At 49.2% G+C, this 55,582-nt stretch overlaps 3 protein-coding genes across 9 annotated transcripts; 2 read left to right on the forward strand and 1 right to left on the reverse strand.

The window, feature by feature from the left end:
* The first annotated feature begins 4,125 nt into the window (after nucleotides 1-4,125).
* TRIP6 (thyroid hormone receptor interactor 6) lies at nucleotides 4,126-14,587 on the forward strand. 4 transcript variants are annotated; one of them, XM_083377690.1, is made up of 10 exons: nucleotides 4,126-4,263; nucleotides 6,808-7,023; nucleotides 7,910-8,022; nucleotides 8,476-8,598; nucleotides 8,713-9,381; nucleotides 10,903-10,993; nucleotides 11,282-11,451; nucleotides 12,080-12,258; nucleotides 13,095-13,215; nucleotides 14,351-14,587. In XM_083377690.1, exons 2-10 carry the CDS (start codon nucleotides 6,819-6,821, stop codon nucleotides 14,480-14,482), a joined length of 1,803 nt encoding a protein of 600 aa, XP_083233816.1. In that variant the 5' UTR covers nucleotides 4,126-4,263; nucleotides 6,808-6,818; the 3' UTR covers nucleotides 14,483-14,587. The 4 variants fall into 4 exon arrangements, with proteins under 4 accessions (XP_083233816.1, XP_083233819.1, XP_083233818.1 ...); XM_083377693.1 differs by having other exon boundaries at nucleotides 8,476-8,496; XM_083377692.1 differs by having other exon boundaries at nucleotides 4,139-4,263; nucleotides 6,657-7,023.
* A 1,639-nt stretch (nucleotides 14,588-16,226) lies between these two features.
* On the reverse strand, nucleotides 16,227-25,144 carry LOC310649412 (thialysine N-epsilon-acetyltransferase-like). The gene is made up of 6 exons (XM_083377815.1): nucleotides 24,936-25,144; nucleotides 22,235-22,286; nucleotides 21,214-21,297; nucleotides 17,647-17,745; nucleotides 17,158-17,198; nucleotides 16,227-16,447 (listed from the first exon to the last, which is right to left on the reverse strand). The coding sequence occupies exons 1-6, from the start codon at nucleotides 24,996-24,998 to the stop codon at nucleotides 16,268-16,270; spliced, it is 519 nt and encodes a 172-aa protein (XP_083233941.1). The 5' UTR covers nucleotides 24,999-25,144; the 3' UTR covers nucleotides 16,227-16,267.
* Nucleotides 25,145-30,344: 5,200 nt separating this feature from the next.
* Nucleotides 30,345-47,741, forward strand: TP53 (tumor protein p53). Of its 4 annotated transcripts, none has more exons than XM_083377732.1 (10): nucleotides 30,345-30,366; nucleotides 36,641-36,771; nucleotides 37,162-37,482; nucleotides 41,959-42,145; nucleotides 42,851-42,963; nucleotides 43,224-43,333; nucleotides 44,290-44,411; nucleotides 46,181-46,299; nucleotides 46,474-46,580; nucleotides 46,707-47,741. In XM_083377732.1, exons 2-10 carry the CDS (start codon nucleotides 36,667-36,669, stop codon nucleotides 46,795-46,797), a joined length of 1,275 nt encoding a protein of 424 aa, XP_083233858.1. In that variant the 5' UTR covers nucleotides 30,345-30,366; nucleotides 36,641-36,666; the 3' UTR covers nucleotides 46,798-47,741. The 4 variants fall into 4 exon arrangements, with proteins under 4 accessions (XP_083233858.1, XP_083233856.1, XP_083233859.1 ...); XM_083377730.1 differs by lacking the exon at nucleotides 30,345-30,366 and adding an exon at nucleotides 30,499-30,570; XM_083377731.1 differs by lacking the exon at nucleotides 30,345-30,366 and adding an exon at nucleotides 30,538-30,728.
* The last annotated feature ends 7,841 nt before the right edge of the window (nucleotides 47,742-55,582 follow it).

Consider the following 55,582-nt stretch of genomic DNA (forward strand, 5'->3'; position numbering starts at 1 on the left):
ACTGGCACACACCCAGTGGGATTTTCACACGGTTGGGACTAAAACATCTAAGAGCAGAGCCTCACCCTGCAGGCGTTGGTGAATTCTGCCGGGAATAAGCTAGATTTCTCCGGGAAGAAACAAACAAGCATCGACAAGCCAGGTGTAGATTCAGCTGTCAACATTGGTGAAAGAGGACAGCAGGAAAGAAAACATTCGAAAAGAGAAGAGCAAAGGCTCAAACTCTCCTTAAACTTATTCTTATTTTCTTAAAATAAGACAAATCCAGGCTCTGCCCAGCAATTTTAACCAACAATGGTGGTTAGTGGTTGCAGTTTTGTTTTGTTTTTTATGTCCGTGCCAGGGAGGGGGCCCTGAGGTTCCAAAAAGCTGCACACCCAGCAAAAAAGGACAGCAGGAAACTCAACCGGTTGGAATGCCGCCCGCCAGCGGTTTTAAGGAAGGCGAGTGGCTTTGAAGGCGTCCCAGAGCCGGGAGGGAATGTCGGCAGACGGCACCCTGATTTTAACTACGGTTTGAGTCTTTTTTTTTCCTCCAACGGCAGAAGAAAACAACCCCGGTGCGATGAGTTGGCAATTGTGGGGTTGTGGGCCCAACCGGAGAGCCGATTACAGAATGCCAGAATCGGAAGGGAGCTTGGAGATCTTCTAGTCCAACCCTCTGGTCAAGCAGAAAACCATTTACAAGGAGTGTCCAACCTCGACCACTTTAAGACTTGTGGACCTCAACTCCCAGAATTCCCCCCGTGGACTTCAACTCCCAGGATTCTCCCAGTGGACTTCAACTCCCAGGATTCCCCCAGTGGACTTCAACTCCCAGGATTCCCCCAGTGGACTTCAACTCCCAGGATTCCCCCAGTGGACTTCAACTCCCAGGATTCCCCCAGTGGACTTCAACTCCCAGGATTTCCCCCGTGGACTTCAACTCCCAGGATTCTCCCAGTGGACTTCAACTCCCAGGATTCCCCCAATGGACTTCAACTCCCAGGATTCCCCCAGTGGACTTCAACTCCCAGGATTTCCCCCGTGGACTTCAACTCCCAGGATTCCCCCAGTGGACTTCAACTCCCAGGATTCCCCCAGTGGACTTCAACTCCCAGGATTCCCCCAGTGGACTTCAACTCCCAGGATTCCCCCAGTGGACTTCAACTCCCAGGATTTCCCCCGTGGACTTCAACTCCCAGGATTCTCCCAGTGGACTTCAACTCCCAGGATTCCCCCAGTGGACTTCAACTCCCAGGATTTCCCCCGTGGACTTCAACTCCCAGGATTCTCCCAGTGGACTTCAACTCCCAGGATTCCCCCAGTGGACTTCAACTCCCAGGATTTCCCCCGTGGACTTCAACTCCCAGGATTCTCCCAGTGGACTTCAACTCCCAGGATTTCCCCCGTGGACTTCAACTCCCAGGATTCTCCCAGTGGACTTCAACTCCCAGGATTCCCCCCAGTGGACTTCAACTCCCAGGATTCCCCCCCGTGGACTTCAACTCCCAGGATTCCCCCAGTGGACTTCAACTCCCAGGATTCCCCCAGTGGACTTCAACTCCCAGGATTCCCCCAGTGGACTTCAGCTCCCAGGATTCCCCCAGTGGACTTCAACTCCCAGGATTCCCCCCAGTGGACTTCAACTCCCAGGATTCCCCCAGTGGACTTCAACTCCCAGGATTCCCCCAGTGGACTTCAACTTCCAGGATTCCCCCAGTGGACTTCAATTCCCAGGATTCCCCCAGTGGACTTCAACTCCCAGGATTCCCCCCGTGGACTTCAACTCCCAGGATTCCCCCAGTGGACTTCAACTCCCAGAATTCCCCAATGGGCTTCAACTGCCAGGATTCCCCCAGTGGACGTCAACTCCCAGAATAGCTGGCTGGGGAATTCTGGGAGTTGAAGTCCACAAGTCTTAAAGTGACCTGAGGTTGATATTTACAAGTAGTGTCTGACTTGTAACTATTCATTTAGCGACCGTTCCAAGTCCCTGAAAAAAGTGACCTGTGACGCTTTTGGCATGGCTCCCTGGTCACCTGATGAAAATTCAGACGCTTGGCCACTGACTCATACTTACGACAGCGGCAGAGTCCTGGGGCGGGGGTGTCCCACGTACCTGCCTGAGGCATTCTGGGAGTTGAAGTCCACCAGTCACCAAAGGGTCAAGTTTGGGGACACCCCCCCCTGCTCTAACCACTGCACCCCGCTGCCAACCTCACGAACGGGCGAGGGTCTGCGAAAAAAGCTGAGCTGCTGCCAGGAGCGATAAAACAGCCGCCGAAGCGATAAGGCTGGCAATGCGCCATGCGCAGCCCTCCATGCGCCCCGATGGAGGAGGAGCAGAGCGTAGGCAGTAGTCCGGGGGGGGGGGGCCCTTTAAATCTCCCGGTGGTCTTCTGGAACTCTGCACATGCCCCGATTCCAAGCCAAAGGCCCGAATCTTAGAATGAGAGAACTGGAAAGGGCCTGGGAGGTCTTCTAGTCCAACCCAGGGGACCCCATGTACAGGTAGTGCTCGAGTCACAACGGCTCACTCAGCGACCGTTCAGAGTTACGACGTGACTTACGGGCCGTTTTCCAGCCTTGCGGCCTTTCCTGCATCCTCCTGGTCAGGGGATCAAAATTCAGACGCTTGGCAACTGACTTGTACTTGTGGCGGTTGCCGTGTCCTGAGGGGGGGGGCGGGGAGTCACGCAATCCCCCTTTGCGACCTTCGGAGGAGCAAAGTCAACGGGGAAGCCAGATCCGCTTCACGACCCTGTTGCTTAGAGCAGCGTTTCCCAACCTTAGGAACTTGAAGATGCGTGGACTTCAACACCCAGAATTCCCCAGCCAGCATAGCTGGCTGGGGAATTCTGGGAGTTGAAGTCCACGCATCTTCAAGTTCCTAAGGTTGGGAAACGCTGGCTTAGGGTATAACTGCCACGATTCACTTAACCAGCTCGTAACAGAACGCCCCCTCCCGCTTGCAAAATTGCCGGGGGGGGGGGGGGATTTGGAGAAGCCAAAATTCCAGACACACAAACGACACACAGACACACTCACACCTCCGGCAAGCAGCAGCCTGCCGGGGGATGAACCAAGCGGCTGGCACACCCTGTCCTGTCTCAGCCGGGCAAGTCTGCCCGGTGCCCCCTCTCCCAGCCCCTCCCTCGGCCCCCCCTTCTCAGCCCCCCCCAGATGGGCGGGACTACATTTCCCAGGATGCTGAGCCAGCCCAGGCAAAGGGTGCGGCCCTTGCAAAAATCCAAGGGGGTCCTGAGAAGCTACTTCTTCCCCTCCCCCCCCCGGCATCTGTGCCCAGGGAGGCTGGGGAGCATGGGCACCGGAGTCTCAGCTGGTGCCTTCCCTGCAGGAGATTGCAGCGCCTCCCCCCCGCCAATCTGCCCATGGAGGCTGGGGAGCATGGGCACTGGAGTCTCAGCTGATGCCTTCCCTGCAGGAGATTGCAGCGCCTCCCCCCCGCACTCTGCCCATGGAGGCTGGGGAGCATGGGCACCGGAGTCCCAGCTGGTGCCTTCCCTGCAGGAGATTGTAGCGCCCCCCTCGCCACTCTGCCCATGCAGGCTGGGGAGCATGGGCACTGGAGTCCCAGCTGGTGCCTTCCCTGCAGGAGATTGTAGCCTGTCTTTACCCATGCAGGTTGGGAAGCATGGGCACTGAAGTGCCACCTGGTGCCTTCCCTGCAGATTGTAGCCGCCCCACCTCCATCTCTGCCCATGCAGGCTGGCGAGCATGGGCATTGGAGTCCCAGCGCCGCTCTGGACAGATGGGACTCCAATGGGACTCTCCCTTCTCTGCCCTTGCAAGAAGCCCCAAAAATCCAAGGGGGGGGGGTTTCCCCGAAAAAAGCTGCTTCTTCCCCCAACCTTTTGCAGGAGATTGCAAAAAAAAAACCCAACCCAACAACCCCCCCAAGTTGTCTCTACCCGGGCAGGCTGCGGAGCATGGGCACTGGAGTCCCACCTGCGCGGGCCGGCAGGTGGGAGGAGGCTGAGCTCTTCCCCCCCCCCCCACACACACACACATACCCCCCCATTCATGCCCGCCTCCCACCGGAAGTGGCAGGAATTCCCAGGCTCCACGTGACGCTGCGGAATGCGGTGACGTCACCCGGGGGGGGCTTCCACGAAAAAAAGAAAAAGGAAAAGGAAAAAAAAAAGAAAAGGGGGAAAAAAAAGAAGAAAAAGTTTCCTTGCCGCGTCCGGAGCGGAGAAAGTTGCGGAGAAAGTTTCGGAGAAAGTTTTCTCGGCGCGGGCGGGGGAGACGCCGGGATCAGGTGAGGAGGGGGCAGAGAGGGGGGTGCCCATTCAGGGGAGGGTCTGAGCGGGAGGGGGGGTTTAGGCTAAATTGGGGTCTCTTGGGGTCTCCGCCTTACTCTAGCTGAGCCCCCCCATCCGTCTTAAGACCCCCCCATCCTGTCCTGAGGGCCCCCCCCACTCCCCTGGCAGCGGGGGAGCACCGACCACCCCCGAGCACGTGCAGAGTGCTCGACCTCCTCCTCTTCCCCCCCCTTCCCCCCCCGTACCCCACTCCCGGGAGGGCTGCAGCTTGACCCAGCTACGTCGTACTCCGGAGCCCATGCGGCGCTGCCTGGCAGCCCAGCACGCTGTGCGAGGCATCTGGGCGGGCGACAGGTTGGGGAAGGAGCGGAGGAAGTCTTGGGCGAGGAGGGGGGAGGGAGGCCGAGTGACGTCACGCGCAGACCGCAATTGCAACGTGGTTAATTGCAACGTGGTTTGCTGCGGGTTTGGCCGCTTTAAGCAACTTTGAAGCCGGGTGGACTTCAACTCCTAGAATTCCCCCAGCCAGCACAGCTGGCTGGGGGAATTCTGGGAGTTGAAGTCCACCCAAAGTTCCAACTCGGATTTACCAAATTAATTCCTTTGCCAGGACCAAACACTTCCTCCACGGAGTTACAAGGTGGTTTGTCTATAACGTGGAGGGAGCCGCCGAGCTTCTATTGACTAAGCCACAATTGCTGGCTTCTTGAGAGTACTTAAAAAGCCAGGAACGGTACTTGGTCAAATCACAATTTCAGGAAACCGGAGGAGGCTACAACGTGTGAATCAGTTTTGTGGACTATTTTAAATTTGGGGTGGTTTTTTCCCCTCCCCAGATGGCACTGGGGGTGCAGGAAAGGGGAGGGGGACGACCCCCAGGTTTGCAAAGCCTTGGCCTGAACGGGCGGGATGAGGGTTAACCGTGCCTGCAGCTTACTCCCCTGTAACGGATTCCCACGTGGCCTCGTGGCTTCCTGAATCTCTAGGGCAGTGTGTGATACTGAAATGGGAGGAATTGGGGAGTCGACGGGATTGGAATTGGGGTTTGTTTCGTCACTGCAAAAGCTTGGCATGTTAGTCCTGCAAGATCCTTGCCACTGTGCTTTTACAAAGGTCCTAATCATGGTTTGAAAATGGCTTGCCAAGAAGTGAAACATGAGCATATGGTTTGTTTAGAGTTTTGTGGCTTACTCTTTATACCTTTCTTCCTTCCTTTCCATTCATCTATCATCTCTCTCTTTTATCTTTTTATTTATATTTATATCTATCTGTACCTCTTGCCTCTCTCTCTCTCCCCCCCCCCCCCGCTATCTATCCATCCATCCCTCTATCATCTCTCTATTTCTGTCTGTCTATCATCTATTTAGATTTATATCTATCTGTATTTCTCTCTCTTGCCTCTCTCTCTCTCATCTATCTCACCAAGTATATCCACCTGTCCATCTCTCTGTCTACCATCTCTATTCCTTTATGTCTGTCTCTATCTTATTTCTATCTCTATCTATATCTATATCTATATCCATTTCTATCCATTTCTTATTTCTATATCTATTTCTATTTCTATTTATCTGTCTATCTCTATTTCTATCTATATCTCTATCTATCTATCTATCTATCTATCTATCTATCTATCTATCTATCTATCATCTATCTATCTACCTACCTACCTACCTACCTACCTATATCTATATCCATTTCTATCTATTTCTATCTATCTATCTATCTATCTATCTATCTATCTATCTATCTATCTATCTATCTATCTATATCTATATCCATTTCTATCTATTTCTATCTATCTATCCATCTATCTATGCATCTATCTATTTCTATTTGTCTGTCTGTCTGTCTGTCTATCTATCTATGTATCTATATCTCTATCTATCTATCTATCTATCTATCTATCTATCTATCTATATCTATATCCATTTCTATCTATTTCTATCTATCTATCCATCTATCTATGCATCTATCTATTTCTATTTGTCTGTCTGTCTGTCTGTCTATCTATCTATGTATCTATATCTCTATCTATCTATCTATCTATCTATCTATCTATCTATATCCATCTATGTATTTCTATTTCTATTTATCTATATTTCTATTTGTCTGTCTATCTATTTCTATTTCTATTTGTATATCTATCTATATCTATCTATGCATCTATCTATGCATCTATCTATTTCTATTTCTATTTGTCTGTCTGTCTATCTATCTATATCTATTTCTATCTATCTATTTCTATTTGTCTGTCTACCTACCTATCTATCCATTCATCTGTCCATTTATCATCTCTTTATATATATATAAATCTATCTGTCTACCTCTTTCTCACCTCTCTCTCTCTCTCTCTCTCTCTCTCTCTCTCTCTCTCTCTCTTTCGATTCAGGTTCAGCTGAAACTTTTAATTAATTCGAAATAAAAGGGGGAAAAAAATTTTAAGGCTCGGCCAGGAAAGCCAAGGTTGTTCTATTCAATTCCAGTTTTGACTCCCAATGTTTTTGCTCTGCCCTCCCCGCCCCCCCCATCCCCCAAGCCAGCTTCCCTCGCCATGTCCGGCCCCACCTGGCTGCCCCCGAAGCAAGTGGGGGTCCTGGCCCAGCCAGATGTCACCGTATCCGGGCCGGCCGTCTGCAGAGTCCAGAAGAGCTTTGCCTCCGTCCCGGCAACTCCCAAACCCGCCCACCGGACTCCGGAGACCAACGGGGCAATGGGCTCAGCGGGGGGCCTTTCCCGGGACCTGCCCCCTCCGCCAGGTAATCGTGGGACCCGTGACTCTTTGGGGAAGGGTCTTCTGCACAAACGAGGGGACCCTCTATGCCAGGGGTCTTCAAACTTGGCCCTTTTATGACTCTTGGACTTCAACTCCCAGAATTCCTCAGCTAGGTATGGTGGCTGAGGAATTCTGGGACTTGAAGTCCACAAGTCATAAAAGGGCCAAGTTTGAAGACCCCTGCTCTATGCACAGCTTGGGCCCCTTGAAGTCGGAGGGACTACAACGCCCAGAGTTCCCGGAGTTGAAGCCCCACCCCTTCTCAAGTTGAGGAGGTTGAGAGACGCTGCCGACGGGGGGCCGGGGGGGGTAAATTCTGGGAGTTGAAGTCCATCCCGCTTCGATTGGCCTCGGTTGGGCTAATTTGCCGCTTGTGATCCCTCTCCGCTGGCTTGCGTTCCAAAATGCTCCTCACACCCCTGTGAGGTAGGCCCCTGATTCTCCTTTCTCAGGGAGAGGCTGGGTTGGAAGCAACAGACCCCACCCCCCCACACACACACAAATAGCCGAGAATGGATCTTCTCCCCCTACCCCACACACTGAACTGCCAGCTGGTAGCTGTGGGAAGTGCCCGTCAAAGGAGGCAAAACCTTTCAGTCATCCCAGGCAGGAATTGGATAGAATGGATGGATGGGCCTAAAGGAGTTCTCTCCGTTATAGGGATCATGTCTGTCAAGCAACCGGTCGTAAGTGGAGGACAAGATGGCAAAAGGTCCTTTGACTACCTTTCCCAGAAGACTTTGCTCCTGGGTGGGCCGGCAGGCCGGCAGGCCTGGGAATTATAGTTGACGACACCTAGAGGAGCCAGCTTCCTCTCCTCTGCCCGGTCCTGAGTTTGAATCTCTGTCCTGCTTCTTCCTCTGCTCCAGGTCCCGCCTCCCTTCCCCAGGACTCTTCTGCGGACTCCCCCTACTCCTCCGTAAGCGAGAGAGGGTCCCGGGGATCCTGGGAGAGCGCTACACCTCCCAGCTACACCCTGCAGGTAAGGAGAGACCGGGGTTGACCCCGCCTGCCCGGGGGAGGAGGTACGGGCGACGGAGGCCGAGGGGCTGTTTGTTCCCCACCCGCTGCCCTCTGGAGAACGCAGCTCCCAGGAGCCTTTGCCGGCGCCTAGTGGAATCCTGGGAGTTGTAGTTCAACTAGCCGAAACTACGACTCCCGGGGTTGTAGTAGGCGCTGGCAAGGATCCCGGAAGCCGCGTTTAATCCAGAAGGGGGCTACTGGCACTTTCTCTTTCCGTTAAGCACTGGCTCCCTTCTGCAAAAAGCCTGGCAGGCCGAGGTTCAACAGGCGCAGTCCTTGGGGTGGGGGTGGGGCAGAGGGTGGCAAAGGTGGGGAGTCACCCCATTACAGAAGCCCAGATCGGTTTGGGCATGGCTCGGATGGCTTCCTCAGTCAGGGAGACACCCCCCCAAAAGGTTCTCTTTTCCCCCAGCAGGGAGAATCCGCGGAGCAGGTACGGGGTCTTCACCCCACCAACATCGATGTCCAGATAGATTCGCTCACCAGCATGTTGGCCGACATGGAGAGCACCCAGCAGCGCCGGGGCGAACGGGCGGTGAGGAAGCTGGGAGGGGGGGTGGCAACTGGAGGACAAGACGGGGTGCCTGTGTGTGTGTGTGTGCCCCAAATTCTCTACCTGGACCCTGACGGTGTTACCCCTTTATTGCAGAACGCGGAATCTGTGCCGTATCCAGCTCTGCAGCCTGGCGCCCCCAAGCTCAGCCCGGCTTCGGCTACCTACAAGCCCACCCTCGCGGCGGGCTTCACAGCCCCTAAGCCTGATGCCAAGACCCTGCCCTATGGAGGCCCACCAGCCTCGGGATCCCCTTACCCAGCCTTCCCGGTGCTGCCCTGCCAATACGGCTCGCCCGGATTGGGGGATGCCTATGGATACCACCATGCCCCTTCGGTGCCCAAGCCGTACCCCCAGCTGATGCCCGCCTCGTACGCCACGGCATCCTCCTCAGCCGGGCCCCCCTTCAGCATCCAGGTGAAGGTGGCCAAGCCGGTGGTGGGTTACAACCAGCCCAGGCGCAGGGCTGAGCCGGCCTACGGACCCCCGTCCCCCCAGCTGGGATACAGGGTGAAGCCTCCTCCGCAGTATGCCTCGGAGCCGGGATCCCGGGCCCGTCCCCACGAGGCTGAGCCCTGGTATCCGGAGCCTCCCTCCTATGGCCAGCGGCCGGGCGAGGGGGAATTCTATGCCGGCCCTGCGGGGCAGGCCAGGTTGGAGGCGCCAGTGGGACAGTTCCAGTCTGGATTGGCGAAAGCTGGGAAGGAAGAGTTGACAGCATCCCAAGTTCCTGCCGGCAGTGGGGGGCTGAGGATTCCCCATCAGGTAACTCGAGGCGCTGGGGATGATGGGGAAGGAGAAGGCAGGGTAGGGGTCTTTCTGGGGAAGGGGCTTCCATCCTCTAACGGAATGCAATCCGGATTCCCAGGAGGGAAGGGGTTCAATTCTAGAGTTCAGCGAGTTTGTGTGTGAGAATGAGGGTGAAGACAGCCCCTCCTCAACAGTTCCCGGAGTCTGGGTTTTTTGCGTCAAGTACAAAACGATCAAAACGGAGCACCAAATTTCTGCTTCCAAGCGAGACAGTCGTTAAATGAGTTTTGCCCCTTTTTGCAACCTTTCTTGCCACCGTTCTTAAATGAATCCCTGCAGTTGTTAAGTGAGCAACACGGTTGCTAAGCGAAACTGGCGTCTCCCACTGACTTTGCTCATCAGAAAGTCGCAAAAGGGGAAATGGCGCAATCCCGGAACGCTGCAACCGTCATAAATAGGAGTCGGTTGCCCAGTGTCTGAATTTTGATCACCTGACCGTGGGGATGTTGCAACGCTTGTAAGTGTGAAAAACAGTCCTAAGTTGCTTTTTTCCAGTGCTGTTGTAACCTTGAACGGTCACTAAACAAATTGTTGTAAGTTGAGGACTCGCTATCCATGAGGCATGGTTGCTTCAATTCTCGAGGAATTTAGAATAGAATAGAATAGAATAGAATAGAATAGAATAGAATAGAATAGAATAGAATAGAATAGAATAGAATAGAATAGAATAGAATAGAATAATAAAATACAGAATGGAACAGAATAGGAATAGAAATAATGAATAGAGTAGAGTAAATAGAAATAAATAATGGAACGGAATAGAATAGAATAGAATAGAATAATAAAATACATAACAGAATAGAATAAAATACAGAATAGAATAGAATAGAATAGAATAGAATAGAATAGAATTATAGAATAGAATAGAATAGAATAGAATAGAATAGAATAGAATAGAATAGAATAGAATAGAATAGAATAGAATAGAATAGAATAGAATAGTAGAACAGAATAGAATAGAACAGAATAGAATAAAATACAGAATAGAATAGAATAGAATAGAATTATAGAATAGAATAGAATAGAATAGAATAGAATAGAATAGAATTAGAAATAAGGAATAGAATAGAATAGAATAGAATAGAATAGAATAGAATAGAACAGAACAGAACAACAGAACAGAATAGAACAGAACAGAATAGAATAGAATAGAATAGAATAGAATAGAATAGAATAGAATAGAATAGAATAGAATAGAATAGAAACCAGACTAGACTAGACTAGACTAGACTATTGGAGTTGGAAGGGACCTTGAAGGTCTTCTAGTCCAACCCCCTGCTCAGGCTGGAAACACTCTATACCATTTGTAGGCAGAGAACCGGATTGCCTTCTTCTGATGCTCAGGAACCTTCCCTGCACCCCCATTTTTTTTTCACGTTCAACTCCAGGGCGCGTGCATCTGTGTGTGTGTGTGTGTGTGTGTGTGTGTGTGTTTAGGGACCTCCCTTCTCCAGTCTCCCCTTTCTTTCCGCGCAGCCCCCCTCCTGCCGCCCGGAAGAGGAGCTGGATCGGCTGACCAAGAAACTGATTTACGACTTGAAGCATCCTCCCACGGCCGAGTACTTCGGTGGGTTTTTTTACCCTAAGAGTTTTGTTTTTGTAATGGAGCCTCCCCACGCAAGAGCAGTCTATCTCGGAAAGCTGCTGCTGGGCGGAATAGCAACGCAGAAACTCCCCTGGGCTGGTTTTAAGATTAAACCGGGTCTTTTGTTCTCAGAATTGGGGAGGGGGAGGAGGGCACTGAGTCTTGCTGTGCCTGGAATTTCTGGGACTTTTGTTTTTGTTATCTTCTTTCGATGTTTTTTTTTTAAAAAAATCGAGCAATCGGTCGTTTTCGAACCCTGGACCCTTGCAGGCCGCTGCGCCCAGTGCGGGGAGAACGTGGTGGGAGACGGGACGGGCTGCGTGGCCATGGACCAGGTCTTCCACGTCGAGTGCTTCATCTGTGCTACTTGCCACTGCCGCCTGCGGGGGCAGCCGTTCTACGCCATCGACCGCCGGTCGTACTGTGAATCCTGCTATATTGTGAGTGAGGGGTTCGAAAGAGTCTCTGGGCCCCACATTTGGGTTCTCCCACTCTGCTTTTCCAAAGTCCCGCCTTGACGATGGGTGTGGACTTCAACTCCCAGAATTCCCCAGCCAGCCAGTTTGAAAAACATGGCTCTCTGAAGTCCGCCTCTGGGAGTTGAGCGCCCTCTGGTGTCATAATGGGAGAATGCAGCTTCACATTGCCAGGGTGGTCAAACCATTTTGTGCCCCAACAGGGCAAGGGAATTTAGAGGACTCAAGCAAGCGAGCCAAGCTGCGGGTGCCAAAAGGACGGCAGAATTCTGCAATCTGGGCTAGGTTTCAGAAGGATTGCTCTAACTTTTAGGACATTGGCGCCCTCTGGTGTCCTAATCTGAAAAGGCAGCTTCATGTTGCTGGGATGGCCATATCACCTCGTGTCCCCCAAAAGGGAGGGGAATATAGATGACTCAAGCAAGCGAGCCCAGTCATGGGGGGCCTACAATCTGCCAATCAAGTCTCGAAGAGTTGAACCAGTGATTAAAAAAATTGGCAAGAGAGAGGAGATGGGCTTTTTTAATATATTTATATATACATACATACAAACATGTATGTATGTATGTGTGTGTGTGTGTGTGTTGGCCAGGTGACTCTGGAGAAATGTTCCATGTGTTCCAAGCCCATCATGGACCGGATCCTGCGGGCTATGGGTAAAGCTTATCACCCTCAGTGCTTCACCTGTGTGGTTTGCCACCGCTGCCTGGACGGGATCCCTTTCACCGTGGACGCCACCAGCCAGATCCACTGCATTGAAGATTTCCATCGGTGAGATTGCGGGGGGGGAGGTCATCTAGTCCAACCCCCTGCTCAGGCAGGACACCCCTAGACCATTTCAACTCCCATCCTCCCTACTACGGATAGTCCTCGACTTAACGATCGTGGTTGAGCCCAAACTTTCTGTGGCTAAGTGTAAAATTTGTTGAGTTTCGTCCCAATTGTGGACCTTTTTTTGCCGCCGTTGTTAAGTAAATCACTGCAGTTAGTAACACGAGTCGTTAAATGAATCCCAACTTCTTTCGTTGGCTTTGCTGGTTGGAAAAATCGCAAAAGGGGATCACGTGACCCTTGGACTCTGCGACCGTCGTAAATAGGAGTTGGTGGCCCAGCATCTGAATTTTGATCACGTAAACACGGGGGAGGGGGGGAACACTGTGATGGTCGTTCAGTGTGAAAAATGGTCATCGGTCCCTTTTTACGGTCCATAAATGAACCATTGTGAGTCGAGGACTACCTACACGGAGGCCATACTACAAGTCCTATCCTCCCCAGCTGGCAAGGCAGGAGAGGCGGGGATCCCGAGGCCCCAAAATCTGGGCAAGATGGCAGGGCCAACGTCATTCTGATTCCTGCCCCCCCCAGGAAATTTGCTCCCCCAACGTTTTGTGTGTGCTGTACTGCAAGTCCCATCCTCCCCAGCCAGCAAGGCAGGACAAGTGGGGATCCTGGGCCCCCCAAAATCTGGGCAAGAGGGCAGGGCCAACGTCATCCTGATTCCTGCCCCCTCCCCCAAAGAAATTTACTCCGCCAACATTTTGTGTGTGCTGTACTACAAGTCCCATCTGGGCCAGCTTCATGTCTCCTCCTGATTCCCCCCCCCCCAGGAAATTTGCCCCCCGCTGTTCCGTTTGCGGAGAGGCCATCATGCCTGAACCGGGCCAGGAGGAGACGGTGCGGATCGTGGCCCTGGACCGCAGCTTCCACATCGGCTGCTACAAGTGCGAGGTGAGCAATGGTGGAGGGGGCCGGGGGGAGCCAGACTGGAGGGGGTCGCAGCGCTGGAGGCGATGGAGAAAAGATTGGTAGAAGGTCTCCCGTCTAAGCAGAGGGTTGGACTAGATGACCTCTGAGGTTCTTTGAAGCCCTAGGATTCTATGATCAATCTATATCTATCTATCTGTTTATCTATCTATCTATCTATCTATCTATCTATCTATCTATCTATCTATCTATCTATCATCTATCTATCTATCTATCTTTATCATCTATCTCATCTATTATCTCTATCATGTATCTATAATCAATCATCTATTTATATCTATTATCTCTCTTTATCATGTATCTGTCTATATCTTATCATATGTCTATCATCTATCAATCATCTCTCTATTATCTCTATCATGTATCTTGTCTGTCTGTCTCTATTATCTAACTATCATTATCATCTATCTCATCTATTATCCCTATCATGTATATTATCAATCATCTATTTATATCTATTATCGCTTTGTCTGTCTGTCTATCTGTCTGTCTGTCTGTCTATCTATCTATCTATCTATCTATCTATCTATCTATCTATCTATCTATCTATCTATCTAATCTACCTTTCTATCTATCTATCTATTATCCTTATGTGTCTATCATCTATCAATCATCTATCTCTATTATCTCTATCATGTATCTTGTCTGTCTGTCTCTATTATCTATCTATCTATCTATCTATCTATCTATCTATCTATCTATCTATCTATCTATCTATCTTATCTGTCCATCCTGTCTGTCTGTCTGTTTGTCTGTTTGTCTGTCTATCTATCTATCTATCTATCTATCTATCTATCTATCTATCTATCTATCTATCTATCTATCTATCTATCTATCTATCCAGTCTGTCTGTCTGTCTGTTTATCTATCTATCTATCTATCTATCTATCTATCTATCTATCTATCTATCTATCTATCTATCTATCTATCTATCTATCTATCTATCTATCTATTATCCGTATCATGTGTCTATCATCTATCAATCATCTCTCTCTATTCTGTCACTCTGGGAGGGAAGGCGGGACCACCGCTGGCATCCTGGAGAAGCACCCTTAATGGTTGCATCCGGTTTTCCTGTCCCTCTTCCCCCCCCCACCAGGATTGTGGTCTGCTCCTCTCTTCCGAAGGGGAGGGGCGTGGCTGCTACCCGCTGGACAGCCATATTCTCTGCAAGAACTGCAGCACGCGGCGGATCCAAGACCTCTCCTCCGACGTCACCACCGACTGCTGACGGGGGCGGTGATCCCCAACCTCTTTCCCCCGGGTGGGTGGGGGGCTTCGTGGGCTGCTGGACTTTGCACCCCCTTTCTGGGTGCAAAGAGCTCGCTGCTCTTTCGCAGCGTTTGTCAGCTTGGGCGCCTTGAAGATCGGCGGACTTCAACTCCCAGAATTCCCCAGCCAGCTTAGCTGGCTGGGGAATTCTGGGAGTTGAAGTCCGCCGATCTTCAAAGTGCCGTACTTGACAAGCGCTCATCTGCATTGCCTTTTTCATGTCATTTTAGCAGCTTCTCAAATTGGGGAGGGGGTTTAGAAAGTTACCGTAGCCCCTCGGCTCAGCAAGGACCCCCAAAATAGATTTCCGTCCATCCTCCAGACTACAACGCCCATCATCCTGACCGGGCTGAGTTTCAAGGGTGGAACCTCCTCTGTTCCCAAACGTACTTGAACGGACTCCTGCACCCATAAGGCTTGAAGACTCCCCCACCCATAAGCTGGTCTTATCTGAATAAATTGGGGCTGGGGGCTATTTCCTCTCTCTTTCCTCCCCCCCCCACTCCTCCTACGAGCACAAATCTTCCCCTGTTGAACTTTTGCCTGTCCCCTGTTACGAAGCAAAGGATTTTTTTAAAATGTTCCTTTTTAGTTTTTCAAAATAGATGTCTCGAGTTTCTTCCTGTCCAGCCCGCCTTATTATTTTTATTTTTAATCAATAATAATATTGGGCCGCGGGTGTATTTTGAACATTGAATTAAAGAGATGCCCCTTTTCATTCTTCGTTTGCTGACTCATTCATGGGGCGCGGAGTTATATTTGGGGGGGATTGGATCTGCTTCGGTTTCTCTATGGCACTTTTAAGACATCTGGACTTCAACTCCCAGAATTCCCCAGCCAACATGGCTGACTGAGGAATTCTGGGAGACGAAGTCCAGACATCTTATACATAACTAAGGTTGAAAAAACACTGGGGACTCTATAAGGAGACACCCCCAAAATTAACATCTGACCTTAATCAAATCACCTTTGGTTAATTTTGGATTAGAACTCCTGTCGTCTCTAACCACGATGCTAACAAAACATTGTGGACTAGTAACTTGGTAGGGAGGAGGAGGTGGAGTCTTAATTTTTATTTTTTAAGTTGTAAAATAAAATCCGGAGTCTCCTACCACTTCTTCGGACTCAAGAGATTTTATTAAAAAGCAGAAACTAAATGTGACCTTCTTGTTTTAAATTAGATATGCTAATTTTTGGGGTGGGGGAGGAGGAATCACTAGTCATTTATTTTAGGTAAATACAGCATTAAATGCCGGGTTTTTGGGAAAAGAGGTGTGCTTTGTCATGGTTAACTGGGGAATTCTGGGAGTTGAAGTCCGGGTGTGACAGCTGAAGAATTCTGGGGATGGAAGTCCAGGCGTGATGCCTGAGGAATTCTGGGAATTGAAGTCCAGGCGTGACGGCTGAGGAATGCTGGGAGTTGAAGTCCAGGCATGATGCCTGAGGAATTCTGGGAATCAAAGTCCAGGCGTGACAGCTGAGGAATTCTGGGAGTTGAAGTCCAGGCATGCTGCCTGGGGACTTTGGAAATTAAAGTCCACAAATGTTAGCTGGGAATTATGGGACATGAAGTCCAATTCTGCTGACTGAGGAATTCTGGGAGTCCGAAGCCTATGAATCCTGGCTGGGAATTGAAGTCCAGAGATCTTAAAAGTTGCTAAGGCTGAGAAATCCTGGTTTTCTGATCTTGGCATAGATGCCATTCTTCCTCCTCCTCCTCCTCCTGAATCAGCCTGGGGCGCGCTCATGATCCCTGCCCACCCTGGACGAGCCTTTGCAGGGCCTCTTGGCTAAACTCCATGCAGTGCCAGGCGAAGGATTCGGTGGTATCCTCGGCTCCGAGCCGCAGGTACAAATTCTTTGCCCGCTGGTTCCCCTCCATGGTGCTAAATTTCATCCCGGTGCAGCCAGCGGCAAGAGCCACCTGCCGGACCGGAGAAAAACAGGCATGATGAAGTTACAAGCAATCAGATTCGTATCCGACACTGGCTAAACCAGGGCCCTGTTTCCTACGGTGCATCCGTGCAATAAGAAAATTGGCCTCTCCCACCCTCTTCTCCGGCTGGTAGACTGCCCCTGAAGCTGCAGGCTCTGTGAGCCTTATTCTGACCCGACGGGACAGGTAGTCCTCGACTTAGGACGAATCACTCAATGACCAAAGTCCTGCAGGTAGTCCTCGCTTAGAGCCACAGCGGAGCCCAAAAGTTCTGTTGCTAAGCGGGCCGGTTGTGAAGCGAGATTTTGCCCCGTTTTACGTCCTTCCCCGCCACCGTTAAGTGAATCGCAGCAGTCGTTAAGTGTGTCACCACGGCTGTGAAGTGAACTCCCATTGACTTTGCTTGTCCGAGGCTCGCAAAAGGGGATCAGGTGACACGGCGACTGTCATAAATGCGAGCCACTGGCCGAGCGTCTGAATTTTGATCCTGGGGAGGCTGCAACGGTCATTAAGTGTGGAAAAACGGTCCTGAGTCAACTTTTTCCAGTGGTGGTGTAACTTTGAACGGTCACTACATGAACCGTCGTAAGTCGAGGACTGCCTGTAGCCGCCTTTCCAGAGAAAGGGATGACAATTCCTCATTTGGGGAAGTCCGGAAAAGACACAGACCGGCCACAATGCCAACATTCGGAACTTACTTCCGCAACTTTGATCAGCAACTGCTTTCCGATTCCTTTGCCTGGGGAGAAGAAACCGGAGGGGAGTCAGTGTGTTGCCCCCGTCGTTCCATGCCAATTATATTTAATAATAATAATGATTATAATAATAATAATAACAACAGCAGCAGCAGCAACCATATTATTGGGGAACATTGGAGTTTGCTTAGACTGAAACTCCGTTTTAATATCTTTCAAACTTGCCAACTTTAAGACAGTTGGACTTCAACTCCCAGAATTCCCTAGCCAGCCATGTTTTAAGATGGGAGACTTCAACTCCCAGAATCCCCCAGCCAGCATGAATCTCCACCTGGCAGAGCATAAAACTGCTACTAACCCAATAGGCAAAGCTCATCAAAACTGGCTTTTAAAAGATGCCTGGCACTTATTTTGCTTATTGATTAAATGTATATGCCACCCATCTCACCACGAAGCGACTCTGGGCGAGTTCAAGCTGATACTTTTACCTACCGCGAAATTCCGGCACCACGTATAGATTTTCCAAATATATATTCTTCCCGTGGTTGACGCAATATGCCTTATAGTACAAGGCGTAGCCGATGGGGCGCCCTGCGTGGGGAGTAAAAATGATCATTAACGCACTTATCGTGTGGCACGTTTACATCACATTTCGGTTAAAAACACAAAGAGTTAAAATACAAAATGTGAAATATTTCGGGAGTAAAATAATGCAACTGGCTCGCATCAGAAGCTGACATTCTGCATTCGTGTGTGTCTGTCTGTGTGTGTGTGTGTGTGTGTAAAAACAGGTGCAAGTGGTCCTCGATTTACGACAATTGAGCCCAAAAATTATGTTGCTAAGCAAGACAGTTGTTAAGTCGAGGACTAACTAAGAGTGCAAAAACTTTGAACACAAGTGACCCTCGGTGTGTAATCTCACTCCATTCTGGTAGCTGTTCTTGGGTCACACAATATTTCATTTTATCTCACAATAAATACGGAATCCGTGTAATGAAGAGGAGCTTAAGATGGTACTTCCGGTTTTTGTGCTGTAGCGCACGGCCACCGGATTGCGGAGCTCCACACCCCACAGCTGATTTCGTCCTGCCCGGGGGACCCTAAATGGGTCTGAAGTCACCCCAGAGAGGTGGTGAAGAAAGAGGGGTACCCCAATGTTTACGGAATAACAGTGGTCCTTCCGTTCAATCCGGGGGAAGCCCTCTAACCCAACAGGAGAAAGGCTAGCCAGCACACCAGCGACTAGCCCAAGTTGCTTGCAGTCGAAGTCAAAGAGCACGAATCAGAAGAACGGTGAACAGCGTGCTTGGAACTGGTGAGAGTATCGATATTCTCTCCTCTACTCTGTAACTAAGTCCTTGGGAAAGACCCCCAAAATAAGAAAACCTCCGAAAGTGAAGGGAGGGGACTACCCCCCACCGCACACAGATGGAAGCGGTGAATTAACCTTTAAGGGGGAAAGAAATATACTGAAATCAAATTTAAAATACTACAGTCTGGATAAATTTAGAAACTAAAAAACCCTGCTAAGATTATACTCTAAACTAAAGCATGGGTGTCAAACTCGCCACGTCATGTGACGTGTCGCAACGTATTGCAACTTTTTTTGCATTGCCATTGCTGGAGTGGGCACGGCCGTATGATGTAAACAGCCCAACGGCAGTTTGACACTCCTGCTCTAAAGGGTTTTGATGAAACTATAAAAAATAATAATAATAATTTCTTGGCTGAAAAAGCTGGAAAACAACTACTGACACTAGTGGAGAATTAGAACATAGAACATTAACAACACTGACTCAGAAATTGGCAAGATGCCTAGAAACAAAGAATAATGGCTCCGTTGAACTTTAATAATCTTTAAGAAGACAGCTGGCTGGGAACAAAGAAAAGAATACATACTGGGCCAGCTAAAGGATTAAAAAGTGTCTGAAGGAAAAGAAATACTCTGTTGTGTAAACTCAAGAATTGTTTATAGAAAAAGAAAAACGTTGACTCTTGGCTAATCCTTTAGGGGGGAATTTACAGGAAGGATTCAAGGTGGCTAAATATACTAAACTGCAATTTTGACTGGTTGACAATTGATTCCTGAATGAAAGAACTGTTATAAATTACGGATTTTACTGGTGCCTTGACAATTGGAAATACAGTGGATTATAAAAACTATATATAAAGATAAGAACTATACAAAATTGGGCTGTTTGGATTCTGAGTTTGGCTGGTTTGACATGTAGAGACTACGGCACTGATGAAGGATTATTTGAAAGGGGGAGACAACATGGTGGATATTGCATACTTATCAAAAAATGACAGAAAACCACATTTAATACTTACTCCTGAAAGACCTAGCTTGGAATATCAAAGACCTCCAGAAGCAACATTTCAAGACAAGACAAATACTTTCCAGGAGGAAATGGTATGTAATGCTACAACAGATACAAATGACAATAACTTTAAACCACGAGGAGATCAAAACCAACTTTGACGACATAAATGAGCACATTTCTAATCTAAACCCACAATCAAAAAAACACTCAGAAAATGATGGTAAAGAATGAAGAAACAAATCAATAACAGACTGTAAACTAGAAGAAAATGACTTAATCAGCGAAGCTACAAATGAAGAGAAGTATAATTTAACACAAACAGGAAAAAAACTACAAGACTTGGACATAACAACAAAACGAAAAAGATACTTTATTGATCAGAACGTCAAAATAATCCTGAGGATAAGAAAGAAGACTTAACAAAATGGAGTATAGAACTGCCAGGAGAACCATCAGAGTTTGGGAGACAAAAAGCATATATTTTACACATTCTGTCTTCTCCACTGCCAAGAACACTCACAAACATACAAGAATTTCCTGGCAAGTGGAATATATCAATTTGGAAAGCTATCTGGCAAACGAAGAAGGCCGGAGACAGATTCAGGAGTTTTGACTTGCCCAACCAGATGGAGAATTACATGAGCAAATGCTTGTTTGAATACAGTTAAAATAACAGATAACTTTGGATATAAAGGGGTCTTATAATAAGAGCGATAAGAGATATAAGTAATATAGTATTTTCTATAATATATAAAATGTTAAAATATTGGGATGATGTATGTGGATGAAAAGTTTGAAATTCAAAGGTAAATTAAGTTGCAGAGAATTAGGATTAAGGAATGACTGAAATATTGAGGGGAAATTAAGCTTAAATAAGAACTTTGAAAATAGGATATATTAGCGATTTAACAAATTAACTTTTACAAATATAAGTGAAATATCAACTGATCAGAAAAGATATTATAGGTAGATGGCATAAGGTAGATAAGCAGTACAGTATTTTTTAACACATGAAATACGAAAACATTGGGATGCTATATCTAAACGGAAAATCTGGATATTTAGATGATAAATACTGAGAAAATTATGACTGATAAGAATTGTTTGAATTTGTCTGAAATGGTATAGGGTTTCCTGCCTGAGCGGGGGGTTGGACTAGATGACCAAGGTCCCTTCCAACATCATCATCATCATCATCATCATCATCATTATTATTATTATTATAGAAATTAAGCTTAAATAACTGTGAAAATAGGACATATGGTGAACTAATAAGATGATTTTTATAAAAACATCACAAGTTGATAAGAAACAAAAAGTCATATACGGAGGTTATTATTTGTACAAACGTGAAAAAAAATGTTTATATTTAACCATTTGGGCACTCAAAATATTAACAATTATATTTTTTTTAAGGTTGAAGAAGGAGAATACTCTTGGGAGAAGGGAAGATCAAAGAAATATACTGTTAATTAATATACTAACTATGGAAGCACAAAAATCAATTATTATTGATTGTTAATTAACTACCATTGATTGTTGTTGTTTGTTAAAAAAAATTATGAACCAAGACAACACGCTGTAAACTAGGCACTAAGGATGGTGATTGTAAAAAAAAAATCAATAAAACATTTCTTTTAAAAAAAAGATAAGCTTAAGATGGATGCATTGACGAGTTTTAAGTCTTTAAAGTTTGACAAGTCTTTTTTTTGGGGGGGATATTAGTGGATATTACCTTGTTTTGAGGGGTTTTCTGGGGGCAATTCAGCCATCAGACAGTTGAAGAAGGGATCTGGGCCAAACCCGTCTGCTTTCAGATCTGGGACGAGGAGGAGGAGGAAGGGAGGAAGGAAAGGAAGGAAGGAAGGAAGGAAGGAAGGAAGGAAGGAAGGAAGGAAGGAAGGAAGGAAGAAGAGGTGATGGAAGAAGAGATGGAGAAGGAGAAATAGGGGAAGGGCAAGGAAGAAACGAGAGGGTGGAGGAGGAGGAAGAATGGAGGAAGAAAGGAGGAAGAGAAAGCGCAAGAAGAAGAGATGGAGGAGGAGAATTTGGAGGAAGAAGGGAGACGGAGGACAAGGGAGAAGAGGAACAGAATTAGGAGGGGGAGGAGGAGGAGGAGGAGAGGCGTAAGGACAGGAAGAGATGGGTAAAGAGGAGGAAGGCGGAGGAGGAGGTGGCCGAAGAAGAGACGGAGGAGGAGGAGAATTAGGAGGGGGATGAGAAGGGAGGAGGAAGAGGAGAAAGAAGAAGGAAAAAAGGAGGGATAGAGGAGGAAGAGGAGGAGAAGGAGAGGGGGAGGAGGGGGAAAGGAAAGAAGAAAGAAGGAAAATTAGGAGGGAGAGGAGGAAGAAGAAGAAAGGAGGAGAGATGGAGGAGGAGGAGGAGGAGGAGGAGGAGGAGGAAGAGAAAAAAATGCTGATTCAGAATTCCGCCTTCTTTGCCCAAGGAAAGCCCTCCTCAACCCAATCCGGGCTCTTCTCCTCCTTCCCCCCAGCTTCCTTCCTTCCTTCCTCCCTCCCTCCCTCCCTCCCTCCCTCCTTCCTTCTCCACAGCTGGCTCCCTCCCCCCCTGCCCAGGTGCTCTGCCCGCATTCCTGCTGCCACCCACCTGCCAGCCGGGCAGCGTCTGCCCTGCCCTCCACCCTCTCCCCAAATTCCAGAAAAGTTGCCCGCCAGCATTCCTGGGAAGGGGGTGGTGGGTGGAGGGCACCTGGCATTTGACACCCCCCCCCCAAAAAAAAGTCTCGAAATCCTTACCTTCCGCACTGATTGTGACCTTGTGCAATAAATTGTGATAGTCAGCAATGTCCTGGTGGGGGGGAGAATAAATAGAGGGACTGTTATGGGGGACCCCCAAATCCCAACCTTCTCCAGATCCACTGAGCAGGGGGTTGGACTAGATGACCTCCAAGGTCCCTCCCAGCTGCTGCTGCTTCTTCTTCTTCTTCTTCTTCTTCTTCTTCTTCTTCTTCTTCTTCTTCTTCTTCTTCTTCTTCTTCTTCTTCTTATTATTATTATTATTATTATTATTATTATTATTATTATTATTATTATTATTATTATTATTATTTTTTGTCTGAAATGGTCTAGGGTTTCCTGCCTCAGCAGGGGGTTGGATTAGATGACCTCCAAGGTTCCTTCCAACAGCATCATCATCATCATCATCGTCATCATTATTATTCACAAATGCAGCAGAGAGGTTTGAGGGAACATACAATAAGGCGGTCCTCGAGTTACGACTTGGTTCAGTGACCATCGGGAAGGTACAAGCGCATTAAAAAAAAAAGTGACTTTGGGCCGGTTTTCAAACCTGCAGCAGCCTCTCCCCCCCACCCCGGTCACGACTCGAATTTATGACGGTCGCAGTGTCCCGGGGGGGGGGGCTGATGGGATCCTCTTTTGTGACCTTCTGACGAGTAAAGTCAGTGTAGCGGGAGGAGGAGACGGATTCACTTAAGGACCGTGAGGCTCCCTTAGTCCGCTGCGGAGATTGACTTAACAACCGCCGTGGCCGGGAAGGTCGTCAAAGGGGGCAAAACTCACTTAACGACTGTCTGATTTAGACCACGGGGATTTTGGGCTCCCGGGGTGGCCGTACGTCCGAGGACTTCTTTGAAAAGTTGGGCAAGAAGCAAAAGCGGGATTTGTCTCCCCTTCTTTGATCTGGATGGGATCGCTCAGCAGGACCAGGGGGAGAGGGGAAAATGGGGTTCCTTGCCCAGTGTTTGAGTAATAAAAAGTGAACAACTCGGCACCCCCACAATCGCCCCCCTGGACGGGACCTCTTCAGAGAGAAAGGGGGCTCCTGGGGTGCTAATTCCGAATTTATTTTTTTCTCGTTCCCTGTTTTGCCTGGAAAACCTCCGCCAGAGGCCGCCTTGCTCTTTGGGGCTCCTGTGGGGTTGGATCCCCCTCTTTTCGGGGATTTTTTTGGGGGGGGGGGTTCTTTTGCTGGAAGGGTTCAGGTGCCAAGCCCTTGGCGAGCTAAGCCCTTCCTCCGGCAAAACCTTCAGCCAATTCAGAAGGCATTTTGCTGCTCTTCCCTCCCTCCCTCCCTCCCTCCCTCCCTCCCTTCCCTATTTTTTCCATCCTTCCTCCCTTCCTTCCATCCTACTCCTTCCATCCTTCCTTCTTTCCTTCCTTCTTCTACTTCTTCCTTCTTTCCTTCCCTCCTTCCTACCTACTCTTTCTACCTTGCTTGACTTCTTCCTTTCCTTCCTTCCAGCCTTCCTTCCTTCTTTCCTTCCTTCCCCTTCTTTCCTTCCTTTCCTACTTCTTCCTTCTTTCCCTTCCTACTCCTTTCTTCTTCCCTTCCCTCCCTTCCTTCCTTCCCTTCTTCATCCTTCCTTCCTTCCTTCCTTCCCTTCTTCCATCCTTCCTTCCTTCCTTCCCTTCCCTTCTTCCTTCCTTTCCTTCCTTCCTTCCTTCTTCCCTTTCCTTCCTTCCTTCCTCCCTCCCTTCCTTCTTCCATCCTTCCTTCCTTCCTTCCTTCCTTTCCTTCCTTCTTCCATCCTTCCTTCCTTCCTTCCTTTCCTTCCTTCCTTCTTCCCTTTCCTTCCTTCCTCCCTCCCTCCCTTCCCTTCTTCCTTCCTTTCCTTCCTTCCTTCTTCCCTTTCCTTCCTTCCTCCCTCCCTTCCTTCCCTTCTTCCATCCTTCCTTCCTTCCTTCCTTTCCTTCCCTTCTTCCATCTTCCTTCCCTTCGTCCCTTTCCTTCCTTCCTTCCTTCCTCCCTTCCTTCCCTTCTTCCATCCTTCTTTCCTTCCTTTCCTTCCTTCCTTCCCTTCTTCCTTCCTTCCTTCCTTTCCTTCCTTCTTCCCTTTCCTTCCTTCCTTCCTTCCTCCCTTCCTTCCCTTCTTCCATCCTTCCTTCCTTCCTTTCCTTCCCTTCTTCCATCCTTCCTTCCTTTCCTTCCCTTCTTCCTTCCTTCCTTTCCTTCCTTCCCTTCTTCCTTCCTTCCTTCCTTCCTTCTTCCCCTTCCTTCCTTCCTTCCATCCTTCCTTCTTTCCTTCCTTCCATCCTTCCTTCCCCTTCCTTCCATCCTTCCTTCTTTCCTTCCTTCCATTCTTCCTTCTTCCCTTCCTTCCTTCCATCCTTCCTTCCCTTCTTCCATCCTTCCTTCCTTCCTTCCTTCCTTCCTTCCTCCCTCCCTCCCTTCCTTCCTTCCTTCCTTCCTTCCTTCCTTCCTTTCCTCCCTCCCTTCCTTCCTTCCTTCCTTTCCTCCCTCCCTCCCTTCCTTCCTTCCTTCCTTCCTTCCATCCTTCCTTCCTTCCTTCCTTCCTTCCTTCCTTCCTTCCTTCCTTCCTCCCTCCCTCCCTCCCTCCCTCCCTTCCTTCCTTCCTTTCCTCCCTCCCTCCCTCCCTCCCTCCCTCCCTCCCTTCCATCCATCCATCCCAGACAAACAGTGGGCCAATCTCTGCTGGAAGAATTGCTGACCGTCTGGATTTCACCCTTTCCTCACCTTGATGAAGCTCAGGAGCTGCTCGCAGTCGCTGCTGCCGGCCGGCCGGATGAGACACGCCATCGCTCAGTCCGGGGCGCCGCTGCAAAGTGCCCCCCCTTCCCCGGGCCACCTTTCTCTCCTCCTGGCCTGCCCTGCCCTGTGGGCGGCTGCAGAGGGCCGGGCAGGGCCGGGGGCCAATCACGCGGGGAAGGGGGGGGCATCGCCCTTTCCCCCCTGCAGGTGTGGCTAGAAGTTGCCGGGACGGTCGATGGATTTATTGATTAGCTTTTGATCTTGCCTGGAGGACTTTTATGACCGGCGCGTCATACAGGTGAAGGTGAAAAACTCAGAATTAATATTAAAAGTAAACCGCCCTGCGTCCTTCGGGAAAGGGCGGTATATAAATGTAATAAAATAAAATAAAATAAAATAAAATAAAATAAAATAAAATAAAATAAAATAAATAAAATAAAATAAAATAAAATAAAATAAAATAAAATAAAATAAAATAAAATAATAAAATAAAATAAAATAAAATAAAATAAAATAAAATAAAATAAAATAAAATAAAATAAAATAAAATAAAATAATAAAATAAAATAAAATAAAATAAAATAAAATAAAATAAAATAAAATAAAATAAATAAAATAAAAAGGTACCGAACAGACAGGATACGGGTGGGATACAAGGAATCCTCTTCTTACGACTACAGTTCAGCCCCAAACTTCTGGGCCAATTGTGCCCACAGGGGGAAAAAATATGACAATAAAGGTTACCTAATCTAATCCTAATCTCAGTGGGTTAGGACGCTGAGCTTGTCAATCAGAAGGTCGGCAGTTTGGCGGGTCGAATCCCGAGTGCCGCGTAGCAGAGTGAGCGCCTGTTACTCGTCCCAGCTTCTGCCAACCTAGCAGTTCGAAAGCACGTAAAAATGCAAGTAGAAAAATAGGGACCACTCCGGTGGGAAGGGAACAGCGTTCCATGCGCCTTTGGCGTCTAGTCATGCCGGCCACATGACCACGGAGACGTCCTCGGACAAGCGCCGGCTCTTCGGCTTTGAAACGGAGTCGGAAATGACTAGCACGCACGTGCGGGGGAACCTTTACCTTTACCTCAATCTAATCCAAGCGAGAAAGTTGTTCGGTGGGCTTTTTTTTCTCCCGTTTTGCGACTTTTCTCGCCACCGCGCTTAAGCGAATCGCTGTGCTGGTTGTTAAGTGAGTAACGCGGTCGCTAAGCGAATCCGGATTCCCCCGTGGACTTTGTTTCTCGAAGCTCGGCGCAAAAAGGGGAAATCACATGACCCCGGGGCAATGCTGCGACCGTTGTAAAGATGAGTCAGTTGCTGAGCCTCTGAATTTTGATACCCGGGACCCACGGAGGGAGGCTGCGACGGTCACGGCAAAAAAAACGGTCCCGGGTCGCTTTTTTCGGTGCCATTGTAACTCTGAACTGTCGCCGAATGAACCGTTGTAAAGCGAGGACTGCTTGCTGTAGCGACCTAGTCTATTAGCCTGTTTTTTACACCTGACCGTACACAGAGAGCAATTTCGGAAAGATAGCAACTTGGACCCCTGCATGCTTTGATGTGTGTGTGTGTGTGTGTGTGTGTGTGTGTGTGTGTGTGTTATAAATTCACAAGCTAATAGCTTCTGAGCATGGACGGTGTGCCTGCATTGAGGTCTTCTCCTAAGTTGGCTGGGCTGAGGCCCCTTCGGAAGCAAGTGACAAGGTGCAAGGGGTTGGTGAGACCCTGTTTGTTTTAGTGGTTAAGATGGTGGGCTGGAAACAGGGAGACTGGGAATTCTAGTTCTGCCTTAAGCATGAAACTAGCCAGGTGACTTTGGGCCAATTACTAGGAGAAGGAGAATTCTAGTCCTGTCTTAGGCCTGAAAGCAGATGGGTGATTTTGGGCCAATCACCAGGAGGCAGGGAGTTCTAGTCCTGCCTTAGGCCTCAAAGATGTCTGGGTGACTTGGGCCAATCACCAGGAGGCAGGGAGTTCTAGTCCCGCCTTAGGCCTGAAAGATGTCTGGGTGACTTGGGCCAATCACCAGGAGGCAGGGAGTTCTAGTCCCGCCTTAGGCCTGAAAGATGTCTGGGTGACTTGGGCCAATCACCAGGAGGCAGGGAGTTCTAGTCCTGCCTTAGGCCTCAAAGATGTCTGGGTGACTTGGGCCAATCACCAGGAGGCAGGGAGTTCTAGTCCCGCCTTAGGCCTGAAAGATGTCTGGGTGACTTGAGCCAATTGCCCTCTCTCTGGCCAGCCCACCTCACAGGATTGTTGTCATTGGGGGGGGGGGGAAGAAGGATATTCTGAAAGTTTGCCAGCCGGGGAATCCTGGGAGTTGAAGTCCATACGTCTTCAACTCCCCACCGTTGAGAAATGCCGGACTTAAAAATTCACCCAGGGCTCTGGGTGTGAACTCTGCCACACAAACGTTTCAGAAATGGCAATCTCATCTACAGGTTGCACCCAGCGACCCGGCCCGGCGTGCCTGTTGGAATGTGCCGCAGTTTATCCCTTATCTTCCCCCTTGGCCGAGTTCCCTTAACCCGTTCATTAACCTGAGTTTACAACCCCTAATAGCCACTCATCAATCAGCCGAATTGCCCCACCCCCCTCGCGATTACTAAATGCAATTTACGCTTCGGGCAAAAATTATTGCCATATAGATCGGAGAGCAGATTTCAGCCAAATGTGCACCTTCCAGAGATCTGGGATCCTTGATTTCCCAACCGATCGGATTACAGGGGATCCGCCTTCGAACTCAGAACCGGGGGATCAAGGTCTGCTGGAAGGAGGGAAATGCTTTTGACCTACAAAAAACCAAAAAAAGAGAGCAATTTTGCAACCAGCCGAAGGAACTTGTGGGCGCTTCCCGCTTGGGTGGGACGGTCGGACACCCCCCAAAATAGTTATCCTTGTGGTAGATTCCACCTGAAGAAATATACCAGGTAATCATCGTTCGTTTAGTGACCGTTTGAAGTTACGACATGAAAACAGCGACTTAGGACCCTTTTTCACACTTAACGACCGTCACAGCCTCCCCTGTGGTCAGGGGATCAAAATTCAGACGCTGGGCAACCGACTCGTATTTACGACGGTCGCAGCGTCCCAAGGGGTTCACGCGATTCCCCCTTTTGCGACTTTCTGAGAAGCAGGGTCGATGGGGGGGGGAAGCCGGATTCGCTTAGCGACCGTGTTGCTCACTTAACAACTGCCGTGATTCACTTAACAATTGTGGCGAGAGAGGCCTCAAAACTCAGTTAACAGCTGTTCTCACATAGCAACAGAAGTTTGGGGCCGAACAGAATAGAATAATGATAGAATAGAATAATAAGTTGCCAAGTTTGAAGACCCCTGGTACAGGGTCTCCTGCCTGAGCAGGGGGCTGGACTAGAAGACCTTCAAGGTCCCTTCCAACTGTACTCTGAATGTTTGATTGATTGATTGATTGATTGATTGAAATGGTATGGGGTCTCCTGCCTGAGCAGGGGGTTGGACTAGAAGACCTCCGAGGTCCCTTCCAGCTCTATTCTGATTGATTGATTGATTGATTGATTGAAATGGCATGGGGTCTCCTGCCTGAGCAGGGGGCTGGACTAGAAGACCTTCAAGGTCCCTTCCAACTGTACTCTGAATGTTTGATTGATTGATTGATTGATTGAAATGGCATGGGGTCTCCTGCCTGAGCAGGGGGTTGGACTAGAAGACCTCCGAGGTCCCTTCCAGCTCTATTCTGATTGATTGATTGATTGATTGATTGATTGAAATGGCATGGGGTCTCCTGCCTGAGCAGGGGGCTGGACTAGAAGACCTCCGAGGTCCCTTCCAGCTCTATTCTGATTGATTGATTGATTGATTGATTGAAATGGCATGGGGTCTCCTGCCTGAGCAGGGGGTTGGACTAGAAGACCTCCGAGGTCCCTTCCAGCTCTATTCTGATTGATTGATTGATTGATTGATTGATTGATTGATTGAAATGGCATGGGGTCTCCTGCCTGAGCAGGGGGCTGGACTAGAAGACCTCCGAGGTCCCTTCCAGCTCTATTCTGATTGATTGATTGATTGATTGATTGATTGATTGATATGGCATGGGGTCTCCTGCCTGAGCAGGGGGTTGGACTAGATGACCTCCGAGGTCCCTTCCAGCTCTGCAACTCACTTATCCCCATTTTCCTTCCTGCATTCCAGAGACAAGCCGGGGCGGCTTTGCCCTCCTTCCAAACTTGACTTCCTTCCTTCCTTCCTTCCAAACCGGTTCGAGCCAGCCGAGACAGCCTCACCCTCCCCCCTCCCCCCCCCCACCCCCCCGCTTAATCAACTGGATGGAAAGAGGGGAAAGGAGCGATTGGAGGGGGGGCGGGGTGAGGCGTGCGCGCGCAGGCGCGTCCCCGGGAGACCGCCTCTACCTGGATCGGCGTTACCTCCACCTCGGCCCATGGAAGGCGGAGTGGACTTCAGCTCCCAGAATCCTCCAACCCTGGCTTTGACAGCCGAGGCATCCTGGGAGTTGAAGTCCACACACCTGGGGAGGGCCGCCAAGGCTGTTTAAAACCCTAGCCTAGTTCGTTCCACCCCCACCCCCACCCCCCCAACCCCGTTTCCCCCTTTTATCTCCCTCCTTTTCGGGGGGGGGGCTCCGCCTCGCCCAGGTTCCTCTTGCACGATAGACTGCTCCTGCCTAGGAAGGCTCGCTTGGCAAACGCCGTCCAAGTTGCCCAGTTGCAAAGAACCTTCGAGGGGGCGAGGGGGCGGGGGGAGGGCGTTCCCCAGAGCCGAAGAGAAAGAAGGGGTGGGGTGGGGCTCCGCTTGGGGATGATGGGAATTGTAGTCCTGCCCAAGCACGCCAGCCGCCAGCCTCTCCCGCCTGGCATTCCTGGGAAGAGGGTGGTGGGTGGAGGGCACCTGGCATTTGACACCCCCCCCCCAAAAAAAAGTCTCGAAATCCTTACCTTCGGCGCTGATTGTGACCTCGTGCAATAAATTGTGATAGTCAGCAATGTCCTGGTGGGGGGGAGAATAAATAGAGGGACTGTTATGGGGGACCCCCAAATCCCAACCTTCTCCAGATCCACTGAGCAGGGGGTTGGACTAGATGACCTCCAAGGTCCCTTCCAGCTTTTTTATTTATTATTATTATTATTATTATTATTATTATTATTATTATTATTATTATTATTATTATTATTATTATTATTATTATTATTATCATCATCATCATCATTATTTTATTATTATTTTATTATTATTACTATTATTATTGGGGATGATGGGAATTTTAGTCCTGCCCAAGCACGCCGCCGCTTCCAAGTCCTGGAATTGAGGGGGGCGGTTGGGGTGGGTGGGGGGCTTTTCCAGCGGCGGAGGGGGCGGCGAGGCAGAAGCGACTCGGCTGGAAGAGGCGTGTGCGTGAGAACCCGTTGCAGGCGGCAGTGCCACAGGTAAAGCTCTTCTGCTTTTTGCGCCCGCTGCAAAGATGGCCCCGGCGGCCTCCCCTCGCGAGAACGCGCCCCCCCTCTCCCCGCCCTCCTCCCGTCCGCGGGCTCGAGCCGGGGAATCCCCACCGCGTGTGCGTCCTCCTTTGCAGCCGGGCAGTTCGCGGGCAGAGCGCGGCGGGAACCGGACCGAGGTTGGCAGCCGAGTCGGTAAACACCCGGAGGAGGAGGAGGAGGAGGAGGGGGGGGGCAGAGTGTCCGTATTCTGGGGAGGGGGCGTCCTTCCCCTCCCCACGCCGGAGGAGCGGCTGGGCTTTCCCCGCTTCGGCCGCTGCTGACTCAACCCGGGTCTTCCGCTCGGGCTGAAGGTGAAAGCGAGCGAGCGAGGGGGGGTTAAGAAAGGGAAAGGATGGAACGTTGGGGCCCGCCGCGTTCGGATTTGGAACGTCGGCTCGCTTTCTCTTTCTTTTTTTTTTTTCCCACGCTCCCCCGGCCGCCTCCTTCGACCCGCGCGTGCACACACACCCCCCACCCTCCCCGCAAAGAAACCAAAAAAAAAAGCGCAGTCCAACGACCCGGATCCAAAGCGAGGTGGGGCGGATGGGGGGGGGCAGGAAAAAAAAATCCCAGTCCGGCTTGCAAAGTTGTTCTCCCTCTCTCTCCCCCCCCCCACCAGCTCTCCTGACGCCACCGACGCCCCTTCCTCTTATCGCTGGGGTGGAGGGGGGAGGGAAAGAAAGATGTTTCGGGGGGGGAGGAAGAGAAGACGTTAATGCTGCTGGGTTGATCTTTCCTGCTTTCTCCCCCCCTCCCTCCCCTCCCCTCCCCTTTCCCCTCCGCCTCTTCTCCGGCAAGATACTTAAATCGTTGCTAATAAGACCCCCCCACACACACAATAGTTTCACTTGGAATTGTAGAAAGTTTCAAAGCGGGGGAGGGGAGAGGAGAGAATGCAAGGAGGGGGGCATAAACAAGGGGGAGGGTTGAAAGGGGGGGAGAGAATGCAATCAGGGGGGGATAAATAAGGGGGAGAATGCAAGGGGGGGGGGTAAATTAGAGGGAGGGTTGAAAGGGGGGAGAGAATGCAAGGGGGGGTAAATTGGAGGGGAGAAAGGGGGAGAAGATGCAATAAAATAAATAAATAAATAAGGGAGGGGAGAATGCAAGGGGGTATAAATTGGAGGGGAGAAAGGGGGGAGATGCAAGGAGGGGGGTATAAATAAGGGGGAGAATGCAAGGGGGGGTAAATTGGAGGGGAGAAAGGGGGGGAGATGCAAGGAGGGGGATAAATAAGGGGGAGAATGCAAGGGGGGTAAATTAAAGGCAGGGTTGAAAGGGGGGAGAAGATGCAAGGAGGGGGGATAAATGAGGAGAATGCAAGGGGGGGTAAATTGGAGGGGAGAAAGGGGGGAGAAGATGCAAGGAGGGGGATAAATAAGGGGGGGAGAATGCAAGGGGGGTAAATTAGAGGGAGGAGAGAATGGAAGGGGGCTATAAATTGGAGGGGAGAAAGGGGGGAGAAGATGCAAGGACGGGGTGGGGGGGAGATAAATTGGAGGGGCTGCTGGAGGATGGCAGCCAAGGGTCTCTATCCCCCCTTTCAGAGAGTTTAAAAGCGCTTCCTGGACTTTGGGAGTCGGGAGGGAGAGACGTTGCGATGGATGTTGGTCGTGCGGTTAAACCGGAGCAGATACTCCGGTTTTAAACCGAAGTAGAACCGGTGCAAGCCCAGCGCTGGTTTAAATCTTCCCGGGGCAATCGGCTTCTCTTTTCTCTCTCGCTCCCACTCCACCCCCGTCGCCGGAAACATCCTCCGAATGGTACAGTCCGCCCCGTTGTTGGCTGCGGTGGGAAGGAACCAAAAGAAGGGAGCGGAGGGGGGAGGAATTTAGGCATCCTAAAAGGGAGGGTTCGCGTGATTTTCTTTCCCCACGTACAAAGCGAGACACATCGTGTTTAAGATGCAAAAAAAATATATTTCTGAACGAATTAAGCCCGGGGAGGCCTTTACTCATTTCCCTTCCCCTCTTTACGCAATGGTATAGCCTCGCTGCCCTTCTCCTCCTCCTACCCTTTCTGCAAAAAGCATGCGAAAGAAAGACGATTAACCTTTTTTGATTCATGCAAAATTTGCTAATCCAGCCGGCGCCAAGACGATGGCTACTTCCGGGAGGCTTGTTGGGGGGCGGGGAACCCATTTCCGTTTCCTAAAAGAAAAAGAAAAAGCAATGCATTACCTGTTTTGCAAAGTTGGTTGGGGGGTTTCAAAGGGGTGCATTTTCTGCAAGGCTAATAAAATAGGATTTTTTTCGGGGGGGGTGTCCCCTGTGCTCGCTGAACTTTGGTGGTTTTCTTGCAGACATCTCATGACCAAACTAAGTAACGCCATCAGTGCGACATGGGATTCAATGGATAAATCAATACAGGGGTATTGGATGCAGCAAAATTGGGAATATGCAGAGTCTGAAGCCTCTTAAAAGTCTTTTTCACAAGCTTGGCCCCCTTTAAGACAAGTGGACTTCAACTCCCAGAATTCCCCAGCCAGCAGAGCTCGTTGGGGAATTCTGGGATTTGAAGCCCACCGAATCTTAGGAACATTGCCCTAAACCAGGGGTTCTCAAACTTGGCCCTTTGATGACTTGTGGACTTCAAGTCCCAGAATTCCTCAGCCAGCATGCCTGGCTGAGGAATTCTGGGAGTTGAAGTCCACAAGTCATTAAAGGGCCATAGTTCCCTCACGCTGGCTGAGGAATTCTGGGAGTTGAAGTCCACAAGTCATTAAAGGCCATAGTTCCCTCACGCTGGCTGAGGAATTCTGGGAGTTGAAGTCCAGAAGTCATCAAAGGGCCAAGTTTGAAGAACCCTGCCCTAAAAAAAACATGACTGTACATCACGATTGCAAACCGCTAAAAAGCAAGCAAGGAAAATAAAGGCACAGTGTAAAAAAATAATAATGAAATAAAGCAAAATAAGTTAATTTAATACATACTGATAGCGTGTACCAGGTATCCCAGCCGGATGTGTTTAAAAAGCCAATAAAACACACCCATTTTGGATGCCTTTTTCCTTTTTCTTTTTTTAAACACTGCCTGCGGGACAAAGATTAATTCGGATTGCTTCATGCCAAATCACCTCGATGCATTTTTTTTTCTCCCTTGTTGATTTTTGCCCTAATTTGTATTTGACCTGCTCTCTACTAAATTTCATGCACAATTTCCTGGTGTACTCAAGCCACTTTTAATCCGTTCTCAAGATATCCCAAATTCTCGCTTCCTGTATCAAACTAGGCAGAATTGTGTCTTTTATAAAATTACTTTTTGAATCTTTTTTTTTTAAGGTTAAAAAAATATATATAAGGAACTGCTTCCTAGGCTGTTCCAGGACTTATTTATCATTTGCAATCGAGCCCCAATTTTTTTGTTGCCAAGGGAAAGAAGTTTGTTCCGTGAGTTTGGACCCCGTTTTATGACCTTTGGGGCCCCCGTTAAGCGAAACTGGATGGTCGTTAAGTCAGTAACCCGTTTGTTAAGTGAAATCTGCTTCTCCATTGACTTTGCTTGTCCGAAGGTCGCAAAAGGGGGAATCACATCACACACACACACACACACACACGACACGGCCACTGTCATAAGTACGAGCCACGTGCCCGAAATTTGGTCACGTGACCGTGCGGGGGGGATGCCGGAACAGTCGTAAGTGTGAAAAACGGTCGTAACCTTTTTCAGTGGTGCTGAAACTTTGGTCGCTAAATGAAGCTGTGCTCCCTTTGCTTTCTGGGTCTATCAACATTGATCTCTGACGCATATTTATTTTAGATTAATAATCCTGGTTGCATCATACAATCCGCCCATCATTTTCCGCAAATCTTGCATATTTTTTTTTCTTCAGCCAACTGCGTTGTTCAAGCTTTGATTTGTTCTTACTCGTAAGGAGAAAAGAGATGGTGGTGAAATTCATGAGAGAAAGTGGACGTTATGCACGGATTTACACCGCAATCGCAGCTAGCCAGAGTTTAGCTTGGCGTTCTCTCTAAACAGACCATCCTGGCTTATGGCAGTGAAATAGAACAGTCTTTCCTAAATGCCGTAAGCTAGAATGGAGATCTTTTCTGGTGGGTTTTTAATTATACAGATAGTCCTTGGTTTACGACAGCCCGTTTAGTGCCCGTTCAAAGTTGCAACAGGACAGAGAAAAAGGACGTGCAGTCGTTTTTCACACTTACGACCGTCGCAGCTCAGGCGATCAAAATTCGGATGGCTTGGCAACTGACTCGTGTTTATGACGGTCGCAGTATGTCCCGGGGTCGCGTGATCCCCTTTGGTGACCTTCAGCCAAGCCAAATGGGGAAGCCAGGTTTACTTAACGACCGGGTTACTAAGCTAAGAACTTCAGTGATTCATTTAATGGCCGTGGCAAGAAGGGTGGAGCAAAACTCACCAACTCTCTCACTTAAGAACTGGAAATTGTGGGCTCAGCTGTGGACGTAAGTCGGCGACTATCTGAGATAGTCCTCGACATACGATAACTTATTTAGTGACCGTTCAAAGTTTACAAGGGCACTGAAAGAAATGACTAAGGGCCGTTTTTCACACTTACGACCGTCGCAGCGTCCGCCGTGGTCACATGATCAAAATTCAGATGCTTGGTGACGGACTCGCATTGACAATGGCCACTGCGTCCCTGGGGTCACGTGATCTTCCTTTTGCGACTCGTATTTATGACGGTTGCAGCATCCCTGGGGGGAGGGGTGTGTCATGTGATCCCGCCTTTTGCGACCTCTTATTCACTTAACAACTGGGTCACTATCTTAACAACTGCCGTGATTTGCTTAGCAAACGGGGCAAAACTCACTTAACCTGGCGAAGAAGATATTCAGCTCCTCAGCCAACGAGGCATCGGTGTTTGCCATGCTCCTCGTGCTGCCCTTATAGTTGGTTAAGTGCTGCAGGCCCTGCCACACTTGCCTCGGATCGTTGTTTGCTAAATGGTTCTCCACTTTTTGTTTGTATTGTTGTTTCGCCATCCTGATGCCTCTTCTGAGGTTTGCCCTGGCCTCTCTGTATCTGTCCCTGTCCCCCGCCTTAAAGGCAGAGTCCCGGGCTCTCAGGGGTGTTCGTATCTCTGCAGTCATCCAGGGTTTACAGTTCCCGTAAACTCTAATGCACTTATCCGTCGTTACACTATCAGTGCATGTTCTAATATAAGAGAGTACGGCATCTGTATATGAATTTGTACTTCAAACACACTCCAGTCAGTGGTTTCAAAGCAGTCCTGCAACTGGCTGAGAGCACCCACTGGCCAGGTTCTGACCCTTTTCGTGACTGCCTGAGTCCTTTTCCTGAGAGGGACATACTTTGGGCACAACAGGAGTGAAAGATGGTCAGATGTACCCAGGTGGGGGAGAGGGAAAGCTCTGTAGGCCTGTTTCAGATTGGAATACACGTGGTCCAAAGTGTTCTTCCCTCTGGTGGAAACTTGCACATACTGTACAAACTTGGGGAGAACTGTCTTCAGACAAGCTTGATTGAAGTCCCCAGCCACGACAAGAGGGCCCTCTGGGTGAGTTTGCTGCTGCCTGGTGATGACGTCATACAGCTTAGAAAGTGCCATGTTGACATTGGCATTAGGTGGAACATAAACAGCTATAAACACACACCAGATCGAAATATACCCTAACCCACGGGTTGGCCAACCCGCGGCTCCGGAGCCGCATGCAGCTCTTTGAGCCGTCTCCTGCGGCTCCCAGCCGCCCGGTGTGCGCGCACCTCTTCGAACGGGCAGTGGTGCGCGCACACCTCTCCAAATGGAGAGTGGCACCGCCCGTTTGGAGAGGTGCGCGAGCACCTCTCCGGATGGGCGGAGGTGCGCGCGCACCTCCCCAAACCTTTGGAGAGGTGCGCGCGCACCTCCGCGTGAACGGGCAGCGGCGCCGCTCTTTGGGAAAGCTGCCGCGGCACGTTTGCAGGCTGCCGAAGGCGGTAGCTCTGCAAATGGGCCGTCGCCGTCGCACAACCGGGAACTGGTTCCATCACACATTAAAAAAAGGGCAACCGTGCGCGTCCGCGCATGCGCAAGAAACGTTTTTTGTGCATGCGCGTGCATGGACGCACGCACGCGGCTCCCACTTTTTTTATGTGTGATGGAACCGGTTCCCAGTGGCTCTTTTCCTTTTTCAGGTTGCCGACCCCTGCCCTAACCCTAACCGTCTGCTTTGGATGGGGTAAAAGGGATGGAAATTGCTTCAATCCCTTCTTTTTTTTTTCCTTTCCTGCTGCCTCAGTTTCCCCGTTGTAAAGGAAAACAAACATGGAGCAAGTTGTGGAGGAAGACGCCAACCCGTCCCTGAGCCCACCTCTCAGCCAAGGCACCTTTCATCAAATGTGGACCTTCGAAATGGCCAACCAGTTTTGGGTGAGTGTGACATTGATCCTCAGCCACTTTTGTGGACTTCAATTCCCAGAATTCCCCAGCCAGCTGGGAATTCTGGGAGTTGAAGTCCACCCCAAGTTTGAAAAACACGGATTGACCCAATCAATTTGTTCTCCCGAGTTTACACCGCAAGCTGGACCAAACCTGGCTTCCAAGGTGGCTTGTCTAGCCACCCCGCACGTGGCTCGGCTTAAGCCATGATTTGTGGCTTCTTGGGTGCCAAAACGCCAGGAACTGTGGCCGGCTTGTCAAATCCACAGCAGCCTAAAATCGACAACGTGACATTCATTTTGTGGGGTCCTTTGATGACATCCGGGGGGGGAGAGGGGGGCATACCTATCGTCCGAATGATAATCGATTCATATGTTTTAGGAGTTGAAGGAGACGAACCCCACTCATCAAGCCTATCTCGAGGAAGCTGGCAGCTCCGCGGATCAAACCAACTTCGGCTTGTCGGCCCCGCCGGCTTGCTCTCCGTTGAGTGATCTGGCTGAAGGCTATCCAGAGGGAGACGTCTTGTCCATCCAGACCTTAGCCGACTTCTTGGGGGACCCCCAGCTCCTGCGCTCCCCCCCCCAAGATTATGGGCCTGGGGAGAGCTTCCCCATCCCCCCCACCCAGGATTATCCGGGACAATTCGGCTTCGATCTGGAATTTGAGCAGTCGGGCACCGCCAAGTCAGTCACTTACACCGTACGGAGTGGGACCAGGTTATGAGTTAAATTCTGGGGCGGGGGTCTTTCCTTCCCCACCATCTCCCCCCTCCAAAAAACCCCCGGATCCTCTTGTCTCGATCAGGGGGGGGACCCGGGGGGGGTTAGGTCAAAAAAATCAAAACGGCGGCCGCTGCCTTGTCAGTCCACTCCCCCCACCTCCGCTATGGACAGGTGAGGTCAACGGACTCTAGATTCCGCCTTTCCTGGCTGGCAATCCCGGTTTGGCGCCGATCCTGGTTTGCTAAAAAGAGCAAAGGGGGTGGGGGTGGGGGACTGTCTTTGGATCTGATTTTTTTTAAAAAAAAGGGGGGTTGGGGATTGGGAGGTTTGGAAGCACCTGGCTTCTTGAGATGCGGGGTTCTGAGTGCGAAGTCTGCCACTGTGGTGCTGCAGGTGGATGGAAGGGGCCGGCACACAAAGGAGGTCCCCGACTTACGACAGGGTCACTTCGAGTTCCAGTAATTGCTGCCTCCCTCAGATGCAATTGACAGGCATCTGAGGCTAATAATAATAATAATAATAATAATAATAATAATAATAATAATAATAATAATAATAATAATAATAATAAATATAATGATGATGATGATGATGCAAAAGGCGGCCTTACTAGGAACTGCTTCCATCTTGCAACGATATCTATAATACCATCAAACATCCACATCTGCCTATCCCAGGTCCATGGTAAGGACTCGATAGGTAGATAAAAATGCCAAATCCAGTCTGAACATCTGGCTGACTGTGCGATGATTAATAATAATAATAATAATAATAATAATAATAATAATAATAATAATAATAATAATAATAATAATAATTAATAATAATAATAATAAATAATAATAATAAAGTTGGAAGGGACCCTGGAGGTCATCTAGTCCAGCCCTCTGCTCAGGTAGGAAACCTTATAACATTTCAGACAAAGGGCTGTCCAATCTCCACAACCTCCAGTGTTTAAAACCTCTGGAGGCAGGTGGTTCCACTGGTTATCTGTTCTAACTGATTAATTGTTCTAACCGTTTGCTGTGTCCCACAATGACACAACCCCAACTTAAAACAACATTTTTTGTTGAAAATTACCCTTCGCTCCCAATTCCCAGCAAAACAAAAAACACCATGCTCCCCAAGGAGAGTAATGGATTTACTTAATGACCAGCTTGGTTGCTTAACAACAGCCGCAAAATGGATTCTCCGGTCCTTGATAAGCTGCTTATCGATGTCCCGACTTAACCATTGTTGGGGTCAATGACGGTTGTAAGTCAAGGACTTATTGGATTGGGAGGGTAAGAATCTGGAGCACTGGTGCTCTCGCCTTTCAGCCTCTGGCGAGCCAGACACCCATTTCATGTAGTCCTTGCTTTATGACCGTTTGTTTTAATGACCTTTCGAAGTTACAACGGAGCCAAAAACAGAGCGTTATGACCGTTTTTCACACTTAACGGCTGTTGCAGCCTCCCCGTGGTCACGTGATCAAAATTCAGATGCGCGACCACTGACTCGTATTTATGACGGTCGCAGCATCCTCTGTGTGTGTGTGTGTGTGTGAGAGAGAGAGAGAGAGAGAGACGCGGTCTCCTTTTGCGACCTTCTGAAAAGCAAAGTCAAGGGGGAAGCCAAATTCCCTTAGCGACGGTGTTACTCACTTAACATCTGCAGTGATTCGCTTAACAACCATAGCGAGGAAGGTCTTAAAATGGGGGACACCTGACCTAACAACTGTCTTGCTTAGTAGCGGAAGTTTGGGGTACTCTCTTGGTCGTACGCTTGAGGACCGCCTGTACTAACTTCACAACTGCAGGGGTCCCCGGAGAAAGGCCGTAAAATGGGACGAAACCCAACTGCTGTCCTGCTTAACGGCGGGAATTTACGCCTCCCGTTGTAAACCGAGGACTGCCTGGCTTTTCTTACTGCTGCCCCAAGGAAGCCCCCTTCCCCTTTTTCCTTTCTGAGGCTGTGGGGTGATGCCATGAGGATGGTGCCCCCATCACCCCCCCACACTTATAAGCCCCTCCTTCCCCTCCCTCAAGAAGTGTTTCAAACCCACAGATATTTGGGTGGGTGGGCTTGAACACAGATAAGGAGCTGCTTGTCAGAAGACCCCCCACCCATAGATTGTTTTTTTTTAAAAAAAAAACTGATTTTGCTTTAAGTTAGTCCACACTTTCCAGCTGCTGGGGCCACCCCTGGGAGACACCCCCACCCCCAATCATGAATACAGGTAGCCTCCAACTCGCAGTTCATTTTTGATCCCCAGGGGTCAAAATTCAGACACTCGGGTGAATTGACTCGTGTTTACGACGGTCGCAGGGTCCCTGGTGTGTTTGTGTGTGTGTGTGTGTGAGAGAGAGAGAGACGTGATTCCCCTTTTGGCCACCTGACGCACACAAAAAACACAATGGGGAAACCCACTTCATTTAATGACCATACGGCTGGCTTAACAGTTGCCGCGATTCGCTTAAGGACAGCACCCCCGCCCCCCCCCCAAAAGTTGTAAGATGGGCCAAAACTCACAACACATGTCTCCCTGGGCAACATGGCTTCGTTGTGGGTCGTAAGCTGATGACCACCAGTATCCCCTTGAGTTGGATTTTAGGCTGCTGTGGAAACACCCCCCCCCCCAAAAAAAAACGGGTCGGCGACGGGGCGCGTGAAACGTCCTTGGGGTGAGTTTTGCAGCGACCATCAGCAGCTGGGAGGAGGTCTTCCCCTTTCCCCTCTCATCCCCCCCTCCCCAATTTGTACCCCGTAGGATTGCAGCTTGGGGAACCCTGTGCGCCCGAACCCCCAAATTTTAACTTACTGCATAGCTGGCACCCCAGTTCTGGTTGCTGTGTGTGTGTCTTCAGCACGTTGACCTGCTTCTGTGGGGACTGGTCACTTTCTGGATTCCTGGATGGGAATGACCACCACCCCCTTTTCCATTTTTGACCTGCCCACCCAATGGCTGGGCTTTGAAGAACGGGGGGGGTCTCGACGGAGACCACCCCCATCTTCCTTCCGTCTCCCTCTGCTCTGTGCACAACGTTGCCCGTCCTGGACATGTCAGGGCATGTCTTTCTGCTGGCTTTTGGCAAAGGACTGTCCCAGATTCCTTACAGGGGGGATAAAGACCCCCACCCCATTTCCGGCATGTGGCGAGAGACCCCTCCCCACACCCAGCAGCCCCCAATTGCCTTCTCTTGCAATGAAGGCAGAAAAGGCCAAATGCCAGCCATTGAGTTGGAAGATTTGGGGAAGGGGCTTGCTCGGGGGGAGGGGTGTAGTGGAAATCATGGTGCCCTCGCCTCCGTCCCACCAACAATTGGTTGCAATTCAGGGCAGGCATTTTTTAGGGGTGGGCAGTGAGTTAATATAGGGCAGGGGTCTTCAATCTCGGCCCTTTGATGACTGGTGGACTTCAACTCCCAGAATTCCTCAGCCAGAATGGGGGAACTATGACCTTTTGATGACTGGTGAACTTCAACTCCCAGAATTCCTCAGCCAGCATGGGGGAACTATGACCTTTTGATGACTGGTGAACTTCAACTCCCAGAATTCCTCAGCCAGCATGAGGGAACTATGACCCTTTGATGACTTGTAGACTTCAACTCCCAGAATTCCTCATCCAGCGTGAGGGAAGTATGACCCTTTGATGACTGGTGGACTTCAACTCCCAGAATTCCTCAGCCAGCATGGGGGAACTATGGCCCCTTCATGACTGGCGGACTTCAACTCCCAGAATTCCTCAGCCAGCGTGAGGCAACTATAACCCCCTTTATGACTTCTGGACTTCAACTCCCAGAATTCCTCAGCCAGGCATGTTGGCTGAGGAATTCTGGGAGTTGAAATCCACAAAGATCCATGGAAGAACAACTTAAGGCCCGTTGGGAGGGATGCAGGGAGGTCTATATATTTAATATATTAATTAATTTAATAAATAGGACAGGCCTCGACTTCACACCCACAATTGAGCCCAAAATCTTGGTTGCTAAGTGAGACAGAGGACAGGAAGGCCTGGAGGAATGTTGTCCATAGGGTCGCGATGGGTCGGACACGACTTCGCAGCTAACAACAAGTGAGACATTTGTTACGTGACGCCCTACTTTACGACCTGCCTTGCCACAGTTGTTAACCCAATCACTGCGGGCGTTAAGTTAATAATCTGGCTGTTAAGCAAATCCGGCTTTTCCCCCACTGACTTTGCTTGTTGGAAGGTCACAAAAGGGGATCAGGTGACGCCCCCGGGAGGCCGCATCCGTCATAAATACGAGTCAGTTTCCAACTGTCTGAAATTTTGGATCAGGTAACCCAACAGTTGTGACAAACGGGTCATAAGTCCCTTTTTTCAATGCCGTTATAACGTTGAACAGCCCCTAAACCGGCCGTGGTGAGTCGGGGCTGCGTATTAATTAGTTCCGGGAATTCTTTCTCACTTTTTCTCTCCTCTAATCCCAAATTTCTCTCCTCCGTCCAGTTCTCTCCGCAGCTCAACAAACTGTTTTGCCAAATTGGCAAAACTTGCAAAGTGCTGATTCGGACGTCCAAGGCACCTCCGCCGGGCTCCGTGGTCCGGGCCATGGCCGTCTACAAGAGATCCGAACACATGTCTGAGGTGGTCAGGCGCTGCCCCCATCATGAGCGGCACCCGGAGCACAACGACGGTGAGCGAAGGGCCCGGGGGGGGAAAGGGGGAGGGGGGTCTTCTGGGACAGGTGGGGTGGGGGTGGGCAGGCTGTGATGCACGGCGCTCAAAACCTGGGGAGAGATTGCACTCCGCACATGGTAAAAGACCTGTCCGTCTGCATGCAGGTCTTTAAACGGGTGCAGAGTACCTGTTCCGCGATCTTGTCCTCTAATCCAGGGGTCCCCAACCTCTGGTCTGTACTGGGCCGCGGCACGCCAGCATCCGGTCCGCACAAACAAGCGGGATGCAGGCACCACACAAAACCACGCCTCCTCCGGTCCGTGGGGACAAAAAAACCTCTCTCCACTGAACCGGTCCCTGGTGCCACAAAGTTTTGGGGACCTCTGCGTCTAGTCCTCAGCTTAACAGCCACTGTTCAAAGTTAACCACAGTGGCTTAGCTGAACAACGGCCGCAATGCGCTTAACCATCGTGGCAAAAAAAAAAAGAGGTTGTAAAACGGGGCAAAACTCACCGGACGCAGGCCTCGCTTAGCCGCCGAGATTTTGGCTTCCCTTGTGTTGTGTTGTGCTGTAGATGAGTTGGGTTTTGTTCTTGTTTTTCGAGGGACGGGGCTCGTTAATTGCGGGAGGGGGGAACCTCCCTCCTCCGACGTGAAACTCCTGCGGCTCTAAGCTCCCCCATTTTCTCCCCGCCGCACCCCGATTTCTGCTTTTGCACAGGCACGATCCCCCGCGATCATCTCATCCGGGTCGAAGGAAACCCACTGGCTCAGTATTACACAGATCCGGGCACCAAGCGGCACAGCGTGCGGGTTCTTTACCAAAAGCCTCAGGTGATTGGGGGGGGAGACGGCGGGCAAGGGGGAAGAGGCGATTTGGGGTCCAACTCTAACCCTCCCCGTCTTCTCTTTCTTCGTCTGATTGTCTGCTGCTTTCGTTTTCGGCCTCCCGGACAGCTGGGACGCCCCCCCCCTGAATCAAAAGGAAACATCAACAGAGCAGAAAAAAAAGTTTCCATCCCCCTCCCCCAAATTAGAACATCTGCGTATGTTCAGATGCTACACCTGGCTTAGTAGATTTCTCGGCCCTGCAGGTGGGGATGGCGTGCACCATCGTCCTGTACAATTACATGTGTAACAGTTCGTGCATGGGCGGTATGAACCGGCGTCCGATCCTGACCGTCCTGACTTTGGAGACCGAACAGTGAGTAACCCTCTTCGTCTCCTCGTCCTCTTCCCTCCCGGCTCGGTTGGGTTTCAGATGGGGAAATCATGTTTAGAACTCAGAACCCGCCTGTCGAACGATGGACGGGATGAAATTTGGGCGCTGTTCAGCAACGAACCAGCTACCCTGTTTGTTTTAAATTTAAACCACGATCCAGGCCCGATTCTGGGTGGTTTTGCCCACCAAATCGTAGAATCGTGGCTCCGGAGGGGGACGTGGGAGGTCATCTAGTCCAAAACCCTGCTGTCCAGTGTAGGAATTCCCAGACTAAAATTTCAGGCGTTAAGTGGTGAGGGTTGTCAAATAGGTCACACCGTGACTCCACCCAATTTCATGAGCTTTTTGCGGCGGTCGTTAAAGAGAACGCTGCGTTGATTAAGCGGACACCCCCCCCCCATGGGGTAATTTTTTTTTTGCCAGAAACAGGAAATAAATATGAGTTTCCAGAAACAACATTGCAAATTGTACTCGTAGTGATTGTGAGATGCTGCAAACAATCCTGAATGAAGGCCCCGAATGTTGCAGCTACGAATCCAGGTCGTAAGCCCACTTTTCGGGATCCATCATAATACTTTGGACAGTCGCTAAGCGACTGTTCGTAATGCGAGGACTTGCTGGACATTAGAAGCTCGGTTGCTGTTGAAGTTACTGGGTAGTCTAGTCAGTAGAAATACCTCTGAAAGGATCATGGGTTGCGTAGTGTGTGCTAGAATTTGAACCCGCTGCTTATCTGAATGCTGCTGCGGAAATGACTATATAAAACGGGTGAAACTATCCAAAAATGCAATGGTGCCTTTGAATTAAAACGGTACCCACCGTGTTTATTGACCGTCGTGACCCCACGGCAGTGATGGGGTCTCCGACTTGGCAGGTGGGGTAAAACGTTTCCCTCCGTCCTCCAAAAATCTCCAAGGACCTCTCTTCTCTCCTGACAGGGGTGAGGTCCTGGGACGTCGATGTTTTGAGGTGCGGGTGTGCGCCTGTCCCGGACGAGACCGACGATCGGAGGAGCTCAGCTTCCAGCAGAAAGCAAAATCCCTGGAAAATAAGAAGAAAGGTAAATTTGAAGGACGGAGGAGGACGAGGACTGGCAGATAGTGGGAGCAGAGTCAGAGGAGGGGTTAGCCCAAAATCCCTACATAGCCGCAAACAGAGTGCAACCTCCTTTGAATTCTGCAGACCCATATCTAACTCTTAGCAGGCATCAACCATTAGTTGAGAAGATTCCTGCAGCAATAAAGCAATTTAATTGAGAAGATTCCCGCACATAGGCTTTCAGCAATAAAGCGGTTTAATAGAGAAGATTCCTGCGCATAGGCTTTCAGCAATAAAGCAATTTAATTGAGAAGATTCCCACGCGTAGGCTTTCAGCAATAGAGGAGTTTAATCGAAAAGATTCCCGTGCACAGCCTTTAAGCAATAAAGCATTTTAATCGAAAAGATTCCTGCGCACAGGCTTTCAGCAATAAAGCAGTTTAATGGAGAAGATTCCCGCGCATAGGCTTTCAGCAATAAAGCAGTTTAATTGAGAAGATTCCCGCGAAATAGGATTTCAGCAATAGAGCAGTTTAATCGAGAAGATTCCTGCACACAGGCTTTCAGCAATAAAGCAGTTTAACTGAGAAGATTTCCGTGCATAGGCTTTCGGCAATAGAGCAGTTTAGTTAGAACATTCCTGCAGCAATAAAGCAATTTAATTGAGAAGATTCCCGCACATAGGCTTTCAGCAATAAAGCGGTTTAATGGAGAAGATTCCCGCGCATAGGCTTTCAGCAATAAAGCAGTTTAATCGAGAAGATTCCCGCGAAATAGGCTTTCAGCAATAGAGCAGTTTAATCGAGAAGATTCCCACGCATAGGCTTTCAGCAATAGAGCAGTTTAATCGAGAAGATTCCCACGCACAGGCTTTCAGCAATAAAGCAGTTTAATCAAGAAGATTCCCGCGCACAGGCTTTCAGCAATAAAGCAGTTTAATCGAGAAGATTCCCGCGAAATAGGCTTTCAGCAATAAAGCAGTTTAATGGAGAAGATTCCCGCGCACAGGCTTTCAGCAATAAAGCAGTTTAATCGAGAAGATTCCCACGCATAGGCTTTCAGCAATAGAGCAGTTTAGTTAGAACATTCCTGCAGCAATAAAGCAATTTAATTGAGAAGATTCCCACGCGTAGGCTTTCAGCAATAGAGGAGTTTAATCGAAAAGATTCCCGTGCACAGCCTTTAAGCAATAAAGCATTTTAATCGAAAAGATTCCTGCGCACAGGCTTTCAGCAATAAAGCAGTTTAATGGAGAAGATTCCCGCGCATAGGCTTTCAGCAATAGAGCAGTTTAATCGAGAAGATTCCTGCACACAGGCTTTCAGCAATAAAGCATTTTAATTGAGAAGATTCCCACGCATAGCCTGTCAGCAATAAAGCAGTTTAATGGAGAAGATTCCCCCTCATAGGCTTTCAGCAATAAAGCAGGCTGGGGAATTATCCAAGGAAATAAGTACACTGTCTCATGGAGAAGAATCTCTTTCTGCAGACCACTGTTAATCTGAGGAACTCCCCGCCACGGGATGTTGCAAAGATGTTCAGTTTTTATTTATTAAATGTATAGGTCTCTTCCCCCCCACCCCCTCTCCCCCTTCATTATCCGTAAGTTGTCTGATCGTGAAAATGAGAGGCAAGATGGAAGAGGGAAGTTGTGAAGAGCAGCCCCACTGTTAAATTCGGAGGTTTTGGGCGGAGGCGTCCTTGTGGTCCCCTTTCCTTGTCTGAAAGAGGGCGGGGCTTCAGCTGTGGGGGGTTTTTCCCCCGCCTCATCCTTGTCTCTCGCTTCTCCAGCTCCTTTGCAAGGCCCGCCTTGCACCGCCAGCAGGAGGCCAGTGCAAGACACGCCAGAGGAAGAGACGCCTGAATGCGAATCGGGGGGCACATCTGAACCCCAGGTTTACACGCTCACTGTGAGTAGTGCCTTGGGCCTGCCTTGGCGGTTTGGGGAGAGGGCTGAAGGGTGACCTCTGGCCCTTCAAGGGGCGGACATTCCAGCTTTGGCGAGGAGGAGATAAAAGAGTCAGGGGTCCCAGGAGCAGCTTGAACCCCGAGCCGACATCTGGAAAGGTCCATTTTGTTTGCAGATTCGCAACCCCAAACATTACGCCATGCTAAAAGAGCTGTTAGAAGGCTTGGAGTGCAAAGAAGCCTGCCAGAAAGAGAGCAAGGAGGGCTGCAAGTCCGGGAAAAGGTGGGTGACGGGCCCCCCCCCCGCCCCGAATACGTAAAAGCTCTCGCTTCCCGCTTGTTGCCTCTTGGGTGAATCCCATCTTTGCGGCTTGGCTGGCTGACTCGAGCCCTCTTTTCTCTTCCTCAGCCTCCTGAAGGGCCGGAAACGAGGAGCCAAGTTGACTTCGCCCTATCAAAAGAAAGCTCGGGTGAAGGATGAGACCCCGGACTCCAATTAGTGGGGTGTCACATAACACACACACACACACACACACACACACACACACACACACACACCCTACTCCCAAGTTTGAAGACCCCTGCCCTAAACATTCGGCTGTTTTTAAATCCCTCCCTTTGCAATTTGGGTGTCCAAACGCCCCCTCCTCCAGATTTTCCGCCCCCCACCCCAACTGGTGGGGAGGGGGGGGGCTTTCCTAAAGGGCCAGCTTTGGGGAGAGGGACGGTCACGGCTGGTCCTCGCCCCTCTCCTCAAATTCTCTTCCTTTCTCCCTCTCCTCAAATTGTCTTCTCTCTTCCTTTCTCCACCAGCCAGGATTGGCTAGCTAGTTAGTAGTTAGTTTTGCAAGCTGGGCGAGTTTTTCAACGTAGGACTTCAACTCCCAGAATTCCACAGCCGGCACTTTTGAAGAGGGGCACGCTGGGAGTGGAAGCCGGGGTGGGCGGGGGAATTCTGGGAGTTGTAGTCCTGAGCCTTGCCAAGCTTGGGTCCAGTAGTTTTAACTTGTATAGTACATTATCCTCAAACACAGTATTAATTTTTTTTGTAGATTAGTTTTTTACTATCTCCTGTGTTTTTTTTATTATTATTATTATTATTATTATTACTTCCTTTGCACCCCCCTGAGACATCCCCCTGCCGACAAAAGTGCGTACAGTCAAGGCTATGGACTCCAGAAGACGGTAGAGAACAGGAAGGCCTGGAAGAACGTTGTCTGTGGGGTCGCGATGGGTCGGACACGACTTCACAGCTGACAGCAACAACGAGAAGATTTTTTATATTTGTATATATACTGGATCCATTCCTTTGTTTTGTCAGCCAACATTTTCTAGGGGAATAAAGGCATTTTGCCTGTATTGTTTTTTCTTTAAAGTTGGAGAGATGTGGTCATTTGAACGATTTTTTATTCTAAACCGGGGGTGGGGGGGGGGACGGAGAGAGAGAGGGGAAAAAAATGGAACCGTCCAGCGACGTCTGATTGGACCGGACACATCGGTTCTGTTGGGCAGAATTCCCCAAAATCCTGTCTTTTCATCCACAGACACCCACCCCTCCCCTTCTAGGATCTTTGGGGGTGGGGGAAAGTGGGGTCTTGGGTGAGCGAGCTGGGTGGGTTTCTGGTAGACGTCTCACGACCCGACTAGGTAACGTCATCCGTGCTGGAAGGGAGGGGAATTTGCTCCGTTTATATGTGAAACGTTTGGAGGAAAACAGGCCAGATCAGAAAACAGTAAAAACTCTATGCTCCTTCCTCCCCCCCCTTCCTCCTTCCTCTTCCTCCTCCCTGTCCTCTTCCTCTTGCCCTCCTTTTGTTTCCTTCCTTCCTTCCTCCATCCTCTTCCTCCCCTTCTTCCTTCTTTCCTCCTCCTACTCCCCTCCTTTCTTTCCTTCATTCCTTCCTCCCCTCCTCTTTTTCTCCTCTCCTCTTTTTTCCTTCCTTCCTTCCTTCCTTCCTTCCTTCCTCTCATTTTTCTCTTTCTCTGCCTCTTTCCTTCTCTCCTTCTTTCTTTCTTCTGTCACTTTCTCTCGCTTTCTTTCAGCCTGTCACCTCTTTCTCCTTCTCTCTTTCTGTCTCTAATTTATCTCTCTTTTTTTCTGTCTCTGCCTCTCACTTTTTCTCTTTCTCATTCTCTTTCTCTCTATGCCTCTTTTTCTCTTTCTTTCTTTCCTTCTTTTTTCTTCCTTCCTTCTTTTATTTCCTTTCTTTCTTTCCTTCCTTCCCTTCTTACCTTTCTTTCTCTTCCTTCCTTTCTTTCTTTTTCTTTCTTTCTTTCTTTCTTTCTTTCTTTCTTTCTTTCTTTCTTTCTTTCTTTCTTTCTTTCTTTCTTTCTTTCTTTCTTTCTTTCTTTCTTTCTTTCTTTCTTTCTTTCTTTCTTTCTTCCTTCCTTCCTTCCTTCCTTCCTTCCTTCCTTCCTTCCTTCCTTCCCTCCCTCCCTCATTGCAAGCCCCTGTCCCTTCTAGTTGACATTCCCTACGTCTGCCAGAAGACCACCCAGCTTGGCCACCACCAAGGACACCCCCCACCCACCCCAGTTCAACCCTGAGCTAGGAAGATTCTCTGCTTTAAAAGTCGGGAAAACATCCATAGGTTTGGGAGTCCCAAATGAAGTCACCCATAATTTTGCCTCTTAGACTTTTTTTTTTTAGACTGGGGTGTTTGTGTGAGGTGGCATTTAAGGCAGGGGTCTTCAAAGTTGGCCCCTTTGATAACTTGTGGACTTCAACTCCCAGAATTCCTCAGCCAGGTAGGTACGCTGGCTGAGGAATTCTGGGAGTTGAAGTCCACAAGTCATGAAAGGGTCTTAGTTCCCTCACGCTGGCTGAGGAATTCTGGGAGTTGAAGTCCACAAGTCATCAAAGGGTCATGGTTCCCTCGCGCTGACTGAGGAATTCTGGGAGTTGAAGTCCACAAGTCCTAAAAGGGCCACAGTTCCCTCAGGCTGGCTGAGGAATTCTGGGAGTTGAAGTCCACAAGTCATCAAAGGGTCATGGTTCCCTCGCGCTGACTGAGGAATTCTGGGAGTTGAAGTCCACAAGTCATAAAAGGGCCACAGTTCCCTCAGGCTGGCTGAGGAATTCTGGGAGTTGAAGTCCACAAGTCATAAAAGGGCCACAGTTCCCTCACGGCTGAGGAATTCTGGGAATTGAAGTCCACAAGTCATCAAAGGGTCATGGTTCCCTCGCGCTGGCTAAGGAATTCTGGGAGTTGAAGTCCACAAGTCCTAAAAGGGCCAAGTTTGAAGACCCCTGATTTAAGCTTTTCCCTTTCCCTTCGTGTTCTGGTCTTGAAGTATTTATTGCTGCTATATTTTAGTGCTCCTCTTCATCAAACAGCAATTTTTTCCCAGCCCAACTCTGACGCCCCTGTAAAGGAAGATGGGTAAAATGGTCTCTAAATAGTATGCCCCCCCACAACTTGGCAGAGTATTGTTCCAAGCTGAATTATGGGTAAAAGGCTACAGGTAGTCCTCAATTTATGACTGCAATTGGCACCGGAACCTCTGCCGCTAAACAACACAGTCATTAAGGGAATTGCACCTGCGGTTCACGACTTTTTTTGCACGGTCATTAAGCGAGTCCACCTTGCCCCATTGACTTGGCTTGCTGCATCTGGTGTAAGTGCATACCTGTTTCCAAGCAGCTGAATGCTGATCACGTGACCGCAGGGAAGGTCCAATGGTTGCAAGCCATTTTTTTTTCAGTGCTGTCCTAACTTTGAACGGCCATTAAAGAAAACGGTCGTAAGGTGAGGACCACCCGTAAAACATCTCCCTTTGGCTCGTTCTATTCAGCACAATACAACAGGTGCTGGAACTTCCATTGACCACTAGATGGCACTCTTCCATCCAGTTTATGACTCACCAGCTTCTTTCTATCTATGGGATTCAAACCCTCTGGTAAGATTTGAACTCGTGGGCCGATTCTGAATTGCCTCCCGATGGCCAGGAGGGTCAAAAAATGCCATGCAGGATTCGAACTGAGGTGCGAGGGGAGAAGAGAACGGAGGGGGGGAGGGGGGGAAACACACAAAGCCTTCTACATGGAGGCATGACGTAGCACCCAAGTCCATTTGTCTTCCTGGCTGACCAGGGGGTTAGACTAGATGACCTCCAAGGTCCCTTCCAACTTTATTATTATTATCATTATTACCCATAGCTCTGGTCTTAAGGAAAGGTAGACTATAGGTAATCCTCGGTTTACGGCCACAATGGGGCCCCAAATTTACGTTGCTATGTGAGACATTTCTTAACTGAGTTTTGCCCCATTTTACGATCTTCCTTGCCACCGTCGTTAAGTGAATCACCACAGTGGTTAATTTACTAACACGGTCATTAAGTGAATACGGCTTCCCCCATTGAGTTTGCTGGTCGGAAGGTCGCAAAAAAGGGGACCATGTGACACACACACCCCGGGACGCTGCGACCGTCATAAATATGAATCAGTTGCCCAAGTGTCTGAATTTTGATCATGTGACCACGGGGAGGCTGCAGCGGTCGTTAAGCGTGGAAAAGGGTCCTAAGTCTCTTTTTTCAGCGCCGTTGTAACGATGAATGGTCACTAAATGAGCTGTTGCAAGTTGAGGATTACCCAAATTGTCCATTTTTAAGGCAGCCAAAACATAGTAGGTTGGACTTTTTGACTTGACACCTTTAAGATGGGTGGATTTCCACTCCCAGAATTCCCTAGCCAGCTTAGTTTAGTCAAGGTACACCCATCTTAAAGCAGGCTGGCTGGGGAATTATGGGAGTAATAATAATAATAATAATAATAATAATAATAATAATAATAATAATAATAATAATAATAATAATAATAATAAGAAGAAGAAGAAGAAGAAGAAGAAGAAGAAGAAGAAGAAGTAGTAGTTGGAAGGGACCTTGGAGGTCATCTAGTCCAACCCCCTGCTCAGGCAGGAAACCCTATACCATTTCAGACAAACAGCTGTCCAGACTCTTCTTCAAAAACTTCCAGTGTTGGAGCATTCACCACTTCTGGAGGCAGGTTGTTCCACTGGTTAATTGTTCTAACTGTCAGGAAGTTTCTCCATCTTAAATCAGGCTGGCCTGGGGAATTCTGGGAGTTGAAGGCCACCCGTCTTAAAGCAGGCTGGCTGGGGGATTCTGGGAGTTGAAGGCCACCCGTCTTAAAACAGGCTGGCTAGGGGATTCTGGGAGTTGAAGTCCACCCATCTTAAAGCAGGCTGGCTGAGGGATTCTGGGAGTTGAAGGCCACCCATCTTAAAGCAGGCTGGCTGGGGGATTCTGGGAGTTGAAGTTCATGTCTCTTAAAAGAAGCCCTGGGAAATGAACACACACACACACACACACACACACACACACACACACACAAAGAGAGAGAGAGAGAGAGTCCATGAAGCAGAATTTCCAGGCCACCATCATCCTGGTGCAGACAAATCTCCAAAAAATGCCAGATCTTTGGCTGAGCCTGCCGTGGGACTCTCAACTCTCAGCCATCTTCCTTGCTGTGGTGCTCTACCTGTTTTATTCCCACCTGGCTCCAGGAGAGGGCAGCCCTGCTTGGCAGAAGGATGGAAGTCCGGCCACTTCCCTTGAAAAGCAAAATAAAAGGGCCTCTGAAAAGGGGTGGGGGGGGCGGGATGCCAAACCCCCTCACGCTCCCCCTCTCCTCGACCTTCCCTCCCAACAAAACAGGGAGGGGGGGTCGTTCACCACCCCCCCACTCCCCAAAGAGAGGGGCTGAGCCACGTCTTGCAATTTCAAGTGTGGATGCAAAGTTGACAGCAATGCTGTGCTTTTTGCAGAGGGGCAACACGCTGTTGTGGGTCTAGGTTTTCATGCCTAGGACCATCTTGGCCTCATTGCGGGGGGGGGGGGGAGAGGGGGGTCACGTGACCCGCTTTTGCGACCTTCTGACCAGCAAAATCAGTGAGGGGGAGCCGGATTCACTTAACGACCGTGTGACTAATTTAACAACTGCAGGGGTTCACTTAAGGACAGGGCCAAGAAAGCTCGTAAAAATGGGGCCAAACTCGCTTAATAGCTGTCTAACCTAGCAGTGAAAATGTGGGGCTCACTTACAGTGGTAAGTCGAGGCCTACCTGAGGGGGTTGGACTAGATGACCTCCAAGGTCCCTTCCAACTTTGTTATTATTATTAAATACAGGGTGCCCTGACTTTCTTTCTTTCTGGAAGTTTTTAAGAAGAGACTGGACAGCCGTTTGTCTAAAATGCTATAGGGTTTCCTGCCTGAGCAGGGGGTTGGACTACATGACCTCCAGGGTCCCTTCCAACTTTATTATTATTATTGAATACAGGGTGCCCTGGCCTTCCTTCCTTCCTTCCTTCCTTCCTTCCTTCCTTCCTCTCTCTCTCTCTCTCTCTCTCTCTCTCTCTCTCTCTCTCTCTCTCTTTCTTTCTCTCTCTCTCTCTCTCTCTCTCTCTCTCTCTCTTTCTTTCTTTCTTTCTTTCTTTCTCTTTCTCTCTCTCTCTCTCTCTCTCTCTCTCACTCACTCACTCTCTCTCTCCTTCCCTAATCTAATCTTCCCTCAAGGTGTTCCTGGTGGTCTTCCATCCGTCACCTCGCCACCTTAAAATTAAAGGAGATTAGCCTGCACAGAGAAGACAGCTTTTCCCAGTGACCCACCAGCATTTTTCTTCAGCCCTTCCCTCCCCGTTGCAAGGTTCTAGTAGTTGCACCCCAGACTTGCAACAGAACCGCCGCCCCCCTCCCGAGGGTGTTCCACGCAAGGGAATCCTGTTGCCACCTGCTCACTCTGGGGCAAACCCCGCACACCTTATGGAAAGTAGGGAAAATTTGGGGGAAGCCCCAGAAAATATTTGCAACATATGCAAATATATATTCCGCGCGGCAAATGAGGAAGGGAGTGTGGGAAGTTTTATATCAACATATATGTTATTCCTGTAAAAACCAGAAACCAGAATCCGCTTTTCCGCGAGATCATTGACAGTCGAGCTGAAACTCAAGTGCATCAAGTCAAAATGGCAAACGGGAGAAAATCTTTTAGTCAGACTTCCTCAAAGCCCCAAATAGGTTAAATAACAACAACAATAATAATAATAATGTTGGAAGGGACCTTGGAGGTCATCTAGTCCAACCCCCTGCTCAGGCAGGAAACCCTGTCCCATTTCAGACAAGCGGCTGTCCAGTCTCTTCTCCAAAACTTCCAGTCTTGGGGCATTCACTGCTTCTGGTGGCAGGCGGTTCCTCTGGTGAAATGTTCTAATTTACCTTTCGCCTTCAAACTTTTCGTTCGCATGCATCACCCCGATATTTTTACTCTGCAACTTGGAGCGGTCGCTAAACCGACCGTCGTAGGTGCGAGGACTGCTTTTACCCACGCCCGCCCACGCCCCCCTCAAAGGGTCACCCCAGGACCAGCACATACACACCTTCCTGTCCAGGAAAAAGCTCCCTTACATAATGCTCTTGCTGTACCCCATTTTCTCTGCGGCTGCTCCCAAGGCCGATCTCTTTGCTTTGGGGGGAAAATAAGGGTTTCTCCTTCCCTCGCTGCTGCCTGGATTTTTAATGCATTCCTGGCTGCGGTTGGCACCCCCAGATTATTCTTCTAGCAACGGGGAGGGGGAGGAAGAGGAGGGGCGGAGGAAGGACAAGACCTGCCCCATCCCCTTCCATCTCTCTCCAATGGGGGGTGTCTCCCCCGACAGGGGGTCCCAGGCCTTGATGCTTCGCTGGCTGCAACCCTCTGCTGGGTGAGGGGGGGTGTGTGTCTTAGCAGCCAAAGGGCAGGAGGGGGTTGAATTGATGGGGGGGGACACCCAGGCTGGGTCTCGGGGCAGAGATGGGGCCACCCAAGGTCATGCAGCAGTGCCTCCCCTTCGCTCCTCCTACAGGCTGGCCTCCTGCCTCACCGCAGCTGAGCCGAGCTTGGCCAAGACCCAGCTGGCTGGCAACAGAGGTGTGTCTCTGTATGTGTGGTGTGTGTGTGTGTGGGGGGGGGTACCTGGAGCCTGGATTCCGCTTGCAAAGGCCCGCACATGGCACCACCCGGGCAACAAAACCGTGCCACGTTGCAGCGTGGCTGTTTAAGGCTCCACTCCCAGGGGACCCCTTTGCCTTACAGTGGGCACCCCTATTTCCACACTACGGCTTAGTGCCAAGGCTTAGCACCCCGCCCCACCCCGACTCCCAACTTATTCGGGGCGGGGGGGGTAATAAGGAATAAAATAGAACAGAACAGAACAGAACAAAGAAAATTAGAAGAATAGAATAGAATAGAATAGAATAGAATAGAATAGAATAGAATAGAATAGAATAGAATAGAATAGAATAGAATAGAATAGAATAGAATAGAATAAAGAAAATATGGAATAGAATAGAATAGAATAAAGAAAAAATAGAATAGAAGAGAATTAGAAGAGAAGAGAAGAGAATAAAGAAAATATAGAATAGAATAGAATAGAATAAAGAAAGAATAGAATAGAATAGAATAGAATAGAATAGAATAGAATAGAATAGAATAGAATTAGAATAGAATAGAATAGAATAGCATAGAATAAATAAAGAAAATATAGAATAGAATAGAATAAAGAAAAAATAGAATAGAATAGAATAGAAAGAATAGAATAGAATAGAATAGAATAGAATAGAATAGAATAGAATAGAATAGAATAGAAAATAGAATAGAACAGAATATAGACTAGAATAAAATAGAATAAAGAAAATATAGAATAGAATGGAATAGAACAGAATAGAATAGAATAGAATAGAATAGAATAGAATAGAATAGAATAGAATAGAATAGAATAGAATAAAATAGAATAGAATAGAATAGAATAGAATAGAATAGAATAGAATAGAATAGAATAGAATAGATGCTGGAAGGGACCCTGGAGGTCTTCTAGTCCAGCCCCCTACTCAGGCAGGAGAACCTATCCCATCTCAGACAGCTGCAGCATTTCAATAAAGATTCGTCAAATGGGGCTTTGCAACTGTCTTGTTTAGCGATGGAGGTTTTGGGCTCAATTGCGGCCGTAAGTCGAGGACCACCTCTGCAGCTCCCTCCACACCCTCCCTGGGCTGGAGGAAAGGGCCTCCCCCTTCCCGCCACTCAGCTAACCTGGGGGGGTTTCCATTGAACTCCCCCCCCACTTCGCATTGAAGGCAACCCACAGTTGCAAGGTTGACACACAAAGCTGGCTGGCTGGAGGGGGGAATAAGATTGTGTTATGTCACTCTCTCTCTCTCTCTCTCTCTCTCTCTCTCTCTCTCTCTCTCTCTCACACACACACACACACACACACACACACACAAACACA

Source organism: Vipera ursinii (assembly GCF_947247035.1).
Source record: "Vipera ursinii genome assembly, chromosome: Z".
NCBI lineage: Eukaryota > Metazoa > Chordata > Lepidosauria > Squamata > Viperidae > Vipera > Vipera ursinii.

Excerpts from the sequence above, each read along its gene's own strand:
- TRIP6 (XM_083377690.1), top strand. The coding sequence starts at position 6,819 with ATGTCCGGCCCCACCTGGCTGCCCCCGAAGCAAGTGGGGGTCCTGGCC. Across the intron at positions 8,023-8,475 it reads CTCCCAGCTACACCCTGCAG|CAGGGAGAATCCGCGGAGCA; the intron begins GTAAGGAGAGAC and ends CTTTTCCCCCAG. Across the intron at positions 10,994-11,281 it reads TCCCACGGCCGAGTACTTCG|GCCGCTGCGCCCAGTGCGGG; the intron begins GTGGGTTTTTTT and ends GGACCCTTGCAG.
- LOC310649412 (XM_083377815.1), bottom strand. The coding sequence starts at position 24,998 with ATGGCGTGTCTCATCCGGCCGGCCGGCAGCAGCGACTGCGAGCAGCTC. Across the intron at positions 17,746-21,213 it reads AGAAAACCCCTCAAAACAAG|GGCGCCCCATCGGCTACGCC; the intron begins GTAATATCCACT and ends CTCCCCACGCAG. Across the intron at positions 16,448-17,157 it reads TGCTGATCAAAGTTGCGGAA|GTGGCTCTTGCCGCTGGCTG; the intron begins GTAAGTTCCGAA and ends CCGGTCCGGCAG.
- TP53 (XM_083377732.1), top strand. The coding sequence starts at position 36,667 with ATGGAGCAAGTTGTGGAGGAAGACGCCAACCCGTCCCTGAGCCCACCT. Across the intron at positions 36,772-37,161 it reads AAATGGCCAACCAGTTTTGG|GAGTTGAAGGAGACGAACCC; the intron begins GTGAGTGTGACA and ends CATATGTTTTAG. Across the intron at positions 46,300-46,473 it reads CCCAGGTTTACACGCTCACT|ATTCGCAACCCCAAACATTA; the intron begins GTGAGTAGTGCC and ends TTTTGTTTGCAG.